This window comes from Aptenodytes patagonicus, chromosome 1 (genome assembly GCF_965638725.1).
Source record: "Aptenodytes patagonicus chromosome 1, bAptPat1.pri.cur, whole genome shotgun sequence".
In the NCBI taxonomy this organism is placed as follows: Eukaryota; Metazoa; Chordata; class Aves; order Sphenisciformes; family Spheniscidae; genus Aptenodytes; species Aptenodytes patagonicus.
Genome location: NC_134949.1, coordinates 34,706,722 through 34,773,887, shown reverse-complemented (window position 1 = coordinate 34,773,887; position 67,166 = coordinate 34,706,722). Strand labels below are relative to the sequence as shown.

The 67,166-nt window shown below is 44.6% G+C and overlaps 1 protein-coding gene across 3 annotated transcripts; it reads left to right on the top strand.

The window, feature by feature from the left end:
- The first annotated feature begins 7,223 nt into the window (after positions 1-7,223).
- On the top strand, positions 7,224-49,669 carry SLC38A1 (solute carrier family 38 member 1). 3 transcript variants are annotated; one of them, XR_012994736.1, is made up of 17 exons: positions 7,224-7,428; positions 15,946-16,158; positions 23,928-24,003; positions 24,592-24,707; positions 29,749-29,822; positions 31,468-31,560; positions 31,873-31,954; positions 33,149-33,231; positions 34,143-34,201; positions 34,334-34,459; positions 36,679-36,758; positions 37,934-38,034; positions 41,218-41,336; positions 41,870-42,011; positions 42,134-42,231; positions 43,282-43,469; positions 46,743-49,669. XR_012994736.1 is itself a non-coding variant. In XM_076331792.1 (16 exons), exons 2-16 carry the CDS (start codon positions 16,040-16,042, stop codon positions 43,381-43,383), a joined length of 1,470 nt encoding a protein of 489 aa, XP_076187907.1. In that variant the 5' UTR covers positions 7,224-7,428; positions 15,946-16,039; the 3' UTR covers positions 43,384-49,669. The 3 variants fall into 3 exon arrangements, 2 of the variants coding, with proteins under 2 accessions (XP_076187907.1, XP_076187918.1); XM_076331792.1 differs by having other exon boundaries at positions 43,282-49,669; XM_076331803.1 differs by lacking the exon at positions 7,224-7,428 and adding an exon at positions 9,787-9,807 and having other exon boundaries at positions 43,282-49,669.
- The last annotated feature ends 17,497 nt before the right edge of the window (positions 49,670-67,166 follow it).

Here is a 67,166-nt window from a genome sequence, read left to right as displayed (position 1 = left end):
TTTAGTGGGTCTTTTAGAAATTTTATTGTACTTTTCCTCTGACACAGCTTTGTTAAAATGTTACCTGTTTTTTTCATCTTCTGACTAAGCAATGTGAAACAGATAGAAAAACAGGAGGGACTTGTAGGTGAGATAAAGCAGTGGGAATCAAAACTATTGAAACCCTTTTCTGGTGCGAAGAGCCTCTACCAATGTTTGGGTTGTGTATGTTCCACTGATAATCATTATCTTGTTTGCTGTAAGAAGGTACACAACTAGTTGTATGCACTGCTAAGTGAACAGCATCTTCTGCTAACCCTCGTTTACCAGAAGAGGCTGTAGGACAAGGCAGGTGGTGTTCACTCAGATGTTCAACTTCTGGTCACACCAAGCGTCCCAGATAGGACGCTGTAGGGATGTAAGCCCAGATAGGAGAGGGATATAAGCCCACAACTCTGCCCACAACGCATTTTAGGTGGGCAAATATACAGCTGCTGGAAGACAATAAAACAGATGCTGGTAGGGAGCAGGTTCAGCTTCGATCTCCAAAAATGTCAGGAGCTGGCATGAAGGCAGGCCTACCTCTGTAGAGGCATATACTGGTAATTAAGGCAGACACATAAAGTCTTTTAAGATGTCTTTTCTCTTGTAATGTTGTGCTCTTATCATTACTATGACCACACAGAACTTTCTGGTTATTGTACAAAGAGAGGGGAGCTGCTCTGGGAAAGAAAACTTGCAGGTGCTGTATCCAACTGGAGTCTTGTTTTGTACCCAAAATCTATAGCACCAGGACCTGCATGGAAGATTCTTCCATCCTAAAGAAATGCAACAAAAGGTCTTTTGCTTGTAGGATCCCCTCAAGGACATTAAAGGAAAGGGTAGCTAGTCTTGAACTAGCTGGTCTTGCTCCACCATTTGACAGGAATCCTAAATAAATAATGTATTCTCTCATTTTTCCTCCAAGTTTTCAATCCGCAATGGGACTAATAATACTTGCCCCTTGTAGCAAAATACTAGGAGATTCTAAGATGAAAAACGCTGTGTGAGTTCAAAGTACTTACCATAATCAATAATTCTACAATATGATAGACTCCTCACTTCAATCAAGTGCACTTTAAAAAAAAAATGATGTGCTCTAAAGATAATTTCCCAAAGACTATCCTTGAAATCAGAGGATTCAGATATGGAGTACTTAACTAGATTGCAGGAATGCATGCCATTTCTTGTCCTGTAATTAGGCAACAGAGCAGATCTAATCACTTCATTACTGTAATGACAGCTGCTATATGAAGCCCAAAACCAGAGAGAGAAATAGGTTACCGCACAGGTACCTCAGCATGCTTTTAAGCACAACTGCTAGTAGAGCTGTATACTTTGATATTTTTGTCTGCTATTCGCCTTTTTTCCTTATTTGCAGCTTGAGTTCAATAGCATGTCAGGGAGGCGCGACTGGTGTTGACCAGCTCCGTGCTGCAAGGGAGGCTCGGGGGAAGCAGCCACACCAGCAGTGCTGGAGACTTCCCCGTCTCAAGCGGATCGGGAAGTTTTGCTATATTTATAACATGAAGTTCCAGTTAGCTTAATTTTATCAGCTTAATGTTTTTTCTGCAGAACTTGACTCCTCCATAAACACATTATTAAATGCATGCACATTTAACAACCACTGAACACGCACGCACTGAGCATTGCTTTGGCCTACAGCACTGGCACCGTCTCTAGGGAAGGACTTTGATGGAATACACGATACCCAAAGCCTTGTAAATTATGGATTAAATTTTGCTTTCACTGACTTCATTTAGGTTTAATGAAAATGGATATTTTTTTTTGCATTTTAAAGAATTGCAAAAGCTAATGTAAATGCCAGAGGAACAATGGGATGGGTACCGGGCACCACATGAGGCACCTGCCCGGCCTTACAGATGTGTTAACAACCTCAGCTTTTCAATAAGCTTACTATTTCTGCTGTATTTCAACGATACTTCCCGACACGCCCTTGGGCTTGTCAATAGCTTTATTTTGGTTTATTCTTTTAAAAAATATTAGCCATCAAGATGTTCTTAAAGGATGTCATTTTAACCTAGTCCTCTACTCCTTGAGTATGAATTTCTTGTGTGTAAAGCTAATCTTTATTGGCTGGTTGTTTACAGTGGTGATTTAAAGAGTTGATCATTTTACCACCATCCTGAAAAGCTTATGTCATCTTATTAGATGGGAACTGTGAAAAATAAGAATTCACTCCTTTTTTTCAAATTCACTCATTTCATGATGTTTCATAATCCCATAACTTCTCCAGGATACATTATTGCTGGATTACAATAAGGTCAGTATGGGCAACCTGGATACTTACAGGTTAGCATCTAATTTCATATATAGTCAGGTAAACGAGCACTCTGATTTCCAAAGATACTGAGTTTCCTCAACTCCCATGGATTTAAGCAGCAGTCAGAGATGCTCGGCAACTTTGAATGTTTCTAATTGATGATATGGATTTAGATATATAATATCTGGCACCCAAATGCCAAATTAAACTTTTATATTATTTTCTTTTATATATGTGTCTTTTAATCTGTCTTTTTTAATAGAGGAGAATTCAATTACTGGGCTCTGCACTAGCAGGCCAGTCTCAGATTAAATAAATTATCTTTAGTATAATTTAATTCACAACAGTTATCAATTATTTCAAGTTTCTAGACACATCCCATCTTCCATAGCTATGCCTTATGCTGGGACTAGGAGTTGCAAGTTGCCAGGACCATTTCTGGCAACCTGACATAACAGGTACTATCCCTCAAAACACTGAGCAAGCCTTTAAAGTTACACTATACAAATGGAATGGCAAAAAATATCCTTTTCTAGGGAAAAGGAGAGAGGAACTCCTCTTTGTGTTGTAACACAACTCGGCATCATGGTTACGACAAAGTCTGAATTTACTCATTTCAGAAAGATCAAAGTTTTATGGTGTACTCAGACCGTATAAATTGGCCTATAGCACTATAAATTGACGGTAAGAAGCAATTAAACAAAAGAGCATTTTGTTACACACACTTTTAAAGTGTGTTTAAACGAAGCTTTTACTATCACTACAGGCATCTATCATACTTGCAAATCTCTTTGTTTTAGTCACTGCTATTTCCTTAGCCTCATGCAAGAAGTTTGAAACCTTTATATTCCAGTAAAACACTTGTTCTGACCAAAGAAAAGAGTTAGAGCAGATGATCAGAAGGTAAGGAGAAAAAGCACAACTACCTGGTTCGTTGCATGAATTCCTGAATCTAAGGAAGAGCAGAGGACAACTCCTCCTATTAAACCAGGATTAGTCATTGTAGTTGTATACCACACTTTGGCCAGGAAACTAACAAATTATACCATCTCATGATCACAGAGTCACGGACATGCAGGATTTCGCAGCCCTCAAAAACTGATTGTCTCAACATGCAGAGTTGGAGGCGGCGGAACACACGTTTAAACATAGTTGATGCTATCAGTGTTCACGAAATCTGTGACAAGTGTGGGCAGTTCTTTTCAGAGTATCGTGCAAGACCAGTCATGCACAAATCATACATTACGCATCGTAGCCAATAATGTTTTTACTTGCTCAGCTGCTAGGCAAAATATCCCTCTCAACTAATGTCACAGAATCAACGTCGGGACCCTGCTAGCATCAGCAGGCTTTAAACATGGCAGTAGATTTCCAGGAAATGTTTATTTTTGTCTGATAGCAAATCCTGGCATGGCAGACTAGAAAAACCGTATTTGTTGAAAATTTTACTTTACTTCCCAGAAGAAAGTTGCACCGGGCAGTGCAATAGCTCGCTGTACCGCCCTGGAAGAGTTCACCCACCTCAGCGGGCCCCATGGTATGTTTGGGCTTGAACCGCCCTCAGCCCAAGTAGGTACCAGCACTTTGTTCCTCCTTGCGGTACACCTGCAACACTTTTTGAGCGCACAGTCTCTGTGAAGCCTTGGTGGGATGGGGATCTCGCTAACTACTTCCTAAAAGGACCAGTACTGCCCCCTCCTGCGAGCAGCCCCATGGCTTAGATGCTGCCTTATCAGACCTAAGCTCGTGGGCTCTCTGCCGCAAATGGACACAAAGTCTTCATTCCAAAAAACCAAAACTAAACAAAAAAAGCCCAAAAAGTCTACATGCTTTTTTATTTCAGCTAGCACAAGATGTAGACGTAGCACTGAGGTGCAAAAATAGCCATTGCCTACACCCTGAGCTTCCTCATCACTCTTGGCCATTCTTGAAGGCCGGTTGGAGACTTCAAAGATATTCAAGGTCACCTTCTGGCAGCAAGCAGCTTCTCTGCAAAACACAGGATTTTTCTCCTTCAGCTGGCGTTCGGCTTCTGATCTGTTCTCTTTTATTCCCCTCTCTTTCACACAAGCACTAACACGTAAGTTCAAACATGACGATAACGGATGTACTAAAATAGAGGTGAAGAGGATTCTGTAAGCACGTCCAGCTCCTCCTCTCAGGCTCATCACGTCAACCCTGAATCCCCGCACCCCAGGCACAGCTACCTCTGACTCCAGCAACTGCTTTCCCCTGGGCCGTAGCCATATATTTGCCCAGGGGTAAAATATTTGAACGGGTGATCATCCACATTTAATGACCTTCTGTCATCAGCTTTATGCCAGGTGCAAGAATTGTGCTTGGAATCTCTTGTAGGCCTCACTGCAATTTGGAAGCAAAAGACAACAAAGAAGCCAACCAAGCCCCACTTTCAATAAAATGCACCCCAAATCAAACAGCATTCAGAAACTGTGCATGGAGAAGCTTGCCAAATGCTCACACATGTGATAATTTAGTCAACCAAAGAAGTATTTGGTGTCTTTTGATTTAAGTTCACTTTTATTATATTGGTATATTTTTTGTTGCATACCTGCAGTTTCCATTAGACAGTTTAAGTTAGTCAATAAGCATAAATTTTTGAAGGGCAACGCAGAAGGGAATTTTCCAGACTCTGGAAGAACATTGCACTTCAGAGTGTAGTTCTGAAAATGAACGTGGCTGTTGATGCATTTTAGGCAGCCGAAATACAATCTAAAGAACATTTGGAAGTTGCAGGTCTGAACAAAAGAAGGATGGGAATGGTGTTATCACAGACAGAGAAAGGCTCAGGGCTGTTTCAGAGGAAAGAGAAGAGGATCCATTTTGACTAGATAAAAGTGCATTGAAGGGCATCCAAGAAGAGAACTGCCAGTTTTAGATGGACAAGAGGAAAAAAAACGATGGGCTTGAAATATAAAAGCAAATTCCTGAATCTTCGGTATATCTGAAGCCGGATATAGGAACAAGATTATAAGTGAAAGGATAAAGAGAAAGGCCCGGGAGGAGTGAATAAGGTCAATAAGGAATGAATGGCATGAAAACCTACTGAAAAAAAGCTTACAAGAAATCATAAAAGCTGGAACTAGGAGATGCTGGTCACAAGCATCAAGGTTTCACAGAATATCAAGGCAAACAGAATAAACAGTGCATAAAAATCAGAAAGATATTGAGAGTGGAGAAATATGAAATGCTGGAAGTGCAAAGTGAAACACTTATCATTTCTGAGAAGTGCTATTATTTTTGTGGAGCTGTGTTAAGATATGCTAAAAAGATTTTTTCCAAATTCTATGAAAAATAATTACCTTGGTTCTAAGACTATGTATGACAAGGTAAGAATCAAACTATCTGTAAGGTAGAAAACACCTGCCTTTACAGGTATAAAATGAACAGTGGCAACAGAACGCATGAAATCAATGACCTGTCAACCTGATACACGTTTTGTTTTAAGGAAACAAAGCAGAGTTTCTTCTTATTCCCTACAACAATACCACTTGACCACATCCACTACATAATACATATTTTTATTTAGTAATTTGAGGGGAGGTTGATTGTCAATTTAAGAGAAATAAGTCTAATTGAGTAAGAGTGAATTGCAAATACTTTCTTCTCTGCTTTCGGGCACGGTGCCTTGCACGTCGGGCTGGATGGGGAGTCAAGCCCCTGACTTGGAATCCGACCCCACATCCTTTGTCGATCTGAAATTTCTATGGGGCTCTGCAGGGTGCTGGTGTGAGCCCCAGAGGGGTTTATTCACACGAGGAAGTGTTGAAGGAGCAGCCCTTGGCTTAACAACCTTGGGCAGCTAGCTCTTCCTCTGGCTTCACTCTCATTACGGGGATGATACAGCTTTTGTCCTAGCGGGGTGCGATGGGTGTTAATTAAATTACTGTTTGCACAGCGCTTCACATTCAGAGAGCTACCCTAGTGAAAACAAATGCAGTACAAGCACCAAAATGGGAATCCAACTTGTACATGCAAAGACGGTAATTTGAAAACCACAGTTCTTCGTGTGTGTCATCTGCCTTTTTGGCCTGACATTTAGGAGACACGGTAGGGGAACTTCCAGAGCAAACACCTCAAGAAGCTGCTGGCAGAGCTACCATGAGAACTTCCCAGCAGCCGTCCCCCCTCCACGGATGGCCAGGCAAACTGCCCCCAAACCCACACGCTCCAGCACCCTTTCACTCTTTGCCTTGTGATATCCCCTGCAAGTCATGCGTCGCGTGGGGTGGTGCCAAGGACTGTGGTCCCAAATCGCCAGCTGCAATGCCATCTTGCTTCAGGTTTGTTCTTAAAAAGTTTTTTTCCAAGCCAAAAAGCTCATACAATGCTTTCTAGAGATTAGGTTAGAAATAACAAGCTACAGCAAATCATCTGTGCATCAAATCCCCCTTTGTATCTGAAAAGCGTGTCTTGCCCCAGTTGGAAATGCTCTGACCTCTCACACAAATGGCAGCATTTTCAGCATATACATTTTGCATGACGAAACAGGAAATCGGGTAACATGGTGATGCCAGATCTTCCGTGGCCATTTCAGGGAAAACGCGACAAAAATCCGGCCTGCCTGCCAGGAGAGGTTCTCCTGTGGGCAAGCCGTGTTGTAAAAAGAGAGAGAAAAATGAATGTTTTTGTTGTAAAAAGAGAAAAAATTGGTTTTTTTTAAAAAGAAAGGTGCCGAACGTACATGCGGCCGGGGAGCGGGGGGTGCCGGGGAGCCCCGCGGGGCCCATGCCCGGGGCCACGTGCCAGCGGGCGGCCGCGGGGCGGCGGCTCCGCGTCCCGCAGCACCTGGCGGCGCGGCCCCGGCCCCGGCCCCGGCTCCGGCCCCGGCCCCGGCCCGGTCCCGGGCGCGGCGGCGCGCCCGGCGCGCTCCCGCCTGCCCGCCCACCTCCACATGCACACACCCGCGGCGGGAGGAGGAGCGGCATCTTCCTCGCCGTCTTCGTTTCGCCAATTTAATTTCCCCCCGTCCTCGACCCTTTTTCTTAATTTTTTTTTTAAATTTTATTTTATTATTATCACTGTAATTATTTGTCGGGGTGCTGCGGCCGGCTCTCGCCGGAGAGGGTGGATTATACCTCGGGGGATCCCCGCGGCTCCTCGGGAAGGTAGGCAGCAGCTGATGCAATCGGGGGGGGACGGGGACGCGGCTCCCCGCGCAGCCTTTGTCTCCGCGCCGCGGCCGCGCAGCGCCGGCCGGAGCCCGCCGCGGGCCGCGCTTTGTCTCCGCCGTGTGCGCACACCCCCCACCCCACCCCCCACCCCCGCCAAACGTGCCTCCTCGCCCCAGGGCGCCGAGGATTTCAAACCCTAAAAATGCGCGCAGCGAGTCGGGGAGGGGATGGGGGAGCCCAGCGGCATCGTTGCGGCGGGGTCGCGGGGCGGGAGGGGCCGGAGGGGGGGGACGACGACACGGAGCCGGCCATGCGGCATCTCCCCGCGGCTGGGGCGCGCTGCGCGGCGGCGGGGGGGGGCTGGCCGCCGGGATGCTGCCGTAGCGAGCCGCTGCGGCGTGCCTTTAAAAAAAAAAACAAAAAAAGCCCAAAAAGAAAACAAAAAAAACCGGCGGTCAGCAGCTACGAGCTTTCGCTGGCAGCGCCCCAAAAAAAAATAATAGATGAGTTTCGCTCTGGCAGGAGCGATGGCTGGAACTGCGCGGCTGGGCCGCGTGTGCCGCAGCCCCCGCACGATGCGCGGCCGCGGGCTTAGTCCTGCCTCGCTGGGAAACGTTCCTGCCTTTCGCTTAAATCCAGCGCTGCCATAGGGTCAGTGGAAGTTTTACGGTATTCAGAAAATGCAGGCAGGGCCCACGGCGCGCACGCGTGTGCGTGGTTTTGCCCGTAAATACATAGTAACAGCTAAGCTGCTCGGTTTTAATGAGCCGAAGGCGAGAACAAAAAGGGGCAGGTTTGAATGCCTGGGTACGCATTTGCTCCCGTGTCTATACGTCCCGCTTGCTCCTATGGCAGAGGGTTTGCTCCATTGTTTTGCGGAGTTTGTAATGCAACCTGTAGCTGGGATGTATCGCCCTGTGAAAGAGGAGACGAGGAGGTGTGTAAACCCGGGCTTTGTTTATGTGACATTAGGAGGACTGAAATACACCCCGTGTTTGGCAGCTGGTTTTAAGGAAGGCGAAGCTATAGTCTGCTTGTGCCACCAGCTGAACCCGCCACATATCCTCAGGCTGTTCAGTGTCCCACGGACTGCTTTGGGGCACTTCTACTAAGCTCTACTCCAAACGATAGTGACCTGTGCTTTGCGGTGCTTCGTTCACCTTTAGGTTTGTTTGGGTTTTACTCGTGCGTGAAAGGCAAAATAACATGTACCAGCCATTGTTCTAAAAGTAAAGTATTAGGAAAAGATCCTTGTTAATTGATACAATACATTCTGGAAGAAAAAAAAGACATTCTGAGTCTAACTGTCTTAGATCAGAAGTAGAAAACAGCTACAGGGGGAGAAAGAAAGAGCATCCTTCCATCTAACTTTTACTTCATTTGCCACCAAAGTAGCAACTTCTGTTTAAAAAGCCTCTAAAAGGAAACTCCATCCTTGCTGAAGGATACAGAGTATCAATAACCGCCCTTTTCAGGCTAGGAGCCCATGCCGAAATTGCTCTGAAATCGGCTGCCAAAACCTGCCTGAAATCTAGGAATTGCCATATTCCCGGTGAGCAGAGGCCTTCTGCTGTGGCTCAGTGGAAATTCACTGACTAAAATAGGATCTGCTTCACTGTTGTACTGAATGACTCCTATTTGACTTTGCCTTTTTGGAAGGGTTTGGGTTTTTTTTTCTTTTTAAGAGGCACCACAGAGAGAGCACTTCACTGAAGCATACTGCAGCATCCTCTGGCTTGTCACTTGAGACTATTTATGCTGTAGTTGGACCAACTGGGCTCTCAAGCCTGGGTGAGGACGGGAGCTGTGCTGGCAGCAAGCGCCACGCTCCACGTACCCCTGTGCAGAGGATTATCCTCCGAATTGTTCGAGGCTTTCTGCAGACTGCCGTAGAACATGGAGGAGCAATTGTCCTCCGTGTCCAAATCCTACTTTTTACAAGGGTTTTAAAGGATGGAAGGGGAGGCAGGGCTCTCAGCCGGACTGCTTGCGGGCTCCTCATCCTGGGTCTCTGTCCTACATTTCGTCGGGGTTTTCTGGTTTTGGGGGTTGTTCTTTACCAGGGGAAGAGTGGTGACTGAGCAGAAATGGGACTCTCCTTCCTCCCGTGCTCTCCCCTGTCTTTTTCTCAAATTGCTCCTTTCTGTAGAAACACGCTTAGCACATAGCGTGACAATAACCACCGCTTTAAAAGTTTGTATTGTGAAGGCGAATGAGATGTGGGAATATTTAAATCTTGTAAGCCTGAATTCAGTTTCCTTTCTGATAGGTATTTATTGCTGTGACCTTAATCCAATCCAAGAAGTTTGAGCGGCCGCTCCTGGGAAAAATGGCAGCTTTTTCATGTTGAAAGTGTTTCATGGCCCTTTTCCAGTTAAGTCTCATAATATTTGTGTAAGATTATCAGGTAAATATCACTCTGAGTCTCTTACAGTCAAGAAAACTGAAGCAAAGAAATTACTTGTAAACTGGGGGGAAGGAAAAGTGAGTTGCATATGAACTTAATGCAAAGAGTTCTTCCTTCTGTAGTACAAAATTTATTTTAAATAAGAATTTCAGAGCTGCTATTTGGCCCTCACGAATTCATCTGGATAGTCTGTTTCATTGCTATAACCCATAAAGCTCCACTCGTACAGCGCTTCTACTTTCTGTGGAAGACAAGAGTTCGTTTATTTGTGGCGGTGCGTTCTGGGATCTCTTCAGCAAAACCGAGACTGTTGAGAGGATTTCACAGAGAAATATAATTAGGAAAAAATGTGACTATATTCCTCTGCCAAATGCCTTCCCTAAATTGACTGGGAAGGGCTCAAAACAAAAATGTACTTAAAACCATTTTCCTTTATGGCTCATCTTTAAGTGTTTTGCCTAAAGTAATGAATCACTGGGTGAATCAGACTGGGATTTTATGATTTCTTATTTGCCTGCCTTTGATCAGCTGAGTAGCCTGTCGAGACTTAATTTGGGACTGCCTTCCCTTTCTTTATGGCAGCATGGAAGGGCAGTGTGGAGAGCGATGGGGCAGAGCAGGAACATTTTCCTGTTGCAGCACAAGCTCACGCGGTACTGAGAGAAAGGCTGAGAATCCACATTTGTGCTCATCGCTTCTTTTTTATAGCAGCCTTTTCCGAGCTGCCTTCTCAAGTCTTCTGCCACTTGTTTGTTCCCCCCACCCCCACCCCCAACCTTATCTTTTAACTATTTCCATCCCTTGCGCCATGGGGGCTGTGTGAGAGAGAAGGAGCCTGGAAATGAAAGGTGATGGCTTGCAGCCACCAAGTGAACAGCTGCAGCAGCTGGAAGGCCTTCCGGCCGCCGCACTGCCCACGGCCTGGCGGCGTTGCCGGTGGGCAGGATGGCTGTGTGCCGGCACCTCCGTGGCTCTCCATGGCACCTTCGAGCCCACCGGGGCTGGGCTGCCGTCGGGGCCGGGGTGAACCCGCTTCCTTCCGCCGCTCCCGCGGCTGCAGCCTGCTGCAAGAGGGGCAGTACCGAGGAGCTGGAGGCAATGACATTTCAAGCACTGCAGATGTTTGCTCAGTGGATGTGAGTCAGTCTTTAATTTCCAAGCTCTTTGTTATCTCGGTGGCTCTTCTCTAATCTCTCCATTTTGTCCTTCCTGTAGGTGAGGAGTAAATCGGGAGATTTATGTTCCACATGTCAGGTGTCATTAAAGCCGAACAAAAAGGAGATAGTTGCTTCCCCGCCTCCCAACGTGATACTGTTACGTATAAAGCCTATTATTGCTTTTTGTCATTTAAGTGAACAGTCCGTACACAGAGTTTCAGGCTCAGTGTTTCATTATTTATATCCATGGAGTCTTACTGGTCATACTGCTCTTCTTTGAAAGAACTTTCAAAAGTGTGAGCAAAGAAAGACGTATCACATCTCAGGCTTTGCAGGAATAAAACCAGCTGTGAGAAACTCAAGCGCTGGATTCTGATGACTCATAACGAACCAAGAGGAGTTCTTGGCAAAAATCCCTTTGAGAAGAAAGTTGAGTCATATTTCAGCGTTTAAGCAAATTATCTTGAATTCCATAGTTAAAATTGCTTAGCATGTCTTGGATATTTGCCATCCCCAAGACCATTTGACTGCGGGTAGCGCTCAGTGAATGAAGTGCCCGGTGAGTGTACAAGGGCACATGACAAAAACCATACCCAGAGCCAGGCGAGATGTTGTCCAACGTGACCACTTACCTAAACGCCTCTTGCACACTGGTTCAGCTTTTGGGCAGCCATGTGTCTTAAGATGGCACTTTTTGAATGATGTCATTTACAGGATATGAAAAAAAATGGCCTGTGAATTGCCATTACCACCAGGAGTGATGATGTTACTGTTAAAAATACAACTTCTAGTGAAGTGTTTTCTGAGACTACACCTCTTCCAGGTACTGCCCAGAAAGGATTCATGCTTGAGCCAGCAGAAGCAATAAAGTTAGATTGTCTGTATTACCATATTTTTTCAAATACAGACTTTTTGAGCCCATTACTGCTGTTGTGGAATTTTAACAGTCCAGAAAACTGGAGTTGCAGGGTTTTGTTTTGGTTTGGTTTTTTTGGTTTTTTGTTTCAGAAGGCAACAGAGAAAATTTCCCCAGTTCTTGGAATGTATTTTAATGGCTTGTGAAGGTCTCAGTGTCCTTGAGAAAAATAAACTCATTTTATCTTCTTGTGTCATCTCACAGTCCTCCTTCTGAAGTCTGTGACCAGCTGTAATCTTTCCCATATTCTGCAAGGAGCACACGAGGAATAAATTATCCATAACGGGTTTTACAAGACCATGTCATGGGATGTTTAAAGAGAAAGCCGAGCTCCTAGGCCAGAGCAGTGCTTTTTCTACTAAACGGAGGGGCTGGATCAGCTACCAAACACAGACCTTTGAGGTTCCTTTAGAAGGGTCATTAGCTCTTTCCTGGTTTTCTCTCGGGGTGATTCCTGCTTCAAGGAGGAGTGTTTGCCCATCCAAGTAGAAAAGTTTGAAGTAAGGGCGAAATTCTTATTTCTTCTTGTTGATTTACTGTTTGTGTGCCTGGAGAGAGAGGTTTGATGGCAGGTCTCTGGAAGTTTTCTTTTTGAGAGGTTTAAGGCTGGGTAGAGTGACTGGAAGTGATTGGGATTGCTACAGTCACTCTTCAGATGATTTTTTACTGCCTTTAAATGTGAATTAAGAATAAAGCTCTGTCAAGGAACTTTTGCCAACATAGCATTTTTATTCGCATTTATTTAATGACATTTCTTGAATGAAAAGGCCTTAAAAGTAAAAATGTTACCATCCTGCTTCCAGTAGCTCAGCATCAACATATGGTGAATTTTTATTAGTCAAAGCAATTCTTTTTTTTTTTCTTCCCACAGCATTAGTGGCACCTACACCTGAGGTGGCGACTTGCTTAGCTTGGCTATCCCAGTGTCGAAGCTCCCTTTGGGAGCAAAGCTACTGCGTTTGCAGAGAGCAGCTCAGCGTGGCTGCAGACCTTTCCCGTGGGCCGGGATGGATTGTCCTCTGGCAGCGCCAGGCTCTGCTGTAGAGGCCAAGTGACGACCCTGGGGCAGACACTCGCCTTGTAGGGAATAAAGCTGGTTGATGTGAAGCCTACCCTTAGGGACTGTAAATTTTATTTAGGCTCTGTGATTTGTCACATGCGTGAGCTTGAAATTTAAAATAGGCGATTTGGGGGTGAAATTCATGTGACCACCTGTACTACACTGACTGTGGAAGGTGCCGAGAGTGATTAGCAATGACAAAAGGTCTGCTCTGTATATATCTAAGGTAAAGTTATCTTTGCAAAAAATTTGCAATTTGCATAGTGTTTTTTTCCAGGTATCACACTTCTATCACCCTTTTCCTCTGAATCTGCAATCACTTCACAAACTGAGTGTTATTGTCACTATTATCATCTTAATTTTACAGATGGAGGTGCTAAGGACGAGGTGGTTATCCTTTGCCAAAGATTTGCGATGAGTTCATGCTGTGACAGTGAAAGTTTCGGTCCCCAGCCCCACCGCTCTCTCTTCACCCTCCTTGTGTTTTGGCGCTGAGATCAGGTTTTCTCCTACTTGGAAGTGCAATGCATTATTTCACTCAAGAATTTTTTGGTTTCAGGGGTTTGTTTTGGTGTCTTTTTTAGTAAATCACTTAACCTAGCAAGAACCCGAGGCAGATTCAAAGATGTGCCTGCTGTCACACTCCTTCAGGAGCAACTCGTCTGCCTGAAACCTGGAATCTGCTGAAATGATTGCTGGTGCTTCAGCTGGCACTGCTTGCACTAAGGTTTTGCTGCGTCTTCAATCAATTTTTTGTAGAATCAGAATTTTGGTTAAAACAAAAAAAAAAGGTTGTTTGCACTGCAAAGATTCCTTGCGAATACACCAGTGACCTGTTTTCCTGCCAGTCCGGCCTTGCAGCATTTCAGCTACAGAGGAGCAGAACGACAAAGCAGGAGTTGCACATCAGTGAGCTGTGAAGTCTGCTCTCCAGAGCAGTAAACTCCTGTTTACCTCACAGGAGTGCTAATTTCGGCACCTGCTTTTGAAACACTTAATGGGGAATTTATTAAGCACAGGCAACGTCAAGGCAGTTCTGAAAATCTTCCTGGGGGACCATGATGCAAAACGGCACCCAAAGGGAAAGCTGCTCTGCTTGAACCTTAGACGAACCTTTACACGGGTTTTTAAATGCCAGGGGATACAGATCTCGATACAGAGGTTGTCACGTCTATTAAGGAATTGTTTATTTTAGGAACTCATCGTCACAAGAAGCTTCAGGATTCAGCGGGCTCAGTCCTTGCCACCTCAGCAGTCGCCATCTCCTGTGGCTTTATTCTTTTATAAAAAGATCATGCTTCTCTTCCAAAATAGGTAGACTATTTTATCCCCGCAGCCTCCGGGAAGACTGTTCCAGAATGTCACTGCTAAAACCACCCTCTGCTTGCCAGTCTGCATTTATTTATCAGCAGCCTAAATCCATTTTTTTTTTTTTATTGTGCCAACATTTTAATACCCAAGCGGTTGCTCCCCTGCTATCTGTAGTGGAGATCTCCTCTGTAGAGGAGTTGAAAAGGACCCAGCTCACATCCCCCCGCCATTCTCACACCAGGCTGTACCAGGCCCTGTCTGCCACCGTAACCACGTACTTGGTTGCTCCTTCAGTAGAAAAGAGCAGATCCTGCCCTGCTGTAAGCCTCGAGGCTCGCCTTTAAACTTTGTACCTGAAATTTGGACAGTTTGGGCTCTTGAGGAAATGCTAAGAGCACATGTAAACTTCAAGATAAAATTACAGTTCTGAGAAAGTATTTACAGGGAAAAAATGCTCATTTGCAAAGCCCTTTTCTGCGTGGTGGGGATGTGGCATAAACCAGAAGTATTGGGTCCTGTAAACTTAATTTGAAACAGGCAGATGTCATAACTGAACAAGTGAACTATGTCTTCCTGCCTCGACATAGTGCCCTGCAAGAGCTGGGGATGCTCCTGTTTCTTTGGTTGCATGAGAGCAGTTTGATGGTTTTGAGGTAGCCCTGAGAATTTTAAAATATCCCCAAATTAATCTGGCATCTGAGCGTTGACCACGTACCCCAGGGTGAATCGTTGTTTGGCAATACTGCAGGAAATTCATTCACAAAATGGGAATTGAGAGAGTTGTGGTGCAGGAGCTTGTTTGTGAATAACATCCTGTTGCCTCAGCACCACGCTGGAGTTGTAGCTCAGCCGAGAGTGGTCAGACTCTGGAAAATATTGGTCTTTCAGTTGATTTGCATTGCTGATGAGGAAATATGTCACTCTGATCTGCCTTTGGTGTTACTCTTGGTGCTTTTAAGCAACACATCTATCAGAGGAGAGGTCACCTGATCTCTAGATAATAACTGCTTGACACAAGACATACATTACTCTTTCTTCCTATGATAATTGAGCTTACGGATTTGTTTTTGTCTGTTTCTGTCCTTGTTCAGAATAAGTTTAACCATACACAAAGCATCCTCTGCACATCCTCTTTACCAAAAAACCTTAACATATTCAAATACCTGGGATACAGATATTAGTAGAACAGAGTACTGGGATAACTCTATCCCTCTGTTCCATCCACTTAGCAACAGCACGGACCCAAGATATTTTATATTTTTAAGTAAGAGGCAACATGGAGAACATACAGAAGGTGAACACCGAATATCGAAATGGGACTTGGACAAGCAAATCGTTTTTATTCCTTAATTTGTAGGTGGTTAATCTTTTTTCCTGAAACAAATAGGATTGGTTTGCTCACTAGTTTATAAATACAAGGACTGCATTCAGGAGTTGGTTGCAGGACCGAGTAAATTTGTTAGGTTAGTTGATCTCATTAAGGCGGATAAGGTTACTACTGCTCTGCAATGCATTTAGGTTATAAACTGAGGTCCTTCTAACAATACAAAATTGGTTGGTAAGGACGGTCCCTCTTGTCCAGGTTTCACTGGTTTCTTTTGGTGATATTGCCTGCTGTTGGTGGTATACATCTTGGGTTTTTTTCTCGTGTTTTATTTAGGTTGCTGACACTGTAGCTGCAGTTTACTCACAAGATACCAACCAAACACTAATATTTGGAGAAACACTTGGATACGTACAGTTCCTCACCCAGGATGCCCTTCAAAGCTGGATTAGAACTGACTGAATTGCAGAATATGACTGTCCCTGAAGATGATAACATCAGCAATGATTCAAATGATTTCACAGAGGTGGAAAATGGCCAGATAAATAGGTGAGTATTTTTCCACTGACGCTGCCTGTGCTAAGAAACACACCGTTTAAAAACAGCATTCTAATTTTCAGTATATGTCTTGAATTATTCATTACCAAGTCATGCTCCATTTGAAGATGTAATTTGAATTTCATATGTGACATCTGTTGGGCATAGGCTGCAACAGCAGATAAAGCAAACAGTGGCAATTTATTCATCGTTTTGAATCTTTCAAATTAGTCTAATAAAATGCACAAACTTATAATGTAGCAAAAAGCCAACATTTTTAAATGTCTGCTTGCACACAGCAAAGAAGTAATAATAATTAATACAACTAGACCAACGGCATAATTTGGGACAAATCGCTTTGTTGACCTTTGCTCTCTGATATGACAATTTTAACCTACCTGGCCACCTCCATGCACCCAAACTCCTGGGGATTTACAGCTGGTGTTGCTGGCAGCAAAGGTAGTCCCGGTCCACGTTCACAATTCAGCAAGGTAAACTGGGCAGCGGCTGTCGTCCCCTGAAGCAAGGATGGCAAGAAGCTGGTAAAACAGAGACATATACCTAACTCAGGTCAAGTTTGAAAAATGCATCTATTTATCAATATTGGTGAAAATAATTTCATTTGTTTAAATTAGGCTGTAGACTTTTCCTATAAGCTGTGCAGTCATTTCAAAGAGCGGCCTGTTCCACCTGAGAGCGGTTCTTCAGGCCCTCCTACCAGCCTCCAACAGGTGCTGAGCCGTCCTGTTTACAGCAAAGACCTGCTGACGGACGCTCTTTGGGTTTTGTGAGCTGTAAAACAAGGAGCTGTTTTTTGATCAAACTTCCTGTTCAAATATTGCAAACAGAGGTGGAGCACGCTGGCCGGGCAGTGCCTGCGCGGGGATCCAGCCCTGCCCAGCACTGGTGCTGCTGGAAAGCCTCTGCCGGCACATCATCCTGCTCCTTTACTGCTGGGCTGCCACCGCCTGTGTTTATGGTCTTTAAAAACCTCTTCTCTTGCCCTTTCTTCCTTTTGGCAGCAGCTTCCCTGGCTACCCAGAGAAACTCACTTTCTAGTGTAAAAACAAAATTAAGAGTTGGTTTTTCCCAAGCGAGGGTAGAGTTGTGTGGCTCTCGTGGCCATGCGGGTGGACAGGGAGCTTGGTCGCGGGGATAAGCACCCGCTGTTGGCCATACCATGCACATAGCAAAACCAGTTGGCCAGAGCCCGGGACCATGCAGGGGGCCCTGGCTGGCAGCGTGGGCGAGCCCCCCGCCCCCAGCAGGAGGGTGCCAGCCTGCCCCCCCCCGCCGCCTGCCCGGGGGAAGTCCTGGGGCGGTCGCCAGCTGTGCTGTGTAGCGGTGTGACCGCAGCGCAGCTGCACTGATGAAGATTAGAGCTGGTCAGGAATTTTCTGATGCAACTGCTTTGATGGAAAGTGCCAAAACGAAACATAAACCACTTCGGTAAAAAAAAAAAAAAAAGAAGAAAAAGGAAAAAAAGCTAAAAAACGGCAAGAGCAAGGAAAAAAACCCCTCCAAATTTGCCAAAACAAAACAGTTCCAGTATGAACCTGCTTGCTTTCCTGCTGGCTCACTTTGTAAGGCGAGGAGCTCAGGGGCTGACAGTGGTAAATTCGCTCCCTGGAGCCTGCCGAGGATTTATATCCTTGAGAGGAGAAGGGCTGTATTCGGCTGGCTGCGCCTCCCCAGTGCTTTGGCTGGTGCCACCAGTAACTCTTACGGGGAAAAACCCTGCTAGCGCTTCATCTTTCAGTGAATGTTTATGGAGGGTGGGGAAGGAGCGTGCCGTATGTGCCTGATCCTCAGTGGTCACGATGTGCTCTGTGGAGTAAGGGCGTAGTAAGTGTGGCAAGGTCTGGGTCAGATCCAGACTGCCTGCAAAGGGAAGAAGAAAAGTGGGGTGAGGAAAGAGCATCAGAAACTCAGAGACAGAATTTCTGATTGCTGTTCTGGCTCTTAGGGCAGATGAACATATTCCACAGTTTTCCGTTCCCTTCTGGGTATCTTTTTTCCTCTGCAGAGCATCATTTGCTTGTAGGATGTAGCCCATTACAATTGTCTTATCCCGCTGCTGGGGTGGCTGCAGGGTAGCTACTTACTCATACATGCCATACACAAGTATTTTTCCCTATATATCCTGGTGTGTTCATGTTCCCCTCCATGGCTAAAACAAGAGTTTCAAGGCAGCTCGCGCTGACCGCAGCTTCCAGCACAGCAGCACGTTGGCACTGGTGCAGCCCCGTCGGCGTCCCCTGGGGCTGTGGCTGAGCCACCCATGGCCGCTGGCTTGTGCAAGCACCTCCACACCGACATGGGTGACGAGCCGGTGGGCAGACCCTGCTCTGTACCCCGTGCCAAACGCATCCTGAAAGGATGTGGTTATTGCCCTTTATGACTATTTTGGCAAATGTCCTGTCTCCGTGGAATAAGAGGTTAACGGGCATATGGAAGAAATAATTTTGTGCTGCCTGGCACACAGTGCAAGGTCTTGTGAAACTCCAAAGTCATCAAAATCAGTGGGACTTTTTCTGTTGATTTCACTTGAGCTTTAGATTAGATCTGTAATTTTCAACTAACTTTTTTTTCTTGTTTCAACCTGGTGGTTGAAACCTGCACTCTGTATTTAATTTCAAACTTTTTTTTTCTTCCAATGCATAATTTTTCAAGCTCAATGTATAGCAGAGTTTTTAAGGGTCTTTTGGAGAAGGTACACCAGGGAGAAGCTGATTCCAGGTCTGGTTGTAAACTCCAAATATTTCTTGATGTTGGAAAATAATTCTCTATTTTCCTTTGGATTTCCAGCCTTTTCTGGGCTGTATGCAGGGAGTTGTATGTAGGGAGGGGATGTTGTTTGGAAGGGGCTGTACTGGGAGGGGTTTTTCTTTGTATGCAGATGTTCAATTTCTTCTGGGAACGTCGATAAAGAGACTTGCATCAAATCCAGACATGGATTTGGTGTCTTTTAACCATGTATCCTGTCTATAAAACTTTGCCATCTCTGCACATAACTGTAAACCAGTATTTAGGTGACCTACAGCTTATCTGTAACTACAACGATGCTCTCAGGAAGCTGCTGGCTGAATGTCTGTCTTGGTTTACAGCTACTAGTAAGTTATCAGCACCCCTTGTTCAGTCAACAAGGTTGTTAGTAGGTATACCCAGATCTGGTCCAAGTTTCATAGTGTAAGCCAGACCAAGGTTTCTTCTGCATTTCTTGTTCCTGCCTGCCCTGGAAATCTTTGCCGTTGCTCAAGCTAGGGCTCAGTTTAAGAAGCTGCCTAAGGATAAAGTTCTGTCATCTTGGCAAAGCTAGCTTTCCCTAACAAATGTTTAAGGCATTGTCAAATATCACTTTAATTTAATTATGTTTAAACATATCTGAGATGGCTAAATGGTTTTTGGCTAACTCTCCTTAGCCAAAATGGTTAGCTCAGGGATATCGCCTTAATCAAAGATTTCTCATTTAAGTCCTTTAATAAATTAAATTTGGAAACCATAGTTAAACATGGTCCTTTTAAAACCACTTCATCAATAAGACTAAGTTTCTACTTTGCACTAAATCAAACCAGGAAAAGAATTAGATGAAGAAATTCTTTCCAAGCCAACCGTGAGGCTTCATGCATCGCAAGGATCAGCCGATTGTTTTTCGGCCAGGACTTTTTATTAACATATCTGAAAAGTTTCATATAAGCTGCTCATACTCAGCTGTGATGTAGGAAGCACAACAGGAAAGCAGAAACATATAAGAACAGGTTATGTCTTTTAATCATGAGTAAAGCGTTTGAAATGAAGACAACAAACAGCGCAAATGGATTTCTTGCTTGTCTGGGAGTCACAAGGCTTTGATGGCACAGACGGTCCTACTGCGCACTTCCACAGCAGCTGTCACAGTGGCCTCTAGTCCTTGGGAGGGCTGGGAGAGGCTGGAGTAAACAGTCGTTTCACTTCATTCGTGTCATATTTATAAAGGTCAAATATACAACATTCTGTGACAATGAATAGCTCATTTTCTAAGCACACCTATTAAGCAGAGCAGATGCATGTCACGGTTTAACTAGAAATTCCAGTATTCAAAGATATGTTCCCTTTCATATGCTGTAGGGGAAGAAAAAACACCCTGAAATGAAAAAAATGTTTATAAAAAGCAAAATCTTGGGAAAATCTGTTTCTGTTGAATCCATTGGATTACTTTCCCCCTACTTTTTTTTTTTTCCCCCCTTAAGTTCAGTAATACATTCCATTTATGGAAAACTTAGGCTGTCATACGGCACGTCTGTACCACCTACCAAGCCTGGTCCCGAGGCAACCTTCTTGTCTGGACTTGCAGGTTAAGTTGCCTGCAATAGCAAATGCAGCACAGCCTCCGGATCATGCAGACCCCACATCCCCCACCACTGCATCGCTGCTGAGCTTTCTGGGCAAGCCATCCTGGGGCTGGGAGGCAGGGGCTGGGAAGCCCCCCGTAAAAAAGCTGGGCACAATGCTGTGTACCTCATGGAAGGTGTGATATAGGAGCCCGGTGGCCACATTCCCGTGTCTGACTTTGCCCTCCTGAACACATCACACAGCATAAATGGAGAAAAATGCGCAGTGTGACGTGGTAAACGTGGGGTGGATGAGGATCCCAGCTTATAATAGGAGATGAGAGGCTGGACAACAAGCCCAGTCCATTTTAATGTAGGACTAACTCAAAAGAAAGTACTTTGGATCGATTTATCAAATCGGACTAGTTTTCTTAAAAGTCGCGTCCAGAAGGAAATAGTGTGTTTGTTGGCCACAGAAGATAACAGCTCTGCAGAAGCTGTTTACTCTGTCAAAAGTATTCTAATGGGAAGTCCCACGGTCCCTTTATGTTCAAGCAATATTACTCAAGTATTGTCTTTATCATGTGTTAGTTCTTTAACAATAATTTTCATTGAACTTCAATACCAGGTGGCAATAATAATAGTATCTACAAATTTGTTATTTTTGTAATTATTAAGGGGGGACTGGCTGCAGAGGGATGAGGAGAAGTGGGGGGAGCAGACTAGTTACTTCTATCATAACTCTGACAAAATCTAAAATGACACATGATCTCCATAAATGACAGAAGAAGGCAAAGTCCACAGATGTTCCCAGCAGCACTTACAAATCCAAAAGAGACAAAACTCTTCTCTGTGCTCTTGCCTGTACAAAATGCCCGCGGGGTGTTTCAAGAGAGAGCTGGAATGTCTTTTTCAAACCATTCACACTCTGCTGCTTGTGTTCAAGAGATGGGCTTTAAACAGACATGAAAAAAAAAAACACACGCTCTGAATCAGGTTGAGATTTTATTCCATGAGGATGAAATACCTAGACAGTGAGCTTTGGAAAGTTAATTTTGGATCAGTCTGTCTTAGAAGTGGTTGCTTTTCACTTCTTAAAACAGTGGGGGAGGTTCAGCCATCTATTCCAACTGCGTTAGGGCTGGTAAACCTGGCACAGTGGCTGTATTTTGCAGCAAATTGGTTGCTGAAGTTAGTAGTTTAAAAAATAGAGGAGAAGCCTATAGTTGGTTTTTGTTGATAAAAAGGAAGTCAAAGCAGACCAATGGGTAGGAGTCAAAGTTGCAACAAAACCAGCAAAAATACTACATACATTTTGCCAGCTATGCCCGGATTTAAGGGATAAACACAAAACGTGTATGTAGTACACAGAATGTTAAGGTCACGGGGCCCAGTGTCTCAGCTGTGGAAGCCAAGTCAGCAGCATTACAGCTACATGATTCTGGCATAGACATAGAAGCTGTGCTAGCATATATTGCTAGTAATTAGGCCACAACCGGGGTAGTACGGAAGTTTGATACAGCTCTGTCTTTATGAGTTCACGGTTATATTACCAGCCGGAATACCTTTGGATGTACTCAAATGATGCACAGTCTTGAGTCACAGTTTGAACTGTACGTCACCAGCCAGCAGACGTTCCCAGCTGTGGGAAAGGACCAGCGGTGCTGCTCTTTGTGTTCAGCGTACTGTTTGGCTGTTTTAATTTAAGAAGAATCACCTTAATTTACCTGCAGCAGAAAGGGTCTCTGACACTTGGTGACAGCCCCTGGTTAGGTATGTAACACGTACGATGGCTGATGCATTAGCCAGTGCAGCCTAAGAACCATCTGTGGATTAATGAAGATGCCAGGGGCTTAATTGTGCATAAACCTGCAAAAGATGAAAAGCTGAAAGAATGCTTTATACAAACTAAAATGTTTGCTGAAGAGAGGATCTGGGAGAAACTAACAGCTCATCCAAATCAGAAGTGTCGTAAATCCCAAGGATACCGACACAGCCGCAGGAGGCAAATCTTGTTCTGGTGACAGTAAGTTCCTAAATGTGGGTATATCAAGGACACAGAACAAGTAAAGGGTGCAGAGAAAGAAAAGCTGTTTATTCCATGTTTCCCTGCACAGAAGTGTTTAATTTTGCAGTATGGTGAATTCAGTATTGAGTTTTGAAAGACACTTAAGTGAAAAAATCCAGTAGCCCAGAACAGTGCACCAACAGAGCACGTTGCCCAGTTGAGGATGGTCCAGGCAGTGCTGGCTGTGTGCAGCACCTCTTCCTCCTCTTAACTCCAGCCATACCAACCCTATGGTGGCAATTTAGGGTTTCGCAGGGTGCCACAGTATCACCCGACGCTGAGGGGACAGACAGGGTCTTTTAGGGATCCTTGGCAGAATGATGACAGCACTAGATTGTAGTTACAATTAAAGCTTTATTTTCTTAACAGGATATTATGATTAGTATAGCACAGAATTTATTATTAGAATGGCACGGGATTTCTAGAAGCAGAATCAATGTAGTGCAATCTATAAGTAGCATAATACAGAATTTATAATACAACTTATAATTTCTAATCACCTGAACCCTCTGCAGATCGGGTCAAATCTTAATACATGGTTTGCTGTATCAATGTAACAATCATAATCTAGACTCAAAAATCATATAAAAGAAGACGAGTCACTCCCTCAGTCCTTGGAGGAAGCAGAGGACAGTGGGGGTGTCCCTGGCCACCGGGGGTCCCGGGTCTCACTGCCCAGCAGCAGCTCCGGTCCAAGTTCCCCACTCAGGACTTGTAACTGCTCGGTTTTATGGACAGTGCTCTGGGTGCTGTTAGGCTTCCCTGCTCTGTGGTGGGGTCATCACCACCACCTGGAGGGCCAGGTGCCTGGGACCTTCTGGGCTGGCAAGGAAGGGAGTAATCGGCCTGGCACCCAGGAGTCTTGAGGCCAATAGGGAGGGGAAGAAGAAATCCGTTTGGTTTGTCTACTTGGTTCACAGGACCTTCAGGGCCTGATAATGAGGGAAAGGGAATGAATACATGACCCGCTCCGTCACAGAGAATGGCTGCTTGCCTCATAAAATGGCGTTAGTTATGCTAACCACATTAGCTGGGGTCGGGAGCAGGGAGTACCGGTCACACGTACCTCTGCAGCACACCTGGAGAAGTATCTCCTCTTAGTGACTGTGCAAAAGAATTACTTGCCAGTCCACAAAATTGGTGCTGCTTCTTTACTAAATCTCCTAAAAGACCATTCTGTATATATACATTTACTCTGATCTTGTGCTAGTGTTACCTTTATCGATGCCCAATGTACGCTGGTATCAGTGAAGCATAATCTGGCTCATTAAATAGTTACGAGTTTGACCTCTTTTCGCGTACAGTTTTCATACATTGCATATTTTGTAATCACATGCTGCTCATGGAATTAATGTGTGCACATTTTCTAAACGCTGGAAATAAATCCTCTGACTTCTTTTCAGCAAGTTTATTTCGGATCGAGAAAGCAGAAGAAGTCTCACAAACAGCCACCTGGAGAAGAAGAAATGCGATGAATATGTACGTCTCTCTTGCTGTTCTTTTCCCTGTCAAAACGAACTATGTGTTGGGCATATGAAGGGCTTTTAGACGTGGTCTTCAGAAGTGCTGGGCACACACAATTATAACTGAAATTCAGGTTCCAGTAGGAACTGCCTGTGCTCAGCACTTAAAAAAAACCCAAAACCAAAAACCCCAAGCATTTTGGTTGGGTTGAGGCAAGGGGTTCCCTCTGGCCTGTGTTAGGCAGGACGTCCTGGTGGTTCCTTATGGCCTTACAATATATAAATCATGCATGTAAGATGTTTCACAGGCATAGTGAAAGATGGGGTTTAAAATTGAAAGTGTAGTATGAGTTGTGTGTTGCCAATACCATTTACGTCAGTTTACAAAATCTATAGGAAAGCGATCAGAGTGTAGCTGTGACAGGGTTCAGCAACCCCCTTTTTCCTCTTTAAACCAATTTTTAAGTTGTTTCCATAGCAATAGTTACTTATATCTGATATATCACAAAACATGGAGTTTGAAGCATAGGTACATTTCCCTGCTCCGTTCCAAGCTGTTGCTGACACATTTTTTTTTTACTTTTTACTTCTTTTACTTCTCCAGATCCCAGGAACTACTTCACTGGGGATGTCCGTCTTCAACCTCAGCAATGCAATTATGGGCAGTGGGATTTTGGGTCTCGCTTTTGCCTTGGCCAACACGGGAATTCTCCTTTTTCTGTAAGTATTCGCACAGTGAGTAGCTGATCCCTGTGCAGTTTCACTGTGTTTAAAGAACGTGCGCGCTGCCAGCAAGCGGAGGGATTTATAGTCCATCTGTAATCAAGTACAGCATTCAAGCCTGAAAATGTTAGCTACAAGTTTCGGACATTTTTTTTTTTCAGTCAAATTTTTTGGTGGGAAAAGCCACTACTTGTAGTGCTAGAGCAAATTAAGCCCATGTTATTTACTACTGACCTGAGCCTAGCCAGGGATTTTTCCTATGGTCCACAAGCTATACATACATTGGAAATATTCAGTAGTAATAGTTGCAGTGGGATAGTACCTAGTTCTTACTTGTGTCACAGGGTCTCCAGAGCTTTCATCAAAGCATGATGCAATAACTACTTTTTTTTAACCAAGAAAAAGAATATTTATATTCCTTTATATGTTACATATAATATTTTCATCTCACTCCCACAGTTTCTTCAGTTTCTTATATGAGAGTCCTTGAGAGCCAACGTAAATATAGCCAAGATTTTAGTATAAAAAAGAAGTTGAGGTAGAGTACTTAACTCCAGCAAAAAAGAGGCATTTTGTAAAGGAGAATTTTATAGTTTAAAAATGAAACGGTGCCAGTGAATGAGTAAGACACAGTGTTATTCTGTGTTATTCTGGATCGCAGTATGAGACGTTTCATTGTGAAAAGTGATTGTTAAGAAATCAGTTGGGAATTGTGTGCAGATTTCAGTGATAAATGTTCATTGAGGGAAGAAATACAATAATTTACAGTCTTCGAGAACTGTTCAACACGGTTATTGAGTTTACAGGTTACTCTAAAGAGGTGTCATTTCTTGAATGTCAAATCTAAAAATGTAGAACTTTTGTTATTACTTAGGTTTTTGGGGAATATATAATATGCGCCCTGTATATAGCAGAGTGGATGGCCAAAGTGGTACGTATAGCCATCTGCTCTGGGGTTTTGTGCCAGGATAGCTACGTCCATGCTGCTAGCTTACAGTTTGCTGTGGTTGGGTAAAATCTAGGAATAATCCAAGGAGTTAATCCATTTACATTAAGAATGTACAAAGTCTCATAATTGTGTTGTCACTAAGCTAGGCTATAAAGTAGCTGGACTTTAATTTAGGTCTTTCTTATGCAGAGGGACTGAGTTTATTTTATTTTTGCTGCTTTTTCTACCCGGTACTCTAACCGGTATGTGACACTCCACCCGTGCTCTGACAAGCACACCTCTGAGGGCACAGACTGGTGGTTGCAAAAACTGCTGTAACCAGAAAAAAAGAAGTTACCTCTCTTCAGCCTTGTTACCTCTTCTGTGATAATAGCGTCTCAGCCAAGGAGCACCCTCAATTTCTCCTTACTGCTTTAGTTTTCTATAATCTCATCCTCTTCTCATTCTTTCAGCAGTTTTTCATGAGAGTTAAGTGAAATGTGAAATGTGTTTGCTCTAAAGGATGTAAAAAGGCAGTTTCTTTTAAGTGAAGTAGATCAGACCAGTGATGTGAACATCAGAGAAACTTCTAACAATGTGTGATGGTGATTGGGCTCATCTTGGCCCGAGTAGTGAGTGTGTAGATCTGTACCACTATACTGTGTGAAAAACTGCCAAACCTAAATGTAGAGATTTTATAGAGTAAATAACAGCATCATTCTCTACAGAATTAACTGTGTGTATTTAAAAGTGGATAATTGTTTTTGTTAGCTTTATAATGCCTTTAGATCTGTTGGCCTGGAGATAGACTGGCCCGCTGAGATGAAAGGTAAGGAAGCTATCAGGGCCTAACTGACCAGCTTAGCAGAGCTTTCCCCTTTGAAGCCTGGAGATACAGGATCCTAATGTGGTGTCTGTAGTTATGCCTGAAAGTCGAACTGCTTTAAATGTTCTTTTATCATGCAATAATCTCAGTAATCTCAGAGTTAAACCTAGTCCATTAGTGTTAGATTTTTTCTCACACTCTCCTTCAGTGCATTTTTCCCATAAATGTATAGTTCTGCTGTCGCTATCACAGGTAGATCGTAGAACCGTTTCTGCTTTACAAGTGATTAAAGATAGAGTCCTGGCAATACTTTAATTGCTTTTTGCACATGAGAAAGCACGTGCAAATTCATCGCTCTTGAGTAGCACAGTTCTGGAAAGTTTCTAGGTTGCTTTATCCAGTATTGGGATGCACCATCTCTGAAAAGTAGAAAGCCGGGGCAGAAAAAGTAAAGGAGCATTTTCCACACTAACAAAGCAGACCCGGCCTGATTCCCACTCTCACAACTTTTACGCTCCTGCAGTGTGAAGTGTGCACTGCTGTGCACACCTGGATCAGTTCAGATCCTACATTCTTGGCATAAGACATGCAACATAAACATGGCAATGAGTATATACTCTCACATCCTATTTGCATAAGTTAGTGCTGTAGCAAAGTGTCATGCTTTTTAGACAAAACAATTGAGGAAGGAACTCAGAGGAACTTAATCCCAGTATTGTTGATAACTATAGCCTAGACCAAAGAAGAGCATCCTTTCCTGTATGCAAAAGGGGAGAAAACCTTGCTGCAGAAGGATGGCACAAAAGGCTTGGGAAGTAAGAGATGGGCCAGGCCACCTAGGGATGGCAGGAACTAGCTCACCCTGCTTGTGGTTTCATCCTGGAGACCTGGCACCGGAGCGATGGATTGCGTTGCAGAGACATATGAGCCGGCCAAGTGCAAGGTGCCTTCAGCCCCATTTAGCCCGGCACTGCACATGATCTGAAAAACTGTGCTGATGCACAAGGCTTGTTAGATGAGATATAGTATGAGATTACAACTGAAGTTTCACACTGCTTTTTGCAGCCACTTCTGCTAGGGTAAACTGGAAGCAGTCACAAAGCCACAGCCTAACTCCTCCAGAGGTTTAGGGCATGCTGGCAGACCAGCCCCCTGGGAAGCCGTACGGTGGCAAACCCCATGCTCTGCCATGCTCTTCTGCACCCCATACCTTATGAGGGTTCAGAGCTGTTCTGTACAGTAAGGCAGGTGACTGCATGAGCCTCACAGGTCTTCTGGTCCCAAAGCCTGGGACTCCACAGAGGGCTGGGGACAGCGCATGTTTCAGCTGACCTGGTAATGTAGCATCTGGGAGCAAACAGCAGTGGCATCGCAGGAACAGTTTGCTCTTCCCAGCACTGTATCAGTCCCCTGCCCTAAACTGTTTATTCGGGATTTGTTGGAGGGAGGTGACTTTTGCATGTGCTGGTTGCTTGCATAGCTGCCAGCACTTCTTTAAAAGCAGGCAAACTAAAAAGTAGGGGAGTGCTTTTGGGACTGCAGCACAAGCTCCCCTGCTTCTGTTTTGAATTTGTGCAGAGCGAGTGGCATGGACATTTTCATTCCTTTCCAAGGGGTGGTTCTGGCATGAATATCCTTGTCCATACCACAGTCCTAACGCAAACAAGTTTTTCATACAGCGCTAATGAAAATGCCAAGTGTCTGTGTAAGAACCCTATGGGGAGCTAAGGACAACAGATCAGATAAATACCTGGCTGCTTGGGAGTGTTATTTTTACCACTGCAAAGACTCCATGAGCTCAGTGCCTGAAAAACGGGAGCTTTTAATATTAAAATAGACTTGATGCTGGCATGCGGAGCCGGAGCCATTTGGGGCTGGGAGTGAGTCAGCCCAGCAGCCGAGCACAGGGGGGCTGCGAGCACCATGCCTCCAGGCAGACAGGGGCTTAGCGGCTCTGCAGGGAACTCAGGCAGGAGCAGGGCTTAGCAAATCTGTAAAAAATGGAGCAGAGTGACCTCAGCCAGTACAGTCTCCCTTCCCTTCTCCACCTCCTTGAGGAGAAACACCCTTTGGGCTGTACAAAGAGTGTGTTGTTATTGTCAGCCATCATACTTTGTTGGCAAAAGAGCAGTTCCTCCTATCACCTCTTTATGTTTCTCCATGCTCCTCTGGCCCCAAGAAACTTGTGGGTCATTATTTGGCACTAAAGTATTTCTAGTCTAAAATAATAAAAAAGTGGGGAGAGGGGGCTTCTCATCCTGTTCTTTCTATGTATTCCCATGAAAAAGATGTGTTGCTGCCTATCTATGGCAGCAGCTTGTTTTCTGTTAAATTTTAGGCTTGTTTTTCTCGGTGTCCTGAGGGTAGTTGTCATAATAAAGAGAGGAATTGCCAACAGATTGTCTGAATGCTCTTCACACGCATCATGAAAACATCATCAGGTCTTTATGTGTCAGAGTGTTGGAGGGGAAGGCACACATGGTGCTTGGCTTAAAGACATAGAGCAATGAGCAAATGTGTTTTTATGCACTTAGCCCCCGGCACTGACTAATTATCATTTGTGCCAGCAAGTTCCCGACACAAACAGTTTGGTCATTACTTCCTGCAATTCTTCTACGTTAAGTCAAATTATGGATCATGGCAGACCAAGAGTGACATCAGTGAGGGAACACCAGTCCCCACCTGGACAAAGTATAAGCCTTTGGTTTCTGCCTTTATTCCCAAGGGAAGCCAGTCGAGCCTTAACTTCCCTCCTCTTCCCCCTCCTTGGGCACTGGGAGGCACATAAAAAGCCATTTGGGCACCCCTTTGGTAGCATATGAAACATGACCTGGGAAAAGATCCTTCCATTTGGTATGGAAGTTTTTAAATAGAGGACTTCCCTTTGAAATTTTTACTCTGCTTCCAGAAAAAAAGCTTTAGAGTGGGTGGTGAGGGACATACCTGGCTCATCCCTGTTCTGATTAAATCTTAATTCCTACCTGAAAAGATATCTTTATTCTTGCTTCTTTCAATGTGGGGGGGTGTAACTCACTAACAGGCTGCGCTCTTCAGCTCTGCTAAGTTTTACTTGGTTGAATCCCTCTGCATGCAGGGCTTTCTACCTCCATGGTGGTGTGGTGGAACTGCAAAAAGCATGTGAATCACATGTATTTTAGGGCTTTTTGCATTGTCAGAAGAGTATAAAAATTATTTCAGAGTCAACGGGAATACAACCTGACATGAAATATTGCAATGTTAGAGCTCAGCTCTTAGAGTAAGCTTTATTTTCTATTCTTTTATAGGCTGCTTTTGGTTTCAGTGACACTGCTGTCTATTTATTCAATATATCTCCTGTTGGTGTGTTCAAAGGAAACAGGTAATTTAAGATGTTATTACACCATTTCAGTAGAATTGTAAAGAACGAGAGGTGAAAAATACTCAGATAAGGCCAGGTGCTTTGTGTAAGACAGAGTTTCTATCACTTTGCTGACACAACAGAAAGGCCTAACACATTTTGGGTCAGAAGCCCAGAATTAACAAGAATTTACATCATGGCAATGGAGAAGAGCATCTGACCATCACTATAAAGAGAAAAACTCATGACAAAGAGTGAATTCTGCTAGCATGAAATGTTGTCTTCAGTGAGCTAAAAGGAACAGCTCATATAATTTTGCGTTACAAAACCAATTGCAAATGAAATATAATGAATCTTTGCCTATGGTGAAGCTTACCTGGAAATACAGTTTGTCCTTAATGGTTAGGGTGAAATTCCTGATAGCCTTTGTGGTGTAGTAGGAGGTTTCCTAGAAGAAAATAAAAGGGAACAGTTCCTCCACAGAGAGAAGTGTATCTGTAAGGAAAATATATTCTAAACACAGAAATTAGAAGTTACCTACAGTGTTAAATGTCACTGTGCTCTGAAGTCCATGAGTCCCTTTCCTTGGGTAACAATCTCTGAAGCCAGATTTTTAAAATTATCTGTGCACAAGAACACTGTAGTATTTTAGTATGTAATTTGGACACATATGAGTTACTGTTATAGCATGTATAATCGCAGCAACTGCCTGTTTAAATTAGGTAGGTATGCCTAATTTTGGACACATTTCTGCCCTGTTGATTCCCAAAATCTAAGCCCTGGTTTCTATGCTGCTGGTACATTTAAGCTCAAACCTATTGTTTATACAAGCTTCAAAGCAGAAATGTCAGCTATAAGGAAATACAGAGAAAACCAAACAATGGGATGCATTTTAAAAATCATCTGTACAGTGTGACATCTGCAGTATTTCTCTTTCTGTTCTCATGTATCTCACCATCTTCACAATGTCCAGACTTTTTCTCAGCCTAAATCACAGCCAAGGAAAAAAACATTAAACAGAAACACAAACCAATTAATAGAGGAGTTTCTCAAGCTTGACAGGTATTTAAAAAGAAGTTTTAGTTAATTTACACCTTTCCCTGCTTTTACCAAAAACACACCACACTGAGAATTCACAAGTTAAGGCTTCATCATTAGAAATTGTAAATCATCCTGTAAACCAGTGGCTGCCCTCATTTGGATCGTTTAGTCAAAGCAAGCGAAATTGCAGAATCGCGGTACTGTGTCTGCTGTGGCCAGGCTGCCAGTGCTGACTTGTGGATCCTGCTGTACCGAGTTTTGTCTGGAGAGGAGGCTTTCTACATCACTCTCATTGCGGGCGCAAACCTAATATGCCAGGATGGGGATACCAGAACTCAACATGTCACTAGGGATATAGACAGACTCATTAAAGGGGTGTAATAACCTCATTAAGAGCTTCAATTTCAAAAGTGACTGGTAGCCAATGATAACATTTATAGACATCAAGAAAACATTCCTACATAAGTTTCAGCCCTAGCAATTACAAGAGAGCTCTCTATTTACTTGTGAAGGGCAGATATGGCTGCACAGATGGGTGGTTAGCTGAAAAGGAATCATAAGTGTTTCGACTCAACAGCTTTCACTGCTGTATTTGTTACCTTTCTCCTCGGTTTTTTTCATGCAGGCTGCATGGTGTATGAAAAGCTGGGTGAGCAGGTCTTCGGTACCCCAGGGAAAATGATTGTCTTTGGATCTACATCTCTCCAGAACGTTGGAGGTAAAGGAGATGAGGGGTATTGAAAAACAAAACCCGGAAACATCTTGATGTTATGGCTACCAACCAGCCAGGTTCCTCCTTCTCTCAGTGACGTCTTGGGATCTTCATGCTCCTCAATATAGCTGTGGCTAACACTTTGCATGCAGCCCTTTAAAAACGCTGTATTACTGAATGATCAGTAGTTTACAGCCAATTATAGTTCGGGGTCTTCTGTCATCAGAGGCTGATTTGGGAAAAGGTTCAGGATGTTCTCTGTACTTATTCCACAAAATATCTTACCCATTTTCTAAACTAACTTTGTTCTTCTTCCAGCAATGTTGAGCTATCTCTTCATAGTCAAAAATGAGCTGCCTTCTGCCATAAAGTTTCTAATGGGAAAAGAAGAAACTTTTTCGTAAGTTGAATTCATTTTGGTGATTAGATTATAGAATTTAATGTTGTGTAGACAAGTTTAAGCATATGTTTATAAAAGCTCTTAAGTATTGGATACTCTTTAGGTTTGTCAAAGTATATTTTCACAGGAGTATCTCAGGGGGTTAATAAAAACCAAGACAACTTTGGAAAGGCAAAGAAGATGGATAGGAAATCAAAGGTTAAGTCATCAGCAGTTACTCTCTTCACACACCAGATTTTCATGCAGAATTGTGATTTATATAAACCTCTTTTCATAGGATCCAATCTTTTACAGTGTTAGGCAATACTTGAAGATATTGGGAACAATGCAAGTTTAAGATATTATGTATTTCCCTGCGTTCTTAGCATCTTGCAGGATTTTGCCCCTGAAGCACTGTCCGTAGTATGAAATTCTTCGATACTAGCATATGACAACAGCAGAATATTGTACTTAGATTTCTGCCACTTATCACTCCTTGACATTTACCAACCTCTTTAACAGAGGGGTGGTATTTCTTTATAGTGGTAAATATCCTTTGCCCTGGGTTATATGGTGTGCTGTAGTGCACGAGAAGAAGGTAGAGATCCCATTCCTCAGGCTTTCATACTAAATTGGACTGAGCAGTGGAAATAGGTCATACAGAACGTCACTAACGCTCTCCCTTCTCCCCTTTCTTGCTTTCCAGCAGGATTCAAAGCACTTTGCTAGAAGGAGATACAGCCTTGGGCTGGCTAGTGCGTGCCAGCCTGCAGGAGCCTGGTTTGCCACTCCAGGCACGTGCCCGGGTGGTTTAGCAAACGAATCATGGTACCCCCCACCCCCCCCGGCCCCACTGTACTGTATGTGTGGCCCTTTGCATGATCTTTCCTCATCCTGGCAGGGTGGCTTATATCAGGTTACGGAGGGTGTTGTTCTGCCTCTCAGTCCCACTCACTGATCTCAGCAGTAGGGTGATATTTTGTCTAGTGACTATGAAAATCTGCCGTATCTGAGTCAGACCAGTGCCACGTTTTAAGGGCTAGATACTTAATGAGTCTACAAAGTTCAGATGTGGCCCCTATCTCTCCTTCTGTAGGAGCTTGTAGGAGACCAAAGATAGTTGTGTAACTGCAGCAAAGAGGTTGACTTTGTGTGAGGAAAACCAGAGAGGGTTTAAGGTGTGCTCATGGTGGGTTTTTTTAATGTTTTATGCAGGGCATGGTACGTGGATGGGCGGATTCTTGTTGTCACAGTGACGTTTGGTATAATCCTCCCTTTATGTCTCCTTAACAACTTAGGTAAGATGCAAATGCCATTGTGGGAATAAAATAAAGGGGCCCAGACATCATGCCACTGACAGCCACAGTGGCAACTCAACTATAATAAAAAAAAAAAAAAGGTGCTCTCATTGTAATCTAAGCAGCCTCCCTGGACCAGGAATAAGCTGTGTTTTGAGCATCTTGGAACAAGTAGGCCTAAATTGTCACAGCGGTTGAACTCAGTATAAACCAGCTTCATCCATACAGTTGTGGAAATTGATTTAAAAAATTATAGTTAAGAGGGTCTTCATTTCATAAGGCTATTTTATGTGTAGCCTGTAAAAATAAGTTCACAAATTGTGAGATTACAAAAAATAACTTATTTTTCTATCAGCATCAAAATTTTTAGTCGTGCGGTTAATTAGAGGTATTGGACTTCGAAGTAAGATGTGTATGGAGGATTGCATTTTCAAATGTGTTTGAGTCCACAGAGATGCCAGTAGGTACACAATGTATTTTTTAAAACCATGTAACAAGTTTTGGCACTGAAGTCCTGTTGGTATCTTCCTTTTGAGAAAATAACCCATACTCAGCTGACGTGGCTCGTATCAGGGAATCTGGGTCACGTTCTGATTGCAATTGCACATTATCAGGTTTGTTTCAATTATCACAGCCCCTTTCAAAAGTAGAATTAGTTAAACTGCCGTAAAGGTGACCCTCGGGAAGTCAAGCCGGTCAGAGCAAAGCTCAGGTCTGTCTGAAAGCTGGGAGGCTTGCGACGTGGGAGACTCCCACACCAACAAGACATGGTTTTGTCCTGCCCAGAAGCTCACAATACATATTAAATGTATAATACATTTAAACTTTTCATGAAGCAGCAAAAAGAAGTAAAAACCAAGATATGGCTAATAAAATAATTTTGTATGAGATTTCCTTTTAATTTCTTTCAGGGTATCTTGGCTATACCAGTGGATTTTCATTAAGCTGCATGGTATTTTTCTTGATAGTGGTAAGTTCAGCTTGCTTGCTTTGTTGGATGAGAGTCACTTGATAGGATAGTCATAATTTCTCTGATGTTTTAATTTTAATTTGCTTTTTATTATTATTTTTAGCAATTAGCTGTCTTCCGCTCTCATTCTAGGTTATTTACAAGAAGTTTCAAATTCCCTGTGGTGGATCGGAGCTAAATGCAACATCATCTATCCTATCAAATAGCTCAGCACATGAACATATGTGTAAGCCAAAGTATGTTATCTTTAATTCCAAGGTATGTTTCTTTTTATAATACTTATTTTTAATTCACATAATATATGCACCTACACCCCGTGTTCTTAATCCAGTCAGCACCACGCAGGGCCTGATTCTCCATGCTTCCACTCGTGCTCCCAACGGTGAACGCACAAGGGGTCTTCTTGCCCAGTCTTATGGAGATGCCGTCTTGAATGTACCTCCTTGCGGTCTTGCTCTGCCCCGGTAGTAGATGTGCTAAGGCTGTGAGCGCAAGCTACCACCGGACAAGAAACGCTTTCTTTGGGAGAGTTTTCCTTTCCACTGCTTCTTACTATCTGTGCTGCAACTGCACCTTTAGGCTGTAGTTCAGCAGAGGCTGAGTAAGCCGTTCCTGCATCCAAAGCCCAGAAGTAATCCCTCTGTCCTGCACACAAACTGCTTCTTTGTGACAGGGTACGTGTTTCTGTAGCCATATGGTGAACTGGATCGGGAAAAGGATACAGTTGAAAGCTAATCCAGCAAAAAATTTATTGCCTTTCAGCTGGATGCTTTCCTCCATCACCACACAGCTGCAGGAAAAGTTGTGCCAAGAGAATGCGAAAGAGCAACTGGCTGTAGCTGTAGGAGCAGGAGATTGCTCCTGTCAGCTGTGCTGGGGCACAGCGCTCATTAAACAGCACCTTATCCAGCAGGGCAGAGTCCTCAGGGCGTCGGAGTCGCATTCATAGGGAATGCGCATGTATAGCATATGCGTGCAAAAATTGATTTTTTTTAAATTCATCCTACCAGCTTCAGCTGAAGAAGCCAATCCGAGCACTTTTCTTTAGTCAGAGGTAGCCATCAGCCCAGATCTGATGTGACTGACCAAGAGTTAATTAACTTGGTGTGCGATAGCAGCTTAGGTGTAGGTATATTTTAGATAGAATTGAAGGGCAGTCTTGTTCTCCTGCAGTGTCAGCGTTTGCCTCAGCGTTGATGGAGGCACATCAGCAGGATCGGTCCATCTGAACTAGGCATGCTGGAGCTGAACTCTAGAGATTTGCCCTCGGGGCCAGCAGTTTGCCAATCAGTTTAGCAACTTTGGTGTGTGAGAGGAGAGACAGTTTCACAGAATCAGAGGATGGCCGAGGTTGGAAGGGGCCTCTGGAGGTCACCTGGTCCAACCCCCCTGCTCAAGCAGGGCCACCTAGAGCTGGTTGCCCAGCACCGTGTCCAGGCAACTTCTGAATATCTCCACGGATGGAGACTCCACAACGGTAGGGTGCTATGAGTGAGGGAGAGGAAGCGGCACAGGCCTGGGTGAGGAAGGACTGCTGGAGAGCAACCAGTGTATTTACTGAACCTGTCAGGCCTGGGGTGTACCCCAGGACAGCTTCTGTGGGCAGGGGATGCCTGTGGCCAGAGCAGGCAGATCTCAGAGGGCCAGAGAGAGCCGCATGTAGGGATGAACTGATTTTGTCCTCGCAGGAGGACCTGTTTTTCATGTGATCTCTGCTCGTACCCGTTCCCTGGGGAGAATGGAAGCGCTTGGGCGCTGAGATCATTTGTGAAGTTTGGCTGTATGCTGAGGACTGAAAGCCACTCAGGTTTTTGGTGGAGAAGGGGGTGAGGTGCCCCCCAGAGGCCTCCTGCGCTTCCTGGTGACGTAACGGTCTCTCTCTTTCCCCAAGGAAAAGCATGCTCCCTCTACAGCCCTCCTAGCCCTTTTGTTGGCCTGGGAAATGAAGGGACTCAGTCTGGTACCTTGAAATATCCATTTATTTGTAAGTTCTGCATTCCTCTTCTCTTTTCTTACAGTCTGGATATGGGCTTCCTCCTCAGGACTTCAGCCTTAGCACCACGGGTGCGCACCCCTCTCCATGCCAAGGCAGGGTAGTGTAGCGGTGACCCACCTTACGTCCCTTTTACACGTGACAGTGTGCTAGTAATGGTGGCAGTAGCTGGGCAGGGAAACCCATCCCAGGGAGCAAAACCAGCAGCTGTGTGGCATCCAGCGCTGCGCTCTGCGAGCAGAGTCAGGACTGTGCTCACACGACCAACGTGAAGACTTTGTCCTCCCGTTGAAAGAGCACTGCTCTCCATATTTCATTAAATACATGCTAATTGACAGGTCTTCTGCCTTCTCTGAAGGCTCCCGACGTTCAGTTGAAGAGTCAAGAGAGCTGGGAGCTGAGGTAGTTGAACACGGATCATTTCTTCACACCGCTGGGGGAAATACTTCTTCTTAACTTCTTTTCTGAAATTCTCTCCGAACAGACCGTGTACGCTTTGCCCACCATTGCTTTTGCATTTGTGTGCCACCCTTCAGTCCTCCCGATTTACAGTGAACTTAAAGAGTAAGCCTTTCTCTTTTTTTTTTCCAGTGAATTGTTTTGAACCGCTTTGCATGGAAAATGTTAGCGCAGGGGTGCTCTGAGTCATTCGTGCCATTCGGAGGAGATGTGCTTTAATAACACCCAACAAGCCAATGAGCGTGGCTGTCAGCTAGGAAATCTGGCCTCCCAGGGGTGCCGCTGGGGTGGGGGTGAGGGAGGTTGAGGATAATGCAATACTTTGGGAGTTTTCTCTGGAAGTACACAGCAGCCTGGGGAGAGCCAAGTTGTGCCGGTTGTTTGGCATAGGCAAGAGGCGTGTGTTCAACTAACGGCATTTGTTCCAATGCAACTAAAAATCTGTTGCAGTACTAGGAAAAAAAAAGTACTTTCAGCCTCGCCTGTACTAAAAGACCTTTGCCAGTACGGCTGTTTCGCTGACACCTCCGGCTGGGCAGGGCTCTGGGGAGCTGGAGACCGGCCCTGCTGTGGCATCGCTGGCAGCCCTGGGGGGCTGCAATGGGATCCTGGGCCATGGGGGGAGCCCCAGGGGAGAGGTCGGGGTCAGTCAGACCTGTGGGTGCCCTCAGGTCCCGGTCACTTGCTGGGTCCTTTGAGTTTCAAGGGACTCCGGCAGGTCCCCAGGTGCCTATATAGGGCATCCCTGTGTGGATTTGAAAGCCTAACTTTAGGTACCAGAGTGTGACTATTTCAGAACAAATATCTAAAAATGAAATGTTTGCACTTAACCTATTTTACAGGTCTACAGTGGTCTGCATACATTCATTATTTTCTACCCACGGGGACACAAATGTTTCTCTGCAAACATTTAGAATGGTTTTTTTTCCTGTGTGTAATTTTACTCTTCCTTTATTTTGGCCTTTTAATTTAAGTACTGAAGTGTTTAAGGGCCATCCCTCTCCACTTGGCTTCACCCTTCACCCTGTTTAGGCGGGTATGGCCGGGGAGCAGAGCCGCAGGGCGGTCCCACCATTTCTTAACTTAAGCCCCAAGTAGGGTCCATTTTCCCAGTCCTTCTCTTCCTTGTGCAGCTGTCAATGAATTCCTGTTTTAAATGAAAATGCATTCATGAGTCTCCCCAGAATTACAATGTTTATGCAAAGACTTAATACATTTTTAAACAGCTATGGAAAAATCCAGCCCAACCATTTTTATGTGTTCTTTTCTTCTTTCTCCAGCCGTTCACAGAAAAAAATGCAGTTGGTTTCAAATATCTCATTTTTTGCCATGTTTGTGATGTACTTTATGACTGCCATATTTGGCTATTTGACTTTCTATGGTAAGTATGCAGTTCTTTACTGACCAAAGTAGAAAGGGAATACATGTGAAATCAATAGCATATCCCAGCTGGAAAGGAAAGTTCCATCCACTTATATTAAAATACTTTTTCAAATCATTTTCCTTAATGTTTTCATATTGAAAGTACACATCCTTTCCTCCTTTCCCCCGTGGATGAAAAGCACAAGTGAAAGTAGTATATACAACAGGTGTATTCAAAATATGAGGGAGAGATTTAACAGAGTTGGGGGTTAGCTGGGCCCCACTAAGATTTTTGTTCCAAGGTCCTCACCTGAATGTCGTGTAAGTGTGCCTATCTATATCAAATGAGACAGATTTGAGAATAGGTCCTAGGAAATGGGTATGAAATCAGCCATCACAGCTTTTTCATTTTCTTATTGACTCATCGCCTCATCATAGAGGCGAAGGACGAAATGTTTTCCCTGTGTCCCTAGAGCTGACCCCGTCAGGTCTTGGTTAAACAAATTGGCAGTGGGGAAGCTTTGAGTGTCGTCCCAGCTCAGCTGCCAAAGGATGGTTATTTCAGTGTTTGAGACTCGCACCCTGTCTCTTTTCACGCGTATCAATTCACTTAAAGAAACAAACAAATTATGTTGTATTGCTCAAGGATACAACATGTATGCCCTGAAGGCACAATTATTAAGTAAAGTAGGATAAAATATGAATGTTGCCCAGGAAGCTACTCCCATGTTCCAGCATAATGGGAATGTTGAAAAGTAGTGTCTTTTTCCACGGACCTCTAAGGGGTTACAAGACAGATGACAAAACTGATGTTTGCCTTTTACCTCAGAGTCACCAAAAGGTCATCAGTCTTCACCCTGTTCCAAGTGACCTTTTTGTTACAATCTCCTCATTCCCGGTACTGTTCCTTGTGAGCCGCATATTGCAAGAGAAAGAAAATAAATAAATATGAAATGTGCCGGGTTTTTTTCAAAGGTGTCCCTATCTCATATTTGTTTTCTCAGGCTCTCATTCTGATTATGAGGCCTTGAGTCTGCATGCATTGAAGTAACTTGAGGTCATCTGTTCTAATTTTCCCAATAAAACCGCAAATACTCTGCAAGTGACAACAGCAACAGCCATTCTCATCCAACTGCTCCCGTCTAATGCATTTTTGTAGAAATGCATCAAATTAGCAGCCCCAGGGAGCAAGTGGGTGTAAATCAGCATGGACCCCTTCGCTTTGGCAGGGAGGAGATTCTGATGTGATTGCCCCAGGGATCTGAGGAGGCAGATCCGTGGCGCTCCTCTCTGGGAATCTCCCACGCCCCTCAAGGACGAGGGTCTGGAGTCCATGGAGGAGGTAGGGGCTGCGTCCTTCTGGCCCTCCCGAGGGGGAACGGCGGAGGAAATCCCTGGGGTGTCTCGTGTGCCTCTACCCATGTCAGGCGTCCCTGTTCCCCAGCGCTGAGAGCCCGCGGGTGGAAGCTGTGCAGCTCCGCTGGGGCTTCTGCAAGGGTCAGTGCCATGAGAGGCAGCAAAAAAGACACCGAGGGAATATAAAATTCCTCCACTTTGATCCTTCTTCCCCTTGAGACTGACAAGACCTTACCTTTCATATGTTCACTTACAGTTTTCTAACCCTCTTCTCTACCCTTACCTGGATAAGAACAGCATTTTTATTGTGGCCATTTCTTCTTTACACCAATAGTACTTGTCTGTTTGCTGTATTCTCACAAGTGTTGCAGTGATGACTATATTTACATTGCAGAATTACAGAAAAGAGGTGTTTTTCTTCCCCTAAAAGGTCACACTGTGGTTGGGCTCTGTGGTGTATCTAGCTGAAAGGAAAACAGACCTTCAACTGTAAGCCTTGCCCTTCACTTCCTACCTGGCTGCAGTCCGTGAGCGGTACAGAAGTTGCAGTCTGTGCTTGCAGGAGCAGAGTAAGCTCTGTGTCGCAGAAGCTGTGCATGTGCCCGGCTTGAAAACCCCACTCCTAATCTGCAGGGAGGTGGGAGAGCGTTTTCTTTCTCCTGGTGGGGATTCAAGCACTGCGTAGGTGGTGTTGACCCGTGGTCTCTCCCCAGAAGGGCGTCCTGGGGGGAGTGCAGGCATTTCGCCGCAGGACAGATCCCTCTGCCTCCAGGAATACATGAGGTTTTACCAAGTGCTAAAGATTTTAAACTAGATGTGGCTGCCGAGTTCCCTTTAAGGACTTCGGTTTAAGAGCTGTTACGTTTTACCACCAGCTTTCTAAGATTAGCAGGCAGAAACAAAACATGAGCCTAAACAGGGGCAGCGAGTATGTTTTTGTGGCGCGCTTAACAGCCATCCCCTTAGGTCATTGCTCCTAGATATTTAAAAGTTACAAAGAAAACACACAGGTCCCTCAGCAACTTGGTTTTCCTGTTGGTTAGCACACGCAGACCCACTCTGCACTATTTATCACAGCTTAAGGAAACATTTTTGCAGGAGGTCGTATTAAAATATCGCCAGCGCCTCCCCATTAGGCAACCCCCACGATTTGTCTTGGCTGCTAGGGCCACCGGCGGCACGGGGCCGAGCTGCAGCCACTGCTGGGGGCCGGGGGGGGGGACAGGTTCAAGAGAAAAAAACGTCAGGGCAGCCCTCAGAGAAGCTGCCGAGGGATTTGAGTGCAAATGTGAGAGCATCCCACTGAGAGCTGACCCAAGATAGGCTTTGATCTTGGTTGAGATCAGGGGCACTGCTTTTTGCTGGAAGTTTATTTGCTGTTTAGACTAATTTAGCTCAAAACCTTGTAGTTTATATTAAGTTCAGCCGTTGCAGTGCATGTGGTTATTTTTATATCATTTGAAACTTTAAAAAAAAAAAAAAAAAGCCCATGGAACCAATTAGAAATAGCTTATTTCATTTTACTTTTTTATATACGTATATATGTAAGCAAGCTTTTGTGTATGTCTCACTGTTGTCTTTCCTACAGTGAAAATTACCTTAGACTTAGGCATGTGCTGTCTTGATTAGGATGCCGTCCTAAATCAGGCCTTCAAAGGATTAATCTGGAATAATGGGATCATTAGGATTTGGTTCAAAGCGCTGTTTTAACTCAAGAATGTTTCCTTCCATACTCTTTCATTTGCAGATAAATCACTTGTTGTTCAAGAAGGCTGTTGTTAAACAATGATTTTTGTGAACGGATTGCCTGTTTGCCAGAACACTTATCTTATTGTCTTTTCCATAGACAATGTGCAGTCAGATCTGCTTCACAAGTACGAGAGCAAAGATGACATCCTCATCCTGACCGTGCGCTTGGCTGTGATCGTTGCGGTGATACTCACGGTGCCAGTGCTGTTTTTCACTGTAAGTAAAAAGCGCCACGCAGTTTGGAAGTCGGTAATGACTGTTTCTTCAAACCACAGTCCAGCAGTTGCCGTGGCAGTGATGTTGCAGCTACAAAAAGAGCTTGAGCTTGGATCGGTCTTTTCCCACACCAGACTCCCACTAACTTCTGGAGAAGTTCTCCCTGCAGGAAATAAATTAATCACTTCTGGTCTTAAATCTGTTTTAAATTGAATCCACAAGGGCCCTCTCTTACTTCACATGCCTTCACTGGAGCAGGCTCAGAGGTGCAGTTCATTTTTAAGTGCAGAAGGACCCCAAAAGGCATGTCAGAAAGGGAGGAATATGCTACTGCAGATGCATGTATACCTACAGTTTTGAAATATCAAATTAATTTTAAGGATTATTTAAAAGGGCATTACTTCAGAGACCCCAAAGTTTCTGATGGATCTATGCAGCGCTTGCTGTCGCGTGAAGAACTAGTTAAAACAAACATGGGAAGCTTTGAATTGGCTTATAGACTGTTCCTGACAGAGAACTCTCTCTTTCTACAGGTGCGTTCATCATTATTTGAGCTGGCTAGGAAAACAAAATTTGACTTATGCCATCACGTTTTGGTTACTTTTGTTCTTTTGGTTATCATCAACCTGTTAGTCATTTTTATCCCGACCATGAAGGATATTTTTGGAGTTGTAGGTACAGTATCCTCGTTTTGTACTACTAATAAAAGACTGTTGCTAATGAGCAACACAGTAATTGTGTTGCTGACACAATAAGTTGTTGACAACTAACAAAACTCATTTATTTGAATTTTGCAGGGGTCACTTCTGCCAACATGCTGATTTTCATTCTTCCTTCATCATTGTATTTAAAAATTACACAGCAGGATGGATCCAAGTTGACTCTGAGGATTTGGGTATGCATTCCTTTCCCGTCAATGCAACGCTTTCGTCTTGTCATTCCTTATAATGTGCTAGATGCAAAGCGTACCTAATCTGAACATATGTGTGAGCTTCTTTACATTACTTTCCATCCTCGCTTCAGTCAGCTGGCAGCCGTGCTTGCCTTTCTCCTTTGCTTACCCTGGGGGTCTCCCGGTGGTGGGGCCCTACCACGCAGGGCATCTTGCGTTCTGGGGGGCCCTTCTCTGCGGGGCAAGGGGCTCTTCCCCTGGCTGGCAAGCGGCAGCTCTGCAGCAGCCGTAGCTGTCAGCAGGGTGCGGGTACCCCTCCAGCCCCCTTCGGCAGCCCTTTCAGCCCAGCAAGCTTTCTCCGTTTCAGTGTGTTGATCCAGGAAGCGTGCAACACGCTCCGTTTGAGGTATTCCTCGTGGTTTTAATGAACCCAATTCAGACTTGGGGTGCTTCCACCAGAAGCAGCCAGCTGAAGTGTTAGCCCTTTGGCATGCATGAGCAGATGGGAATAGGCCTTGGAAAGACTTCCTGTGCACCCCAGAAGGAGCTGCAGCTGAAAAGATGCAACACTCCTGTGTGTTCCCAGTCTAATGGGGCGTGCACTAGAAGCATCGTAAGGTCAGACCTTCCTGCTCTGAGCAGACAGGCAGGAAACCCGTGTTTCACTTGTGGCTCCATCCACAGACCCCAAGGGCTGAACTTCGATGGACACGTATCTGATGGGAAGAGTATACCTATTTCTGTGAGGCTTTAAAAAGAGCAGAGCCAATCGGTCCTAAAAACAGACTCGCTTAATCCTCTTTAGGGATGATCAGTGTTTAAGAAATGAATTGAAAGGAGAAAAAAAATTGGGTTTGGTGTTCAGCGAGTAATTATTAATGACGCTAATCTGTTTAATTATCTATGGGTCTTGCCTTTACCAGAAGTGCTATCCCATTTTAGCTGATAACTTTGATACATCACCTTGTAAATCTCCTTAAGAGGAGAAGTTAACATACTTGAATTAATTGTCTTTTCTTTTTATTCATTAATTTTCTCTCCTTTTTGTTCCAGGCTTCTCTTTTCTTGGCGCTGGGGATAATGTTTTCCCTAGTGAGCATTCCCTTGGTCATCTATGACTGGGTACAATCAGGAGGCAGTGCCGAAGGCCACTGAAGTGCACCTCCTTCTGAAAAGAAGACGCCCCCGTTTGCTACACACCAAAATCGCAACCATCCGTTCTGTTATCTATTCCATCTTTTGTGAGTTTACTCAAATCAAATCCAACTAATGATTATCCAGTACAGAAAATACTGTTATGGGTTTATTTTCTTGCAGAAAACAGACATGTTTTTCCAACAGGCATATCACTCTGTCCCCCAATATTGAGTTATCAGATCAGCGTAAAGTCTGTGTTAATTGTCTGTGAGACTATATAGAGTGTTGCTCATAGAAATTCATCACAATTAATTTGTTTCCCCTCTTCCACCCATGAATTGCATTGCTCCGTTATTATCCTTAGCCCTTCAACCACAAGCTCTGCTTCTTTAGGGCAGCAGCGCCTCTTGTTATCAGTCCCAACTGGAGTGATGTCAGTTCACACCCTTCCCTCCCACCTTTTAGCCAAAACTCTGCTCTCCAATTGTACGCATCTGGTTTGTTGGTTTGTTTGTTTGTTCTGTTGCTGTTTCATGCACCATTTGCCTCACTGGGTTAAGTATAGCATTCTGGATACGGGCATGAAAGGCACCACGAGAGCGTAAATGAGCGTTGTATAAGCGTAGGTCCTAAATCTGTTGCTTCTCTCTGATGATCTGGTGGGGGAGCCAGCCCCAGGGCTTGGCCGTTTTGTGGCTTTGGGGAAGAGACCTGTGTGTCTTTGTGACGGGGTGCAGGGAGCAGGAGAAGGACAGCCACCACCAGCAGCCACCATTCCCCTGGCACACTTCAGCTGGAGCCTGACCAGAGCTAGACTTGACCCCAAGCCATGAGTATTTGAGCCTGAAAAGAAGCAGACACTCAGAGATTTCCATAGAAAGTCTGTGTTTTCTTCAGCATTAAACCATTTACTAATGCCCCACTTCTCTCAGAAAAAAAAATGGCAAGCTCCAGTTTTATCAAAACCTACACATTTATTCATACCTCATGCCTTTTCCATTCTGGGATTCATTTGTACATACCTTGTAGAGACTGGCTCCTGTCTTGTGTCTTACCCTCCTTCCACTGAAGTCAGCGGGGTTTTTGACACCAGCAGGAGCAGGATTTGACTCACCCTGCCAAACTACTGGATTTCTAAAGGAAGCTGAAATCTGTAACATTTCTTTAAACAAAGAGAAACACTTTTTATATTTAAAATGTTTCATTTACATTTCTCATCAATTCTCCATAACAATTAAAGAAAAGACATTCAATTACTACTAGCAGAAACGCTGTACCTTGCATCTGTTGTCCACAAAATAAGTATTTGCCTAATGCCTTATAGCTGGTGTAGAGAACTACTTGTAGAGACTCAAACGCTAAGCAGGTGATCGTTAACCATCCTCAGCAGACATCTTCTATTAGTGCACTGCCAGCAGCATAAACATGTTCGCTTTGTGTCATTCACCATGTGAGCTAAAAAGTGTCTCATAATATAAACCCGGCTCCCACTGAAAGAACCGATGGCTAAAGGGAGCCCGGCTTCATGCCCAAGGGCTGAGTGATGCCCCCGGTGTGCTCGAGCCGTACCTGTCAGTATGCAGTGACCCTCTTGTTCCCAGTAGCTGGTTCATTGCCAGCTCCCGTTGCAACTGTGGAAGGAGGCTATCATCAGCTGCGGGGAACCTGTCATTGCAGCTTGCTCTTTTTAAGGGCAGGGATGGAGAATTCGGGATCTTGGGATTTCTGTGAGCTATTGAATTGCCTCAGTTGCCATTGCCTTGTCCTACAAGGCTAGAAGTCACTGAGAGTTGAGACCACAGAGCACTTCTCAGGACCTTGAAAGCTGGTTTCTGAGGGTAACATCCAGAGAGGTTAGTTTGGGGCCTTCTTTGGAAACTGGGCATTGAGGTGCAGAGCATTCACGCTGCAGAAACTAAACCTACTAAACCCAGACTTCTAGATCTGTACCTCAGCCTAGGCAGTGAGGTACCCAGCTCTGCCAGTACACCACTGTGATCCAGAAATAAGGCAGAGTAGGCTCCGCGGGCTGCCCAAGTCCTCGGAGTAGCCCAGCAGCAAGAACAAAACTGGAAGCCTCCTCCCCCCAGATGAAGTGACCTGCTAGACTGCAGAGCGGGGTTCCCTTAGTCTGTCCTCCTCCTGGCGCTTCAGACTTTCACTCCTTGTAGCACAGGCTCCCAGCAAGGTCTCCGGTGCAGCATCCTTCCTCCCAAGCACCCCCCAGCCCAGCATTTAAGACACGAACCGCTGAGCTACCTGGGACCCCTGGGCTGAGGCAGCTCATGCTTTCTTGTGGCTGGTCTCAAACCCTTGCCTGTGATGGTGCAGGTCATCAGTTTTCTCTGCGACGTCTCTTTATGGGACGGATCCCTGCCCTGATTCACAGAGAAGTCCATACCATAGCCTATGAGCCCAGGTGTTAGTCAAGCTCTGGAGAGAACCCATGCTTCGTTCCTATCTCCTCGCAGCTCGTTCTAGGCATCTTCCCAGCTTGGGGTGTAAGTTTGTGGCTCCCCTTTCACAGGCACCCAATTCTCCCTGGTCACTGCAGCAGGAGCCTGGCATCTCACTCCATTTTCTGACTCAGCTTGCTGGGGTCGCATTTCAGGTTTCGAGGTGCCTTATAATCTCTCCGGATCTCATCCCAAAAAACCTAACCCAGACCTGAGAATGCTGTACAGCGTTATCCCCAAAATGCTCCAGGGCTCTCCTGCTTTTCTCCCCCCTTTATCCTCCTCCTACTACTGATTTATGAGCACTGCAGCTTTGTGCATCGGGGGGTTGTGAGAGAGGAGATCCTGGGAGCGACTTTCAAATACCCAGGTAGGATCTAGAGGTCTGATCTGCTGCACAGGCTCCCAGCAAGGTCACAACTACGACATCTCCCTTCCACCGCCCCCAAATAGTCTGTAGTCTCGTGTTTAAAATACCAACCATTGAGTTCTGACATCCAGCTTCCTTCAACTTGCAGGACTGTTGGGTGACTGATTGCTCCTTGCATCTTCCTAAATCTCCTCCATCACTATTCTGCTCTCTCCTCCTTGCTGTTCTGCCTTCTTCTTTTTCCCAGTTTATTTGTATACTGGCGTTTTACTGGATAAATAGGGAGAAAAATGAGCTGGGTGTGTGCATAGAGTGAAATTACCTGAGGTACTGGATCATAAAAGCATATCTTAGATACTGAAAAATAGATACCCAAAATATTGAGTCTTTAAACAGACTTTGTTTCTGGGTCTCTGAAAAAAAAAAGAGGGAATTTTGCTTAGACTGATTTACTGGCATCATATTTATAGATATTTATGGAAAGGAATCATGTGTTTATTGATGTCTGTGGTAATGAACGTGAAATAACGTGCTTTTTGTTTTCTCATCAGGTTTATACATTCTTAACAGAATGCAATAGACCCTGCTGTAACTGTCAACATCAGTGATGGATGACAATATTTGTATGAGGTTATCTGTAAAATGTACTGCTGTTATTCAGTTCATTTGAAATAGTGAACTTGTAGCCAACGATGTACAAGTCCCACATTTTAGCTAGGATTTTAAGAGCACAGTGAAATGCCGTAGGAGTTTCTCTGTTAAATTAATAGGATCCAGAGTACCGTATCTACTTAGTAGGTGGTAGCATGCTTTCTTTTCATAGAGAGTTTATCACTATTGTGAGCACTGCAAATGTCATAGACTGGATGCAAAATTGCTCCTAATAACTACAACAAAAGACTTTAAAATTCTCGTTTGCGTAATAGCAACAATTGAGTGATGAGGGACAAGGAAGGACTAATTAGAAACAGGGGCTCCTAATAAGGTTGTAGGAGTTAATCCTATACTTAAAAGGCGGCCTTGCTGCCTCTCCTAGTCCACAGCACATTGCAAAGAAAATAGTCATGAGCTTAAAGCACCCTCATGGTTGCAGAATACAGCTGCCCTTCTCTGTCCGATGGCAAACATGCCTAGTAAGTAAAACACAATAAATTGTTATTTGGGAACAGTATCTCGGGAGCAGTGACCTCTCTGGGTGGTGCTTGCTCCTGGTCAGAGGGCCAATGACAAATCCATGCACCGGCACAGACCTTTTGTAGGGCTGACACGGACCGAGTGGTGCCCAGCCCGTGTGCAGGCCCAGGGCAGAACGGCCGGTCTCATCCTGCGAGGTCAGGGATGGGGATGCCCGTCCGCTCCCGAGGGCTGCTTTCCTCAGCCACACACTGACCGGTAGCTTGTGCTCCACTTGCAATAGGTCACACGTGCAAATGCAGGTTGGATGATACATGGGTTGTGTCTGTACATCTGCCTTACAATGTGTAAGCACCACAGCTCTCTCTGATACTGAGTATTAACAGTAACAGTTAATGGTATCTCTAGCTTATCTTTAAATGAATACATTTCTTTGCTTGAACCTTACATTAAGGCTAAAGAGCATCTTGGTCAAAACAAAACTCTTGCCATGCGGTGGTGTCCCACCTCCAGTCGTACCGTCCCACCCCAGTGCCTGTAGGAGAAAGGCACAGCAGAATGTACTCTGCTCCATCAGCAGCTCCACGAGATGGCTTTATCGCCTGGCGCCAGGGTGCTTTCTTAAACAATTCCCCAGAGCCCTTGGCATCAGGAAAATCCTTATTTCCTATAACTTACACAAAGAATGTTTTATTTGTATCTAATGTAAGGAATTCTGTAACAAACTGTGAAAAAAAAAGATAATGAATTAATAAAAAGTACAGGGCTGGAAAGGTCTAGAATTCACAAATTGTACACATGCCAATGTTTCTGAAGACAAATCTATGCAGTTGTGTTGTATTGTAGGAAATTTCATTTTTATGTACATATATATTGTAAATAAATAGGATGCTGTATATTTTTGCAGTTGTTTATCCCCTATGATATAGAAGTGTTGAGATAGGCTCTGCATATTAAGAATAATTTTAATAGAAATACAAATACTTTAGCTTCTGACTTAGCAAAATGTATATCCTTTCCTTTCTCCCAAGAGTTCACAAGTTAAATCCTAAACTTGAAATTATAATTACATCGCTAATGTAACAAGAAAAAGAGAAATAAAAGGACCAATGAAATTGCTAGGATTAATTCCAGCACATGACTCCTTGTTTTCTCAACAGCAAGTTAGGCAGTCTTCCTGCTGGGTAAAGTATCTCCCTTGTAAAGGGCCCCTTTGGTACCCAGGTACCTCTTACCTCCTCAGCTGAGGTCAGGTGGTAGTAAAGTGCTGAATAGGCTTTATGCAGAAACCAGAGCAAACTGCAGCCAGCAATTTGACCCAGCATTATGCCATGTTGTATCCAGGCATGTATTTACCCCACTAGTACAAACAGAAGTCGGGGCAGGACTTCTGCATTTCCATTTTCAGCCACCAGAAATGCCTATAGTTCAGGAAAAAAGTACTACAAGCCAGCGGTGGGCAGCAACCAGAACAATTCGTGCCGTTCCTAGCCCACTCCCTTCCTGCAAAGTCCTGCGGCTGCTCCTCCGCCGCAGACCCAGGCACGTTGCTATCATGCGACCAGAACACTGGCACCTGAGGCTGACGAGAGCATCCCCAGCCAGGGACTGCCTGCACATCCCACCCCACGAGCTGGTGGAGGCCAGTATTTTGGTCGTGGGATAGCTGCGTGTCCAGGGGTGAGGATGATGGGAGGGGAGGGTTGTGTATGTCCTGAGAGTGCCTCCATCAAGAGCCTTGTGTAGACTTTCTCACTGGTAAAGCACGGAAACGTGTTTTTTCAGGATTGCTGAAAAACAGAGGTTGAGAAATGCATCTAAAAATAATTGTATTTTTTTCCCATGTTTACTTTATGGTCTTGGATGAAAATGAAACTTGAAATAATGTTTGCTTTCACCGTGAGCACAAATTTGAGGGAAAAACCTATATGCAGTCACTTCTACAGAGCTTTTCAAATTAATATGAGTGTACATTTTGTTTTCAGTGTTATGGCCAACAAAATATAAACTGTAAAGGTATTTTTCCACAAGACTTGAACTTTAACTTGTTTATAGAAACCTGTTTTTAGTGTCCCACGGTATGTTAAGGCTCACCCAGATCCAGTATAAACAATACTGTTTGAATGATGTACGCTTGATACGAGCTCGTCTCTAATAGATTGTTGAAGTGAGTCATTGATAATATTTTGCTCCTGCTAACATCACCATACTTTGTGCTGCTCATATCCAAATAAACGATGCAGTTTTTCAGTTTCTGTGTGTAAATAAAAAAAAATGTATTAAGTTCTATAATCTCTCTGTTACCTCTATAGTTTTTAAACATTAAAATTGTGATCTAAACTGATGTCGGGGCCATACTCGTTCTTTCAAAGGGATGACTATATATCATTATAATGCCTTAAACAGCATGTGCTCCCCACCCTTACGCAAGTATTTTCACTGAACTCAGGGCATGCAGCTCTTGCAAAGCCAATTATATTAGACTTCATGGAGTATATAGAGTAAAACATCAATACATGGCTGTGGAGCATTAACATAAAGTTTCTGACACAGTTTTAGAGGGACCTGAATCCGGGGCGTATGGTCACCACAGACTGGCGTGGCTGAAGATGACAGCATTTCTCAAGCCCGGTGCTTGTTTCTGCCTGTTCCCTGAAGACTGTCCAAGTGCTCACCAGTCTGTTTCAGAGTCAAGTCAAGCGGTTTAGCTTTAAGGGCTGCTGTTAGAGTTGAGTTTGAGTTCAGATGCCAAACTGGTGCCTGGAGTGGCTAAACCCCTGCCAGACCTTCTCTGCTATGGAAGCAGAAGCCATTAGCAGATGGATGAGGAGGATACCCGAGGACAGTAACAACGAGCATTCCCAGCTAGATCTGCCAAAGTGCCTCTGTCAAAGTCTTAGAGGTTCTGGAAAATGCTAACTTTTCACTTTTGACCACTAATTTTACTAGTGCTCAGTTTGTAGTGACCACTTACAAAAAGACCTCTTGGCTAGAGTCCTAGCCATACGACTGAATAGCTTACTTGACTGAACAGGATGAGTACAGCCAACATCTCTGCGGCACAGTTCCCCAGGCCCCTCTGCAGGAGAAGCAATGGGAGGATTTATGTATCAGGATCCTTGGCAAGCCTTTGCCCGGTCCCCAAGCCCAGGGAAATGTCTTGAAGCCATAATCCTGCGAGCACAGAGGTACAAGCTTCTGCACTGACATGGTCTAATAGCCTCTCCTGTTTGGGCATACCCACTTCTCTACCCAGCCAAGAATAATCATCTCAGAGCCATACCTCAAAACATAGGAACATGGATTGTGGAGCAGAGGAAAAAGAGGAGAAGCTATATTTCTTTTCTTCCTTGCTTGCAGAGACAACAACAAACATCTGTTGCCTTCTGCAGTGCAGTCTGACAGCTTCACCTGAAGCTCACCTTAAGCCACACAGCCAAAGAAAGAAACACCAACCTCCCTTCCGGCCACAAACTTCTATCTTTGGTTTGGCTTGGTCTTCATGTACCCCCAAGGTTAGCCAGATCTGACCAGTCACTACTTGGGGGTGGAAGAAAAAAGGAAAATCACCTAGGGCAAGCTCTGCCTGAGGGAAGAGACACACACACCCCCCCGTTTGGTTCAAGTGGGGTCTTAGTTTGACTTAAGTTTGTGTGAAATTGCAGTTAGTCTTCAGGCTGAAGCCCAAATTCAGGCCACTGTTAAGATGTCTCATTCCCCACTGTGCCAAGAGCTGGTAGTAAGGACTCACGCCAACTTTAAGAAGTGTGGAGAAAGCGGAAATGGTAGGAGCAGGGATGAGTGGTAAGTCCATTTCTAAGCCTTTCTAATCACAGTCCCCTGATAAACTGAACATGGGCTTTACTTCTTACACCCTGTTCTTCTCAGACCCATGCAGGACAGCAGCACCATTTGCTTTGCAGTCAGTTGTGTTAGCAATCTCCGGCTGAAATACTGACTTAACAGAGACCTCAGTGTGGCTAGACAGAAGCTTTCAGGCAGCCTAGCATCTGTATTTTGCGAATATTAAGTGCCATGCATTTCTCTTTCTACTTACAGTTATGAAAAATTGAGTCTTTTGAAGCTGTTGCTGTTACACTGCTAAATGCCATGGCGCTGGCAAGGGACGGTGCTGCTGGCTTAGTGTGCCTCAGCCTTGCCGTGGCTCGCTGCTTGAAAAACATGAGGTTATTTGGATTCTTGGAAAAAGGTGTCGTTTGGTCAGGGCTTAGACAATAGGACTAGGAAAGTAAACTGTGATGGGCTGGGGTGGCACAGGCCAGCCTTGTCTGAGAGCCAATCTGCAGAGCAAAGCCACTTTGTGAGGCTGATGGTGGTGCCTGGCCGACTGCTGCCCTCTTTGAGATCCCTGTGGTATGGGCCCATGGAGGCTGCTGCCCTGGAAAAACAGAGGGAAGCATATTATCAACAGGAGCCAGAACGTACCCCAGAGCTGAGAACCACATCCCCTCCTTGGAAAATGCCATCCAGCTTCAAGCCTCAGCTCCTTTCCCCAGAGGTAGCCAGGTCCTCCTCCTCCTGCCTGCTATGTCCCCTTGGGAGAGTGTTTGCCCAGTAGTCAGCAGACCTTAAGCACTGTCCTCTTGCCAGTTATGAAAAGGTGGTGAAATTTGCGTAGTTTTTGGTGGCAATCGTTACTTCAGACTACACCCTTTGAATGTACCAGGTGCTGATCGTGCCCATGACATGCTCCCATGAGCTCTTCCTTCCTGGACACCTCTGGGGACCTGTGCTCAGGTAAGTTCCCAAAACCGACTCTTTCCAAAAACTGTTGTTTTCCCAGCAGTGCTCACTTCATGTAAGCTTTGCAACAGCTGGACCATCCCCGTTACTGCCTGTTACAGACCTGCCCCACAGCCCAGGCAGAGCTGCCGGCTCCCCTCACCTCACTTCGGAGAGGTTTGCTCAACCACCCGCCTTCCACAGCACCGGATGGCAACAACCCTTGTGCCTCTAGAGGTGTTTGACAGTGATTAGAGAGGTGAAAACAAAGTATCAGATGCAGGAGCATCTGCGGCTGCCGCTTCCCCTCTCCGGGCTCGTGCCATGAGCTCGTGCTGGTGAGCGGACGATGAGGATGAGAGGAGAGGGTCTGTTGGCCAAATGTCTCCCCAGCCGACAGGACCGGGCCTCCAGAGCTCCCTGCGTGTTCCTGGATGTGCAGTCTGCCGCAGAGATGGGGTGAGCGCGGGGCTCGGCAACACCACCGCAGGAGCCAAGCACATCGAGGATAAAAAAGCAGTTGTTCTGCCCTGGGTAATTATAAGGGAGCGTAGCAGAGTTAGGCGCCAAGGTATTGGAAAGTGTTATGATAACAAAGAAACTCATGAAGAGGGTGGAGAAATTTTTACGACGTGAGATCAGATTAATGACCTGTACAACGGCTGCAGTAAAAACAGCAGCATACAGATGCTACAACATTTGTAGAACACATTTCTTCAAACCATAACCAAAGCCTGTAATTTACTAGGATGTTAAAAAAAAAAAGAAAAAAAAGAAAATTATATGTTCACTGACAAAGCCAATTCTTGCAGACTCTGAAGTCTCCTCGGGTTTTGTGCAGGCAACAGTTCCCACTAGTATTTCTTACATGAAAGCTGGATCGCCTATTAATTTTCAGATACCATTTGTAGATAATCAGAGAAGTACCAGATGCTGGAGAAACAAATTCCCTGACATAACAAGGAATTATATATCTCTTGCAATTAGATCATCATAAAATGAAAGGAAAACAGGCATCAGTCTGCCGTTCTCGCATCCAGTGGCATTTAAACAATGAGCGCAGTCTCTGTTACTACTGCTGGCAGACCTCCAGCAGCACTTTGAAAAGGCAGCGTGGCCTCCCTGTAAATTGATAAACAATCTTGCTGAGCAACAGGCACAGGAACATTCAAACCTTTGTTAAATTTTGACTCGAGTGGAGCACTAATTGGCATCTTTCCGGGCAGAACAAACAGGGTCAACTTCTCCGCTTTCCAGAGGCAGATTATTTTAACTAGAATCCACAGTCCCCGCAGTTAATGGAAGAAAACCCAGGAATGCGGGTACTAAGAGATGCAGAAATTGTTTGTTTTCTTAAAGAGTTCTGGCAGTGAAAACAATAAAACTCAGTTGACAAAAAAGCCTGAATAACCGAGTCCTAGCTGTGCTGATGGCTTCAACACACAGTATCACTACAACAGCAGACGTGTCATCTTCACATGGGATGCTGATTTCCCAGTGTAAGATGTGATCACAGACTGTACTGTTTGGACCAATCTAATCCAGAGAGGGGATGATATTCTCACCTCTGCTCTGGGCCAAGGAATAAAGAATGGCCTGAAATCTTTCGTACGGGGCTGCCGGTGCCCGCCAAGATGCAGAGTACTCTCTAGGCAGCAGGAAGTGTGCTCAGACACACACGTGCCACCTAATTATCTTCCTTCATCCAGTGCTCCGGCATGTCCCTGCCTGCTCCAGATTACACCGGAGCAAACTCAGCTCTTGGTGGGACTCATGCTCTGGTCATGAGCATGAACAGAGCATGAGCCCACCAAGCAGAAGATGCACCCCATGCAGTTTGCAAACCCCAGGCAGGCAACTAAGGCACTGAGCAAGTGGGGTGGCACTACAACACGCCAGGCAAACACATCACCAACACCTTGACTTCTCTGGGGACAATCTCACTATCCTAAAAGAGAGGACGATTATAAATCAGTTCATTCAAGTAAGAACATGTCTATATTTACATTACAACCCTCTATCAAGCACAAGAGACCATTAGTCCTGTTTACTGCAGAAATAACCTATACTTCCTCTGAGGGCATCTGAACGCCACTCTGAGGGCTCAGGACAGTTGTCTAAAATTGGAAAGATTTCTTTGATTTTGGTATTTACAAACAGTCCAGATGCCAGTAAACAAAATAGGTCAAAACTAATTGCTAGAAAACACCTCTTGCAACACGCTCTTTACCGACCCACCTACCTCTGAGAAAACACTGTGGTTAGCACAGCTGAGCAATGAAAACAACACCCACAAAGAGCAGGATTCATCGAAGCCAGCTCTGAGAGGTGTACTTTTCACAAAGGGACAGACATGACGAGGACATTTACCCCCAAGAAGAACATGCAGTGTTTCCAACCCCACTACTTTATAGGTGCTGTCTCAGTGGACCTCCGTAAGTGCTCTACCAAAGGCAGTATTGTACCAGCAGACAGCTGGCAACACCTCTGCTACCTTGCTGGGGAAGTACTAACTTTGGGATGTCCTATGGCTCAAAGCTGCAAAAGAGATCTCACGTGTCCTTGCCACAGGTCTGCCCAGGAAATTTTTGGTCCCAGGGACCTTCCAGGAAGATCTGGATGAGCCAAAGGCAGAAAACCCACAGTCTAGTTACAATAGACCAGATTAGCTATATAGCACCCATCTACAAATGCTGTACATTTTTGAAGAATTAAGAGCTAATTAACTGCTAACAAGGATGCCATTTAGAGTGCTGAGTTTTACAGGCAAAGAAATTTAGCCACAAAGATCTTGGGTTGGTACAGAGTTTATTTCACAAAGGTCACTAGCAGCCACCACTAAGTGGTAGGAACACTACTGAAAAGGACCAGCCTAATTTACTATTAGATACACAGAGCTATTCCCAGGCATCACTTCCACAGACTTTCCAAGGTTCACAGCCTGCTGTGAAATGGTTGAGGTCACTGTGGTCAATGGAATTAGCCTTAGATTTATATAATTTGATAAAATGTCTTAGACTTCCATAATCTGAAGAACTGCCTTAATGGGTCTCTACTAAGATACTAAGTTATAGATTAATTGCTTTGGGGGGATGGAGGGGACAAGGGAAACGCTAGGTAGGCTTGAAGCCTTTGTATCTTTTATTGCTGATATAGGATTTATATTTTATTGCTTCCAATCTTGGCAAGAAATGAAAAATTATCTAAACCAACTCTGTAAAATATGTGGAGAATCGACAAAAACCCAGGAAAATAAATAGCAAAGGATGCCAGTGTGGCACTGCTGAGGAAAACATTTTAAGGAATGAAAACTACCGCAATGGAGTTGTAGGAGCTCCAGGTCTTTTAGGGCAATATTATTGCAAATCTCAACTAAGAAAAAAAAAAAATAAAGGCAAATGCAGCTGTAAAGCTCAGTGAAACCCCATCTAATGCATGAGGCCCAAGCTGTGATGAGGTAGCCAACATGGCTAGTGATAGCTATTGAGAACTGCACAACTGGGCACCTGAACCTTCTCTGTTCTTGAGGCAACACTACTTTGCAGACGCACTCATATTTCTAAGTGTGTCTTTAGCTATTGCTGCTCTTTTTCCTCATCTCCACAGTCAGTTGAGCAAAAATATCATTAGCTATATGATTTTCTCCTTGTGGGCTACACATGCAGACTAATCCCTGACACAAATTTATCATTCGTATCCAAGATCAAGAGGTAAATCAGCACGGACACCAGCAGTTTAGCACTAAACCAATAGGCTTTGCAGCAGTACTGCATGCTATAGAAAACACATCTGCTCTCAACTCCGGTGAAACTGGGTCACCAAAAGTATTTCCTCCTGCACTGTTGTTTTATATCTGAACATGCAGAAACTGAGGTGTTACTCCAGCGTACAAGCTCCCGATGACCTGTGGAACAAATCCACCTCACCCAGCAAGGAAACGAGACGCAACCACAAGCCTCACTGGTACTCACCGCATTTTTCATAGGGTTAGGTCTGGGATAAGACAGATACCCCGTGTTTTGCTTCGACATCTGGAAAAAAATAGTCATACCACAACACTAATGTGCGTGTGTCATTTAGCAGCCCAGCTCACATTTCTTGTAACGGCCTTAACCCATCTGCAAGACACTGGGTGCCTCTTGCTTTTTCTGTTTCAAGTCAGCAGATGGTGCTTTTAGAAGGACTGTCTTCCACCTCGGCTGCTTTAAAGCCAAAGGAGTTTGGTAGACCCTGTAAAGAGATGCTCCAGCGAGCTGCACATCACCTGGAAGCCTAGAAGGGGAGTAAGAGGAAAAGGTTGCACACATAACCTTAATATTGGCTGACATAAGGAAAGACTAACAGAGGGTCAGAAAGCTTCGTGTGAAAATATAGGTTCCTTGATGAGCCATGCTTTCATTTTTAGTAATGTGCTACTCTCTCATCTCAGCATTTTATACCGCTGTTTCTCAGGAGAGAGTCTCAAACTGCCCCCAATGCACAGCCAGTCAAGATGGTGAAGTCCCTGTTCAACGTATTCTGCAGAGAGGCACTAAACAAGCTGCAAAGAAAGAAAGTGCCCACAAGAGACCCAACACCTCCTCAGAGCTGGCCAGGCAAGGAGATGTTGGCCAGAAGGCCCCTTTGCCTGCCGTCCTGCATTTGAGGGCCTTGAGGAGGACAGGGGAGGAGAGCAAGGCAGCTCAGTTTATTTATTACTCCCTTTTTAACACTTCTGTCCTTTTCTGTTTGACTCAGCTGCCGCCCTGTGGTTGGAATTTCAGCATCAAAACCTGAGAAATCTGAATGCATTTTAATAATATAATATTATTCATAATATTGTTAATTATAATAATTCAGAAAATGTGCATTGCTTATATTCTTAAAATGTGCATTCCCTCTGCCTTTTTATTGAAAATTATCTTTTTCTTGAGCTTTTACAAAGATCCTGAGCATTTTCACATGCCTCCCCTCTCCCCCTTGCCCAGGCAGTGTAGCCGCAGCCAGATTTTCGTGGGGGCAGCCAAGACCTGAGGCTCCCCTTCCCCACAGACCGGAGCGACCCGGGGACCCGCGCTCTCTGCCTGTCTGCTCTTAGGGGCCGGGCAGGAAGGGCAGAGCCGGCTTCTTGGCCCCCACCTGAGTTCCCAAACCGCATGAGAGCAGAAGTGTCTCACCGCATGTGCCAGACAGGCTCGCTGAACTGATCCCAAACTCACGGGGTCGGTGCTAGGACTGGCCATCCCACCCACCATCCACCCCATTCTTTTCTTGCCATAAACCCATAATTTTTCAGTCATTGTCTTTGTGCTTTTGAGGGACCTCCAGCAGCCTGGCTCCTGTAATGTTGAATGGAGCAAAGCACAGGGACAACACACTCACACCCATAATGACCCACACTGCCCTTTTGCTGGTATTGAGCTACCCTCTCCCTGCAGAGCCAGCGACCCACTTAAGAGTTCGCGCTGCTGCGCTGTAACCCGAGTGGCATCAATGATGCTTCCACTTGTCACCTGTGCTTATGGCATCCTGATATTACAATAACAATAATAAAAAACAGATCTATGCAGCTTTCTCAGCTCCTTTGTAATAACTGAGAACTAACACAAACATTATTCTAACATCATCCAAGCAAATCTGTAGTAAGTTTCAGTCCTGTATGGAAAATATTTCAATAAATGAGTTCTACATCAGTTTTCTTGCTGTTTTACAGAATAAACCTTGTCAGAAGCATTTTAACTTTAGCCCGGTCGATTGGTGATACTCAGTGTGTTTCATAAACCTAGCAAAACTCAAAGCAATCGAAATCAAATTAAGGGGTGCTCGCTGGATAGTTGTATGCAGGGGAAACCACAGAGGGTTGTTAGTCCTAAGCGTGTAGAAGTTAGCCAATATGGCTTTCCTGGTATATTGCCGCAGCAAATGACAACACAAAATTGATACTAGGCAGAAGACCAGCAGAAGATCTGCAAACACCATGAAGGAGTTGGCTCTCTACAGTTGTCTTAGCTGTGCCTCCTGCAGTTTGTTATAACATCACTCGCACATGGAAGCAGATGGTACACTACGTATCAATTTACTATGCCTCTCTTTCACAGATTTTTTTTCAGCTCCGTCTGTGCATTTTTATTCAAAAGGGGACCATATGGTCCCTGTGAGGTAGTTTATAAATAATTGTATATTTACAGTAGCAATCGAAACCAGAGTCACATGCTCACCTTCAGGAAGGCAACTGAAAGTAGCTGGGTACTACAGGGTTTGGAATGATTTCCTCAGTACAGCATAGAGATATGCAATGAATAATTAAACAGAAATTGATTTTACATGGCCTTCTGATTGCATCTGTTCTGCTACTGCTGCAAAAAACCAAGGTTCCTAATCAGAGCTGGTCAAAGAGAGACAGGGCCGTGTGCGCTCCGACGGCATCGCCTCCATCTGTCATTTGCAGGTTGGAACAATGATCCTGTGTCACCGCTCTGCCCGGGGCTGGATTAAGCTCTCAATGAAGGATGACCTAGGAAAGATGGTGCTATCTCACCAGGAGACCCTCCTTGAGGTCTGCGGGAGCTGGTTTGAACACCTAGCTCAGCCCTTCCCCCAGGAGAGCAGTTTTCCAGGTGCAGACGGTTGGAGGACAGCAGATATGCAGCTAGCACCACCTCCTCAAACACTCTGAGGTGTAAAGGCTCCTGCAAGCAACCACCACACTAGTGCCTCCTTCTGCTTGCCCTTCCCTTCCTCCCCGTGCCCCCGTTGACCATACCTTATTTCCATCTCAGCAAAGAGCAAATTTACTTTAAGAAAAAAATAACTGTCTGAAGAAATAAGACCAACATTATTCATGTAAAACCCCAACCTTTTTCAAAGTGGCAGTGACTGAACTAGGGGCCACCTCTGCCCCTCCTGAATGTTTTCAGCACTGCCCTCGTTTTTGCACATAAAGATTCAAAGGCAACACTGCACCTCCCTGATACCAAGGGAGGGTGTGCAAGGTCAGATGTCCCAGATGCTCAGTCTCCCCACTGGGGATAAATTGCCAGAAGAGCTCAGCTCCTGCTTAGGTCAATAAATAAGAGTAGATTTTTAAGTGCCTCACATTGCTATTACTGGCCAGGATATGTCAGTGAGTGCGCTCTTCCGGAGAGTTCAGTATCTCTTTGTAAATCCTGACTACTCATTTGTGGGCTTAACTGGGGACACTGGAATAAACGTGGCCCCTGACTCCCTAATCCAACACCTTCAGCATGAGATCCGGGCTCCTCTGGTCATGGAAAATCCTGTAGTCCAATTCCTACCTCATTCCCCATCCCCCTGGCACGACGGTTTTTGTGTGTCTAAGAATTAATACTGGATAAAAACGAAGATAAAACTGATTCAATCTAGGCGGCAACATTATAATCTCTTTACTTTCCATTCTCTATCGCTTGCACTGCTGATGGGTAACGAGATTTGCTTTTCATCACGATCCTCCGGGTTGATGCCTAAGAAGAGGGCTGTGGGCTGCGATTTACTGAGCTGGGAGGCAGGATTAGATGGGTTATGTAAGTAAGACAGCAAAATCAATCGCGAACGAAATTTAGACTCATTCCAGTGTTGTGTTGAACCTTGGCCTCTTCTCTTCAGCTTGAGGAGAAAAATTGCAGAGATCTGTACAATGATTTGAGAAGTGGTTTCAGGTACTGTCCTTCCCACTCCTTTCCAGCTTGGCTGTTCACACTGCCAGATGCTGCCGGCATCTTTTGCTTCGGTTATCCAACACTTTCATCAGTACCACATGCAGCAATGTGTGCTGATGTGTTTCTCTCACGCAAGGATGAAAGAAAAGTAGTATCATATATACACGCAGTCCCAGCCAATTCTTAAGACTGCTCCTGGGCTGCTCAGTGATCAGTAAATCTGGATTTGGGCAAGGTGATGGTTTGCCCACTGAGCACAGGGACGAGCACAGCCAGCCCTAAGCTCTCCAGCGGCCACTGCGGCGATGGTGCGTGGGGTTTGCAGCATTCCAGAGACATCTCCTTCAGAAATGTCAGGCCTCTGGGGTGCTCCAGTTGTTTGCCTTGAGAAAGCTGGAAGAGGCATTGCCTGGAATTGCTGCTGTTTCGCCACTTCATGAGGCAGTTACAGCACGGTCCTCTTGCTGAGAGGGCGAGGAGGGCTGCCCGCCGCCTCTGTCCCCAGTGCCAGCCATCCCGCCCTTCCCCGCACCTCGGGTAGGTCGCTCTGCGAAAGCATCTGCGACAGTGTGAGCTGCCGCACAGAAAGCCACCCACCAGGGACTCAGCTGGTACCTTCCCCACTGCTGGAAGCTTTCTGCCTGCTTTCCTTATTTAAAGAGTAAGAAAGGAGTTTGTTTTTCATTGTTTTTCTTTTCGAGCTTGACAACCAGACTGTTCCCAGTAACAGAGTTAGGTACAGATTAATGTGTTTCCATTATCGGGACTAATGTCTGACTCCACAAAGTTATTTAGGCTCCTAATAATAAACACAGGCACCGGACTTGCCCTACATTTCCAAACTGAAATGCCTCTGCAGATCTGGGTCTAAGTGGCCATATCAGTAAAACCATGAAACTAATTACACACAGAGGGCTACCAAATGCATAGACTAATCAGCTAATAAAAGAGATTGCTTTTTGCTAATTGCTTTCATTAACAATTATTTTGCTGTTATTGGTGATAATAGTTCAAACTCTTTTTCTCCTGATGGGAGAACTTAAATGTTCCAATGCAATGCTTGATACAAATACAGTGCATCAGTTCTGTGCTTCTGCAAGAGCTCCAGAAAGTAAAACCGACATAAAAATGAGAAATATGATTTTTTGTCTAAACTAGTTCACCGTGATAAAACGAGCAAGCAAAATACCTACAAATACTGAATTTTAAAAAGTGTTATTGCTTCATATAATCTACAATATTATTGTTTTAGCAATCCTACCTTTAAAGGTATAGACCCGTTTTTAAATATACAGGATCAGATAGTACACTGATGTAAATAATAATTTCACTGATTTGTTCAAAGTGGTTTTAATTTTTGTTGTGACAAACAGATCCAGTAGTATCTGTCCTCTATTTTTAGCTTTACTCCAGAACTCCACATTGTCCCTGGCATAGTAAAATGACACCTTCCACAAAGACAAGAAATTCATTGACTTCATATTCTAAACAAGCCATTGTTAAAATAAGTGGAAGTCTCTTAACTCTTAACAATAGTGAGTCAGATGGATCTGACCTCTGCGGGTGGGACTTTAATTATGCCTGCTATGTTTAAGAAAGTACAGTATTGTAATAATATTATTCATTGCATACCAAGAGTTCCATCAAAGGCTTGACAATCCCAGGAAACGATGCACATCCTCACTTACAGTTCTGCTAAAATGCTAAATATGTCCGGTCATATAAAGCCTGATCCTGTGAAGTTTTGGCATCGCCGCTTAATAGGAACTAACAACGTCTCCGGCCGTCCCTTCCCCTAAGGGATGTCATTGTGCTCAATCACAGCTTGCCGCCTTTAGCCCTCTTTAAAAAAGGATAACTGGGATAAAACTCCAGCAAAAATAAGTGGTATTGCTGCTGTACAATGAAGTGTTTGCAAGGGGAGGGAAGAAAGGGGGTGAATAAGTGGTTATCTGGTGTGGAAAGCTGGGGACAGGTAATTTATAGCCTGTAGAGGACAGGAGGACTGCTGGAGAGAGGAAGATTGCAACGTGACATAAAAGCGGCGTCTCTGCAGAGCCTGCGGTTTCTCCTAACCAGCTCAGTTATGAATTGGAGTTCCCAGCCACCAAACCATCCTCTTGAAGGGTGACATGCTGCCACCTACCGCTTCGGGGGCTGGTGGGGAGCAGGGGGTGGCTCGCGGGCTCTCCTGCCTGGCTGGTGGAAAGACCCATCAGGAGCGATAAATCTCGGCATCTCCTTCAAATGATGTGGCTAATCGATACTTGCTTGATAATTAATTTTGAACCGATTTCATCGCAGTGAACAGAAAAGTTGTCTGAAAGGACTTACTGTGGCAATCCTTTTTTTTTTGCTGGAAATAGAGGATGCCGCCGCTCAGTTATACTTCTCATTCACGGCTAGTAGTGTTTGTAGAAATAATCACAGGCTTATTCTGAGTCACAGGCTGTGTTTTAGATCCTGCTGAAATACTTCTTCAGGTGGAAATTAGCCACAATGTTCAAGCATCTAGAAAATCAACCTTTTTCCCTAATCTTATGTTTTCATTGCAGCAGTTGGGTCTGTAGCTGGGGTCCCATGCCTGCTGGCGTTCAACCCTGTTATTTAGCATTGCTGAACAGCTTGCTAAATCTCTTCCCTGTTGAGAACTGCTTTTCTGTGTTTGCTCTCTGTTTGAAGGCCCACTGATCACTTATGTCTGGAAGATACCAAGCAGGATACCTGCCAGCAGTTTGGGAGGCAGCATCTCTTCTCCCAAAGCCAGGAGGAGCATCTCTCTGGATGCTTTGACCTTCCTCTCCTCAAAACTAGCTCCACCATGTGGCTGGTTCAGTTACTTTGCGTCTTCTGCAACTCGAGATGTATAATAGCTGCTTGGTGACTGCTTTGCAGCAGCTGCCCCAGGAAGGTTGCCTGAAGGGCCCTTCCAGCTGCTCATCCTGACTTTCATTTGGAGAAGAGGCCCTATTCGAAAAGGATTTTGCATCTTTCTCCACAATTATCTAAGCAATTAAAGCTCGAGAAAATATGGGCACTTCTAGCTAGTATGTACACAGTTTTTGTTTCCATCTAAAACTTTCAAGAATTATTAGCCAGTCCGGAGTCAATTGAAAGTCCACATTCCTCCCTCTAAAATCAGAAGTCTGCTTTACTAAAACTAATATAGAAATCCCCACAAACTACTGCCCCAGGCAGCGTTCCCAGGAGGCTGGGGGGGCTGTGTACAAGCTGGCTGACAGGAGTTGTCCGCCTGCCATGTGCAAGACCCAGGGCCCAGCTCACTCCAGGACCACCTCAGGGACAGCCTCTCCAGGGAGCAAGCTGCACAGCTTCGAGGAGCAGCATGGGAGGTATGGACTCAGCCACACTTTTAATGTTGAACTGAGCAGGTCACTACCGACTGCCCATAACAGCTTACGGTTATTAATAGCTGCAACATATATAAAGTGCTCCCTCAGTAGAAATGTGGGTTTCTGTTTTATTAAAACTTTGTAACATTTCCTTCTCACTAACCTGGGAGGATGGCATTATATGATCTATTTAGCTCTCCAGCCTACCAATTCGTCTCATCTAATTTGGTAGCATATTCTTTTCTTTTTTCCCATTCTTGCTCAAAAGCAGCTTGGCCGAAAAGGCCCTGGGGGTCCTGATGGACACCAAGTTCAACATGAGCCAGCAAAGTGCTTTTGCCACAAAGAAGGCAAATGGTATCCTGGGGTGCATTAGGAGGACTGTTGCCAGCAGGCCAGGGAGGTGATCCTTCACCTCTGCTCAGCACTGGGGAGGCTACACCCAGAGTGCTGCGTCCAGTTCTGGGCTCCCCAGTACAAGAGATACATGGACATACTGGAGAGAATCCAACAAAGGGCCACAAATGATTGAGGGACTGGAGCATCTCTCCTATGAGGAGAGGCTGAGAGAGCTGGGACTGTTCAGCCTGGAGAAGAGAAGGCTCAGGGGTGGATCTATCAATGTGTACAAATACCTGAATTGAGGGCGCAAAGAGGATGGAGCCAGGCTCTTTTCAGCGGTGCCCAGTGACAGGACCAGAGGCACTGGGCACAAACTGAAACACAGGAGGTTCCCTCTGAACATCAGGAGACACCTTTTTGCTGTGAGGGTGACTGAGCACTGGCACAGGGTGCCGGTTGCCCAGAGAGTCTGTGGAGTCTCCATCCTTGGAGATATTCAAAAGCCGTCTGGACATGGTCCTGGGCAACTGGCTCTAGGTGGCCCTGCCTGAGCAAAGGGGGGTTGGACCAGATGACATCCAGAGGTGCCTTCCAACGTCAGCCATTCTGTGATTCTGTGAATTCTGCCTGATAAACAAATGGATAGACAATCATCCTGTACGTGTCACAAGGATATATTCAGTGTGAAAAGCACACACAGACCGTGAAGGGCAATGGCTCACTAAGGAATTGCGGTGGGCAGCTACCTGCAGGCACTCCACCTAAACAGATCTGCAGTAAGAGCAAGGTGCTGGGGGAAGAAGATAACTAAGACAGTGTTGGTTCCTTTGATAGCTGGCTAATTGGGTTTGATAGCTCAGATCCCTTCTGATTTTTGGCATTACATGATAGTTGCAACCCAGTCACTCTTTTTATCTCCTGGGTCCATTGAAGAGATGATGGCTTTTCCCTTCAGACACTACTCCAAAATCTGTCTTTCACCTCTGTGTCCTGTGAGCCTTGCTTGGGTGACAGGTTCATATTGTGGCAGACCTGCTGTTCCCCCAAGCAGAGCTGAGAGCAGCAGGGATGGAGACCCCACAGAACGCGGTGTGCCCCACAAGACTGCAGCAGAGGGGGCATCAGAAGGCACCCAGCTCACTGAATTCCTATTGGGAAGGTTACTTCACTATTTTTAGTTATTATTTACAGGTGTGAAGGTGCTAACAGCTTTGGTTAGATTTTCTTTTAGCATTTTAAATTCAAAGGACTAAGAAACTTCAGGTGGAAAAAGCCCCACTGGAAAAAATCCTAGCTTAACTGCTGAAAATCATTTTTTAATGTAACCATAGGAGAACAAAATAAAACAAAACAGCCTAGAAAAACCCCAAGGCATGTGATGATGGACCTAGGAAATAATTACAGAGGTGCTTAATTTTATATCCTGTGAGTAATCTCAGCGATTCGACAAAACTCTTCGCAGCACATAAAGCTAAGCACCTCCTCCAGTCCAGCCCAAACAGTGGCTGCATTAGCTTGAGCACTGTAACATTAACAACTCCTCCACCTAGCTGCCTTTTTCCATAATGTCAACCCGAGCAGCTGCAGGCAAGCAGAGGCTCATTGAAGTGTTATTTTGGGGGAAGTGCCAGAAATCGTTTATTTCAACAGACTTTCAAACATACTGTACTATTATTCTTAGAGTGTATTAAGTGGGGTGTACTTTTAGTAGAGTGGATGCTTAATTTTTGTTTTGGGTAAAAAGATTGTTTATTATGCACTAAAAATACACCAGCGGTATTATATATGATTAAGGGATGTTCTTTTTAGTGGTGGCCTTATTAGCAAGTCTGCTATGAAAAATGTGTTTATTAGACAGCTAACAGCACTTCAGTTTGTATTGGACCATTAGCTAGCAACCCCATGGGTGACTCTACCGCTGTTTCTGGGTGATCAGCTGGGGATTATTTCCTAGGGACTGTAATAACATAGCCCAGTTTGGGTGCAGTAAATCACTAATGTCCAAATTATGTTATCAACATAAAGTATTTGATAATAATACAAAGCTAAATGACTGTTTGGAAAAGCTGATGATGGTGGTGGTGGCGTTGATGTAATTCATGTGAGCAATACAGCAAATAATCTGAAGTCTGAAATGATTTTTTTAAAAAGTTATGGCCAAGTTTTGTTCTTATTTTAGTCACTTGGATTATTGCCTGTTGTGCTTAGGACTTGACATTTGCTGAATGCATTTAAAGAAACACATGCAACTCTCAAACTAGTTAATAGAAGTTAATAGAAGAAATGGTCTGAAAGTCCCCTGAGAAGGTGCCTGGCCCCTGAGAGTCGCTGCCTCAGACCAACTCCTCTTTCCACTTGTGTGACACTGAACTGGGTCTTTTAAGCCATCTCAAAAAAGAAACAATCGAGTAGAATTGTCTTTCCTTGTCACCGTCTCACCAACTCTACCAGCACTACCAAAAGTGAAGGTGGATCACCTCCTGCCCCCTCTGGGTATTTCCAGACAAGCTTGGGTGACTCATGTGGAGCAATCAAAGAGGGTATTACCACCTCTAGTTACCGCTTTTTCCTTTTGATGATTACCAACCCGTAACAGGCAGCAGAATCAACGTTTCAAACTGCACAGCTCATCACCCTGACTATTAATGTAAAGCACCATCAGTTTGGGATTTGTTTGTTGGTTTGTTGGGTTTTTTTCCCTGAAATAGAAACCTTCAGGAGAGGTACAGCTTAGACGGGGGGAAAATAACTTCTCTTGGTATGAACAGACAGACATTTTCTGGATACACTGTTCTACAGCAGGTTCTTTAACTGCTTTTGGATCACGTCTAGATGGCATGGTATGTTGGATTTCAGAGACTCCTGTTTGTCCGCCAGTTACTGCCATTGCTAAACCACAGAGTTACAGAATTCCTCAACAGGGCGAACGGCAACTGCAGGAAATTTTGAGGTCTGGTGTATTCAAAACCTCAAGGAAGGGCAAATGACACTGCAAGACTCAAAATGTTGGACAACTGAGGAAGAAAAAGATTTCAAGCCAGATTTTTTTTTTTTCTGAGCACCTTTGAACTGTAGTAGTTAATCAATACTTGGAGAAAGTAAGTCTGTGCTGAAGATTCAGCATTTTAAATGAAATATATGGGGCTCTTCTATAGTAGAACCAGCAAAGGCCAAAGAGTGTTCCTCACATCTCGAGGTTAAATGAGGAAGAAGATCAGACAAATCAATCCACCCTTATTTGTCATGTGAAAAATCAACTAACGGACTTTTTGCATCTGTTTAAAAAACAAAACTTTTTAGATATTCATATGAGTACAGAAATATTAACTCACGCGAAACAAAGGTATTAAATTGCAGTGTTATAGTATTCTCCAGTATGGTTCAGACTGCATACACTCTTGATAGATGAGATGTTTTCATCCCTTAGGGTAAACAAAAAGAAGAAAAAAAGATGGGGAAGGAATGCTGGTTTATACGTTTATTGATGTAAGAGAGTGCTGGTATGCAATAGGAGCAGTACCTCCATCTATGGAGTCCAGCTGTGTGGTACAAATTAGGAGTCAACAAGTAAATAGCAAAGTACCAATCAACACAACTATGTGACAGATCTCAGAAACGTTTAATTTCATAGGGTTCCTTCAGTTCCTCAGTAACACCTAGGTATGCCTAATCTGTTACCTGTTTGTAATAAAGACATGAGCTGTCGTGGTTAACATTAATGGGTTTATTCCTATGTCAAAAGGAAAGA

What these genes read in the sequence shown, in the direction of transcription:
- SLC38A1 (XM_076331792.1), top strand. Translation starts at nt 16,040, where the DNA reads ATGCCCTTCAAAGCTGGATTAGAACTGACTGAATTGCAGAATATGACT. An exon ending in GGTGTGTTCAAAGGAAACAG is followed by an intron (nt 29,823 to 31,467) that starts GTAATTTAAGAT and finishes TTTTTCATGCAG; the next exon opens with GCTGCATGGTGTATGAAAAG. An exon ending in ATTTACAGTGAACTTAAAGA is followed by an intron (nt 36,759 to 37,933) that starts GTAAGCCTTTCT and finishes TTCTTTCTCCAG; the next exon opens with CCGTTCACAGAAAAAAATGC.